Below are 62,609 nucleotides of genomic sequence, written 5' to 3'. Positions count from 1 at the left end.
TATAATTACACCCGATTGGCAAACATCCAAAGGCTTGACAATCTGCTCAGTGAGGCTGTGAACCAGCTGCACTCTCATACGTGGCTGGGGGCAATGCGAATGGTACAAATCTCACCCCCACTTCCCCTTTCTCCCTGCTTTCTGACCTCCACAGGCTTTTGTTCAAGCTGTTCCCTCCGACTGGGATGCCCTTCCCTCTCACTTGGGAAAGTCCGAAGTCCAAATCCTGCCTCAGTTACTCCTACTGATCCGTTTGAAGGCAATCAATTCTTCAGAGAAGTCGGCCACACCCACGGCTTCAGTTGCCACCTCTGATGGCCCCCAAATCCATCCACAGAAACTCAGATCTAGTCCCCAAACTGTTCACTCAACCAACACATACCAGACCGTGGATATCTAACAGGCATCAAAAATGTAACACATCTGGGGACTTCCCTGGTGGCGCAGTGGTTAAGAATCCGCCTGCCAGGGCTCCCCTGTGGCGCAGTGGTCGAGAGTCCGCCTGCCGATGCAGGGGACACGGGTTCGTGCCTCGGTCCGGGAAGGTCCCACGTGCCGCGGAGCGGCTGGGCCCGTGGGCCATGGCCGCTGAGCCTGCGCGTCCGGAGCCTGTGCTCCGCAGCGGGAGGGGCCACAACAACGAGAGACCCGCGTACCGCAAAAAAAAAAAAAAAAAAAAAAAAGAATCCGCCTGCCAGTGCAGGGCACACGGGTTCGATCCCTGGTCCGGGAAGATCCCACATGCCGCGGAGCAACCAAGCCCGTGCGCCACAACTACTGAGCCTGCGCTCTAGGGCCCGCGAGCCACAACTACTGAGCCCGCACACCTAGAGCCCCTGCTCCGCAACAAGAGAAGCCACTGCAATGAGAAGCCCGTGCACCATAACAAAGAGTAGCCCCCGCTTGCACAAACTAGAGAAAGCCCACGCGCAGCAACGAAGAGCCAACACAGCCATAAACAAACAAACAAACAAACAAATAAATAAAGTAACGTCTGAAAACCAACTCCCGATTTTGCCCCATGCCTGCTCCTAATGGAGTATTTCCCCTGTCAATGACAACTCCATCCTTCCAGCAGCTCAGGCTAGAAACCCAGGGGTCAGCCAGGACTCCTCTCTATTTTTCATGTGCCGTATCCGATTTCTCAGCAAATCCTGGTGTCTTTACCTTCAAAATCAATTCAAGATAGAACTCCACCCACTTCCTCTTTTACCACCTTGGTCTGACCCTCTCTCATCACTACCTGGACTCTTGCTACTGCCTTTTCTGCTTCCTCTCCCCCCCCCCCCACCCCCCCCCACACAGTTTGTTCTCTCTCCACAGAGAGCAGCCGGATTCTAAAGTATAATTTAAATAATGTGACTGCCCTACTTAAAATCCTTTTATGGCTCCCCATGGATCTTAGAATAAAAACCAAACATCTCAGCCTGGCTTACAATGCCCTGCTTGATATGGCCTCGGATCTCATTCCCGGTGCTCTCCCTTCCTCACTCCTCTCCAACTACACAGACATCTGCGCTCTTCCCAAATGTTTCAAGAACTTCCAGCCTCAAGGCTTTGCCCCTGATGTTCCCTCTGTCTGATGCTTTCCCCCCATCTTACACATGGTTTGCTTCCTCACTTTTCACAGGCCACCTCCTCAGAGAGTCATTTCCTGACTACTTCACGTGGGGTATCAGGGGAGGTCTCTCCGAGGTGAGGCAAACAATAAATCAGAAGGGAAAGATCTGATGGAACAGTGTTCTTAACTATTGCAAGGGCAGTAGTCTCCTTGCTGTGTTCTTTGCTATATTCCCCGTGCCCTGCACTTAGTAGGCATTCAATAAATCTTTTTTTTTTTTTTTTTTTTTGCTGTACGCGGGCCTCTCACTGCTGTGGCCTCTCCCGTTGCGGAGCACAGGCTCCGGACACACAGGCCCCGCGGCCATGGCTCGCGGGCCCAGCCGCTCCGCGGCATGTGGGATCCTCCGGGATCGGGGCACGAACCCGTGTCCCCTGCATCGGCAGGCGGACTCTCAACCACTGCGCCACCAGGGAGGCCCAATAAATCTTTTTCAAATGAGCAAATGTGGAGGATTTGAGGACAGGATATGTGATACAGAATTTGGGCATTTTGTGTTAAATACCTTTGCTATCACACCACCTTCTCAGGGAGGCCTTCCTTGACCACACTATCTAAAAATGCAACCTGTCCCCCACAGGTTTCCCTTTACCTTGTTCTATTTTTCTCCACAGCATTTAGCAGTTATCACATATATATGACATATTTACATATATATTTAATTGTATATTCACATATGAATGTAGACTATACACTATGTATTTAATATGACATTTATTATATACAGATGTAACTTTTTTTTTTTTTTTTTTTTTTGGCCACAGCACATGGCTCGTGGGATCTTATTTCCCTGACCAGGGATTGAACCCCGGCCCTTGGCAGCGAAAGCGTGGAGTCCTAACCACTGGACCGCCAGGGAATTCCCTACAGATGTAAATTATTTACATATTGACACTGGCTATCATGTTATGTAAACTATGTAGTATTAACATGTACGTTTTATTAGACACGATTTATATTCTATTCACATGTATCTAATATAATTTTTATTTATTTGGTACGTTTATGGTCTTGTCTCTCTCTAGTCTGTCAGCTCTGTGAGGGCAAGGAAGAATCCCTAGCACCTGGCCCACAGCTCGAGCTCCAAAATGTCAAATGAATGAACTCCTTTGGCCACCTGAGCCTCAGCTTTCCCCTCTGTAGGATGGGTGTACCTTTCCATCTGGAGGTACCTCCATGTTCTGATCCCTTTTCCTACACCTCCCCCACCCAGAGGGCTGCTCCCGGAACTCCACAGCCCAGGTTTACATTTTCCCATACCCTGGGCGTTCATGCCCACCACGTGCACTAGGCGCCGGCCCGACCGGACTACCACCCCCAGCATGCCTCGCGCGTTCGTGAAGTACCACAACCCATAGGGGTATCTGGGTCTGACAAGGGCCCTGACGGCGCAGGAGCAAGGGGGCGCGCCCCTCTAGCTAAGCATCTGTGGTACGTCCCAAACAGGGGGCCCTCCAAGGCCCCGCGCTTCCGAGCTCCGCGGAAACTCTGGCTCTTCTTGTACAACGGAGGTGGTTCGCTCTTCCGTTGCCCCGTGGTTTCGGCTCATCTCCAGCAGGAAGGCGAGGCTTCCGCCCGGCGCAGGGGGTGAGCTGGAGCACGGTACCCCCAACCCCCTGGACAGCATTTGAGGGAGGGGGCTCAATTTCGGGGATCCCCGAATGGGCATATTTAGAGGCTCTGAGCCCGGTGTGGCATTTAGAGGTGGCTGTTTTTGAGGCGACCCTTAGCAAGTGGCGTTTAGGGACTCCGGGGTGGGACTTGGGAGTCTGTTTTAAGGAGCGTCCCTCGGAGGCAGGGTTTATACCCCTTGGAGACAGGGTTTAGGGGGATGTTTGGGGAGACCCTTAGGGTTCATGTATGAATAGTCTGTCCACGAGGCAGGACTTGGTGTGCTTCCCCACGGCAGAGGCAAAGTTTGAGGCTCCTGAACTCAAGGCGGAATTTTGGGGGGCTTGTTTCCAAGGAAAGGTCCTGGTGACGGTGGGAACGTTTGGGACCGACGTGGCATGTGGACATATTGAATGGCCTTTGTGAACTCTGGTTTTATTATGATATCTCACCGCGCTTGGGTAAAAAAGGCGGAGAGACTAGACACATCTGGGCCCACAAGTTTTTTTTTTAGGAACAGGAACACCCAGCCCAGGCTGTGGAAGTAACACTGGAACCTAGTGTGCTAGGTTCTTCCCGAGGGGACAGTGTGCCATGGGGCCTTCATGGACCGTGGCTTTATTCGTCATTCATAAGGAGGTGGGCTGTTGTGGAAGACCTTTTTTTTTTTTTTTTTTTTTTTTTTTTTGCTGTACGCGGGCCTCTCACCGCTGTGGCCTCTCCCGGACCGGGGCACGAACCCCCGTCCCCTGAATCGGCAGGCGGACTCCCAGCCACCGCGCCACCAGGGAAGCCCTGTGGAAGACCATTTTTGCCTTTTTCGCACCTGGTCGGTTGAAAGTGTCAGCATATGAATTATTCACGAGGGGGTGGATCAGCGTGCTGAAGGGGTGTGCTGAAAGGGGCGTTCTGCAGTCTGCCGGGCAAATTAGATCTCATTTATTAAGCGTAAAGGTGAGTAGCACCCCGAGTTTTCTGTGGCTTTTCTAGGGGCGTTGTGCATAATTCATGAGGGGCGTAGCTTTTACGGCTTCATCTGCATGATCCGCTGTTAGCTTTCCCTTAGAGGTTTCAGGATTTAAATTTTGCGTCTCAGAGAAGGGACGAGGCCTCGCTCATTGTTCATTCCCTATGGCCCAGTAATCCCAGATTATCAGCAAAGGCTCTAGATTCAAGTCCCATCGATCCTTGCCAGCTGTGTGATCTTTGGCAAATTTTTCTGTGAGCCTGAAAAAATGAGTAAGAGCATAATGATGATCAGATTAGTTTACACTCATTTAGCACTTTATTAGCCCGTTTAATCTCCACAACAATTCTAGGTGGTAGGTTATTATCGTCCCATCTTATAGATGAGGAAACTGGGACACCGGGAGACTTAAGTAATTTGCCTAAGGTTACTCAGTCATTGAGTCTGAGTCTACAGTCCAGAGTCTGTAGTCTTAATCAAATGTCATAATGTCTCTCTCCCATCCACCCAATTCAGTGGTACTACTACTACTGTTAGTCATGTAGCACCGCGTGCCAGGCACCGTTCTGAGACCTTTCTACATATTTATTCATTTAAACTTCATCACAAGGTAGGCTACTATTGTTCTCATTTTATGGGTGGGGAAACAGTGGCCCAGAGAAGTGAAGTGCCTGGTCCCAAGTAACACAGCTAGTCATCGGTGGATGGAAATGATTTTTGTGAGGGTTTAAGAACTCTCTAAGGAGGTCACCTTTGAGCTGAGACCTGAAGGACAAGAAGGAACCGATTTCCTGCTCTGCATTCCTGAGACCAGTGGCGCAGTGCATGGAAAGGACACACCACAGGAACCACCACATAGTGGGCGATCAGTTAATGTGATCTGTTATTATTATTTGACAGAATCGTACTGGGTGCTTATCGTGTGCCTGGGGCTTTGGTATCCAGTCGTATCTCTGGTGACCTGGTAGTCTGTCCTACCTATTTAATGGACATTGGTGGCCTTAGCACTCTGTTTTCCAGTGTAATTCTGGAAGGGTGTTTCAAGGCACTATTTTTTAGATAATGTCCCAAGTTGAGGGTTTCTCTAGTGGCTGGGTACACCCTCACCCATAAGTAATTTTACATTAATATAAAATATATTTACATATCACCTTTAAATTAACATATAATACTTAAAAAATTTAACATTGCCCTGTGCCAGCACTGCTCTGAGCTCATTCCATAGTTCATATTCTCTGGTTTTCACAGTGACACATTTTGCCTTTACGATGTAGATGGGTTCTACTACTCTCCCCATTTTACAGTTGTAGAAACTGAGGCACCTGCCAACGGTATGTGGTAAACCTGGATTTGGTTGGACCAAGGCAGCCCTGGTTCACGTGCAGTTAGTCAAGGGTGGGGAGGAGGCAGTTGCACTTCCCTTGGGTTTCCCCTGTGGTTCTGCAGCACCTTTCATTATTCATGAACGGGAAGGGGTGACCAAGTTGCCTCTCCTGGAGTACCATAATCCCTGTTTGCTGGAGAGGGCTGTCTTGAGTGTATCTGTCCATGCAGTCTCATGCATAATTCATGAGTAACTGGGTGGGACCCTTTTTTGGCCTCTGAGTTTCCAGGTTGGGCTGCTGCAGCATCAGTATTCATTATTCATGAGCTGGGGGAGCGTGTTTTCCCTGTGTTAGCCCTATTTCCCTGCTTAATGGGTATTAGATGCAGTAATGGGCGGAACTGTCTCTTTTGTTCTTGCCCACCGGGCCTCATGCATTACTCATGATAAGATGTGGCCTCGGTCTCCTTGGCTTCCAGGCTGCAGCAAGGTCATTCATTATTCATGAGCATTGGGGTGTGGCTTCCATGTTTTAACATTGGCTTTCTGGTTGCAGGGTGTTAGTCAGCCAGCCACCCGGCCTCGTGCATAATTCACGATCAGGAAGTGTGGACTTGATTGCTTTTTTGGTTTCCAATGTAGCCTGGCTGTAACAATGTATTCATTATTCACCTTCCGTGGGAGTGCCCTCTATGTTGTTTTACCTGTTTTCCTAGTTACTGCCACAGTAGCCACCAGGTGGAGCTATTCGCCTTCGAAGGAGTCACAGACAGGCAGGGACCATCATGCATGATTCATGAACGGGCGCGGCCTGCCTGCATCCGGGTTTCTGGGGGTGGGGCCCCCGGTTTTGTTCCGGCCCCGGGCTCAGCGGCCGCCATCTTGTGTCGGCGGCGGCTAAAGGGAAGGAGGTGCCAGGGACGAGCACAACCACTACGGCCTGAGGAGGAGAAGGCGGCGACGGCGATTCTAGGCGGCCCAGGCGGCAGGGAGGAGGAGGAGGAGGAGGAGGAGAAGGAGGAGGGTGGCGGCCGGGCTTGGCTTCGGCTCCTAGAGGAGTTGGCGGCGTCGCGACCCGGGGAACCGGCATTGGTAACAAATGGCCTTTCTCAGCTCCTTGGCCGGGGCCAGGGTCTTCGGGAAGCATTGGAGGGTCTTGGGCCGGCGCAGGGCCAAGCTGACGTTGGGGCGGGCGGTGATGACTCGGACGCAGGGATCGTTGGAGAGAAGGGTGGGTAGATCTTGGGGCGGGGCCGACATTTCCCATCCGGGACCAGCCCAGTCCCTCGGGCTCCAAAATCTGACCTTAGGGTCAGACCCCCAGAATCTGCTTTTAGAGACTCAGGCCAACATTCCTAGTCAGTGACCTGACCCCATCCTGAGCCTTGCATCGCAGATCGGAACTTCCCCCAATCAGCAGTAGAGACTTACGGGATCAGCATTCCTGGTCAAAGCCTCCTACCAGTGTATGTCATTAAAGACCTTCCCCAGAATCTCTCTTCATTCACTCCTAGTTCCTCAGTATTTGCCCTCGCAGCTTTCAAGAGGGGCCAGACCTCAGGGAGGGTCCATTTGGCTTCATTTCTAAAAGAGTCTTTTCTACCATCTTCCTTCAGAACCTACCCCCCCAACACACACACACACACACACACACACACACTCTCTCTCTCTCTCTCTCTCTCTCCCCGCCCCCCCCCGCCCTCAGAGCTTTGAAGGAGTCTAGACCCTGTGAAAGGTCATTTGCGCTTGGCCTCCATGTCAGAGAGCACTCCCCCACATCTCAGAGGTCTCCCAACCCACCTTGGCCCAGCATCTTCCCTCCAAAACCTCTCCAGGCCAGCATTTCTATTCAGAGGTTTCCACATAGCACTCACCTTTAGAGACTCCTTTAATTCCTAGAATCTGCCCTTAGAGACTTCCTTTACTTTAAGAGAACGCACCCTTTTTTATGGTCCCAGTATTCTCTTCAGAGAGTACCTCTTGCAGGCCTCAGCATCTCCCCCATCAGACACTCATAACCCCCAGTATCTTCCCTCAGAGCCTCCCAGGGGACCAGACACCAGGGAGGAGCTGTTTGGACATATAATCCTCCATCAGAGATCTCTCTGCCAGCATCTGTCCTTGCAGACCCTGTTGGCTCCTGGCCCCTTCCATCAGAGTCTTGCCTCTCAAATCCCACGCTTCACTCAGCCTCTGCCTTCAAAAGCCAACCAGGGTTCCAGCTTCTCTCACAGATCCCTTAACCTCACATCAGGCCTAAGAATCTGCCCTCAGTGCCTTTCAGGATTCCAGCATCTTCAGTTAGGCTTTCAGCTTCGTAGGACCCCAACATCATTGTCAGTTGTCCCTTCCCACAGCAGGTCCAATTCTCCATCAGAGTAGGAAACCCCTTTCTCTGCATCTACTCTCCGAGCCTCCATGGGGTCCCACATAATTGGTCAGAGAAACCCAACCCCACCTGAGGACCTAGCCAGTATCTGCTTACTGAAGTTTTTAGGGCCAGAACTGTCTGGGCTCAGCCTCCCCTTTGCACTCCTCAGAGCAGCTGCAGTACCTAGCACGTACCAATCAGAGATCAACACAAGACCTTTGTACTCCATTAGAAGTCCCTCCACGAGCCTACCCCGGGCGTCAGCATCCACCCTCATAGCCTCTTGGCACTCTGACATTAATGTCAGAGACACCTTTTCCCTGCAAGTCCCAGTTATTTTTGGTCAGAGATTTCCCTCTGCCACCGGTGAAGACCCCCCCAGGGCCCCAGCATCCTCCTGATGGAGAACACCCCCAGCCCCAGACCCCAGCGTCTTCCCACAGCCTCCTTGGGCTGCAGCGTTCCCCACCCATTCCCTGTGCAGCCGCTGGGGCCTCCGGTGCAACTTCCTGGCCCTTTCGTAAAAGCTCCTTTTCCAAGGACCCAGATATGAGTCTTAACAGCCTTGCCCAGCACCACCCCTCCTGCCCCCCAGGGCTTCTAACATCCCCTTTCCCATCTCCCTCTGAGCCTCCAAGGGCTCAGACAGCCGTCTCCTGACTCTTTTATATTCCCAGGGACTTCTCAGTTAATCCCTCCTAGGAGGCTTGACAGGCCCCAGCATCCTGTGCCCTAGCTTCTCTCCATCCTGATAACTTGATCCTGTGTCTACCCTCTCTCAAACCTGCTCCAGGACTCCTACCTCAAACCTTCTTCTCTGGTTTGGGTGGTAGACAACGCTCAGGCTTCAAAATCAGCAGATTGGAGACCTCAGGCAAGTTCTGAAACTCTCTAAGCCTCAGTTCAGCTTTGCTGAACAATTGATAGTATACGTGTTCTAATTGGGGCCTGAGCATGTGTTGAGAGAGAGAGGTTTCGAATTTATGCTGGGGGTGGAGGATCTTAGCTCCTCTCTGGGGTTTCTGCCCCAGACCCCTTCTGCTTGCCTTGAGACTGGCCTGATCCAAATCTCTGCGATTGAAATCCACTCTCAGACCATCAACCAAAACCTGCTTAGACCCTTGTTGCCAGCATTAGGGGTCCGGATGTCAAAGGTCCAGATAGCAGAGATCTCTCTGGCCCTGGATCATCTCTGATTTCGGAAGTGGGAAGATGGTGTGTCCCAAACAACCAAATCAGTGACAAGGCAAGGCGATAACTAAGTAGTGGAGGCCTCTGCAGGTGCCCAGGGAGGAGCTTATGTCCTTAAGCCTCTGAGTTCTGACCACAGACCTTGGCTTTTTTAACCTCCCTAGCAGCCCCTTGAGGATATTTCCGTTTGCCTCTGCTTTGGGGGAAAAAAAGGGGGGGCTCAGAGGAAATGAGATACCTATCACGCGTCAGGAAGTCAGTAAATGGAAAAATATGATTTGCCTTGGTCTCCCTACTAACTCACCAAGCCTCTTCTACCCAAGTTGGTTCTTAGCGTTCCCAGCAGTTCAGCTAGATGACTTGGACCTAGCCAGCCCCCTGCCTCCTGGGTCCCCCTCCCTCACCCCTCATCTCTTAGCCCTGTGGGCTGGGCCCCGAGCTGGGTCCTGACCCTGTTCCCCCAGGAGGCATTGGCAAACAGTCCAGCACCAGCTGCATGACTCTGGGCAAGTGACTGGAGTTCTCTTAGCCTTTGTTTTCTTATTTGTGACATGGGTGTAAGGTTATCTGGTTCATGGGCATTGTTGGGATTATACAGAGCCCTTTACTCTGAGATTGACAGGCAGTAAGCTCTTGGTAGATGGTAGGGAGCTCCTGTCATCTTGCTTAGTGCTAGCATGTGACAAGGGCCAAGATGGAATCTTAGGTACAGTGGGGGTACTTGGTGTGATTGGGTGTCAGAAAAGGCTCAGTGTAGGAGAACAGAGGCTCAGAGGAGCATTGGGGGTGGGGGGGACTGATTGGGGGTCCTGTTGTCTCCAGCGTCTGGATCCAGTCACCCTCCCCGCGCCCCCCCCCCCACGCCAATTTCACTTCCACAGCAGCCTGCATTGTTCTGTCTCTGGGACCTAGTCCTCATGAGCTCAGGTTTTTCCATTTGTCTGGCGGGGACACTCGGCCCTGCCTTGCAGGGTCAGGACTGTTGAGGGGATGAAACGCCGTAACATCAGGAAGCAGCCTGGGCCTCAGGGTCAGCAGATCCCCAGGTGGTTCCAGCTTGGCCACTCTCTTTGTGAAACCTTGGTCAAGTCACCAAACTTCCCTGAGTGAATTTCTTTTCCTCCAGTGTGAGTTGGGAGTGTTACTGATACCAAACCCCACAGGGGTGCCCTGAGGACAGAGTGAGGCACAGACCATAAAGTGATCTGTGTTTGACATTTGGCCCAGGGAGGACTCCTAATAAATACTCGTTTATCATTATTGTTGATCTGTTTAAGGGACTCCACACACAGAGGAGGCTTGGGAAGTGTGTGTTTTCTCTCTCCCTGCGACCTCTTTTATTGGCCCTGGGTGTTTTCCCCTCCCAGAGCTGGGGGTGGTGGGAAGCGGATTGGACTTTGTGAAACTCTCCTCAGTGAGCCCCTCTGGGAACTGAGTTCTCAGCACGGTTTCTCCTGCCATCATGCCACCCTGATGGATGTCCAAGCTGCGTTTCCCTCTCGATTCCCTGTCACTGGGGATAAGGGAGAGAAGGGCTGCATGCTATTGCCTACCTGCTCTGTACCAGGCTCTCTGGCCTGTGTTATATCTCATCACCTCAACAACTCCATGGGGTAGGTGAGTGCTATTCTCACCCCTGTTTTACAGGCAAGGGAACCGAGCCCATAGGGGTTAAATGATGACTGTCAAGGAGTGCCAGGGTCTGACCTGAAGCTACATCCTTTCCCTGACTTCTCCACAAGTACATTCTTGTCAGTCCTTTCCCCCCACAGTATTGGAGTCTCTCCCTCATTATGCTGGGCTGGGGAGAAAGGTGAATGGCCTAGTGGTTAGCAGCATGGATTGCAAGCCACACCACCTGGGTTCAGATCTTAGCTCTGACAGCTTTGTGACCCTGGGCAAGTCACCACATCTCTCTGTACCTGTCTCCTCTTCTGTGAAAAGGGGGGTATTAGCCCTTACGTCTTCCCTTTCCCCACAATCACCACTAACCAACAGGAATACCCACGTGCCCTAGGCTCACCTCTGATCTCTTTTTTCCTTCCAGATGTCCGGCTCGCCGCTGTCCAAGAAACGTCGCGTGTCCGGGCCTGATCCAAAGCCGGGTTCTAACTGTTCCCCCACCCGTTCCGTGTCGTCCGAAGTGCCCTCGGTGCCAACCAACGTGAGTGTCTTCTTCCTGGAGACTGGCAGGCGGGGTGGTGGGTGGGAAAGTCTTCTGTATCGCTGTCCCATCTGTCCCTCCCCTCCCCCTGCATGTCTCCCTGAACCCGTTCTTCCCCTCCATCTCTAGGGAATGGCGAACAACGGCAGTGAAGCAGACATAGATGAGGGACTTTACTCCCGGCAGCTGTAAGTGGGGCCGAGGTTGGACTGTGAGGTGGGAGGGGGCACTGAGTGGATAGGGTCAGAAGGGCCTGGTCCTGACCTGAGACGCCCCCTAACCTGGCAGGTATGTGTTGGGCCATGAGGCAATGAAGCGGCTCCAGACGTCCAGCGTACTGGTATCAGGCCTGCGGGGCCTGGGCGTGGAGATTGCCAAGAACATCATCCTTGGTGGGGTCAAGGCTGTCACTCTGCATGACCAGGGCACCGCCCAGTGGGCCGACCTCTCCTCCCAGGTACCTCTTCCCATCGCCCTCCTCTGCCGAGACCCCATCCCCCAGGCTACACAGCCAGTTCATTTCTTTCCTCATTCCCCTTTGCAGTTCTACCTGCGGGAGGAGGACATTGGGAAAAACCGGGCTGAGGTTTCCCAGCCCCACCTGGCTGAGCTCAACAGCTACGTGCCTGTCAGCGCCTATACTGGACCCCTCGTAGAGGACTTCCTCAGTGGCTTCCAGGTACCTTGGGCCACCGCCCGACCTCCTGCCCGGTTCTCTCAGAGCCCATCTCTGGTTTATTCATTTGATCAATGTTTAATGGATTAGCCCGGGTGCCAGGTTTCATGCTGAGGCTGCAGCTAGGGGATGCGGGCAGGCTTTAGACGCTGGACCTGCCTCTTCAGGGGGAAGATGTGAGCCAGCAGACAGGACAGCATAGTGCACAGACTGGAGCCAAACCGCCTTGGCACAAGTCTCTCATTGTACTAGTGTGACCTTGGGCAGGTCACTGAGTCTCCTGTGCCTGCCTTTTGGCTGTTTGTAGACATGGGAATGGCAGTAATGCCGACTTCATAAAGATTTTGTGAGGGCTAAGCACTTAGAATAGCAGCTGGTTTTTGGTTAAATAAAAACCCTGGTCTGGAAAGAGGAGCTGTGGGAGCTGAGATTGTTTCCTGGGGTGTCCCAGCAAGCCAGGACACTGCTGCCGAACCCTGATGTAGCTATGGGAGCTCACCCTGATGGAATGGGTGGGCATTCAGGCAGAGAGCAAAGTCCCAAGGATCATGGCTGAGCAGGTGTTGTCCTGAGAATTGGGAGCAAGTGGGTGTGGTAGGAGTGAGCTCAGACTTTGGCTGAGGATGAAGTTTTACTTCTGCGTCTCGCAGGGCATGGCAGGGTTGTAGGCAGGCAGCGGTGGGTGTTGGCAAACGAAGGAGTCAGCTGTCGTCCAAACTCTGTCCTCCCAGCTGCCTCTTTACCTTGCCTGCCATAGTTTAAGGATTCACATTTCCCTTCACTGAGTTTCGCCTGGACTGAATCTGATACGTGGTAGATACTTTGTATTTGTGATAGAGAGCTGGACCAGCAAAGCCTTAAGGACTCCCTGAGGCCTCGCACCAGCCTTCCTCCACCATCTCCCCCTTTCCCCTTTCCCCTTTCCCCTTTCCCCTGGTGCTGGGCCCTCGCCTGAGCTGCCACCTCTCCACAGGTGGTGGTCCTCACCAACACCCCCCTGGAGGACCAGCTGCGGGTGGGTGAGTTCTGTCACAGCTGTGGCATCAAGCTGGTGGTGGCAGACACACGGGGCCTGTTTGGGTGAGTGCCCCCACCCTTTTCCCCTGACCCCTGCCATGCCCAGGAAAAGACCCCCAACCTCTGACTGCCCTCAGCCCCTTGGGTTTTGGATGTTGTGTCTTTACCTCACCCCATGTAGCATGAGTGCCATCTGATTCCCAGCAGTGATGGGCTGAATTTGCTCAGCAAGTATTTGCTGCATCTTGAGGGACACGTGGGGTCCCTGAGCGCATGGGACTCGAGCGTCAGCCCTATTGCCTCCCTCTGCAGGCAGCTCTTCTGTGACTTTGGAGAGAAAATGATCCTCACAGATTCCAATGGGGAGCAGCCGCTCAGTGCTATGGTTTCTATGGTCACCAAGGTGAGGAGGGCAGCCTCAGGGGTCCTGGCATGCAGATGGGCGGCAGGCCTTCCTGTCTGCTCCTGGTACCCTGGGCCTGCCTCTGAGGTACTCCTCCTTTAACCAGGACAACCCCGGTGTGGTTACCTGTCTGGATGAGGCCCGGCATGGCTTTGAGAGTGGCGACTTTGTCTCCTTTTCGGAAGTACAGGGGATGATTGAACTCAATGGAAGTCAGCCCATGGAAATCAAAGTCCTGGGTGAGCTAGGGCCCTGGGGAATCAGGGGAGATAGGAGGTGTTTCCCTGGACTCTGCGTGAGGGGAGACACATCCTGGGTGTCTGAGATGAACCAGAGACAGAGTCCCCTGGGGTCCACCCAGAGCTGGGGACGTGGGGGAGAAGGGCTGTCTCGTGTTTGAGCTGTTCCTAGAAGAGGCTCCTGGTATCTGCACTGAGGGGGAAAAGGTCTCTGGTGTTTGAACAAAGCAGATCAGAGGATCCACTCGTGTCTGACTGGATTCGGACAGGGAGCAGAGAATGTCTTCTAGCGTAGACTTGGGGTCAGGGACACAGGGTCCCGTGGGCTCTAAGCTGGGCTAGAGGGTAGATGGTTTCTGAATGAAGTTCGAGTGGAATCGATTACTCCTGTTGTCTGGGTTGGGTCAGGGTTGGATTTTTCCTCATCTTGTGGGTGTTGTGGGTTTTAGGGAGGGTGGGTAGCCTGACAGTTTCCCTGTCTACCCTAGGTCCTTACACCTTTAGCATCTGTGACACCTCCAACTTTTCTGATTATATCCGTGGAGGCATCGTCAGCCAGGTCAAAGTACCCAAGAAGATCAGCTTTGTGAGTGTGGGGAGTAGTGGGCTCTGGGGGTGGTGCCAGGCAGTTCCAGGTTCTCCATTCTTCTCTTCTGGTTCTGATGCTCTGCCCCCCACAGAAATCCTTGTCGGCCTCCCTGGCAGAGCCTGACTTCGTGATGACGGACTTCGCCAAGTTTTCCCACCCCACCCAGCTGCACATTGGCTTCCAGGCCCTGCACCAGTTCTGTGCTCAGCATGGCCGGCCCCCTCGGCCCCGCAATGAGGTGGGTAGGTGGGTGAGCCAGCCAGGGCAGATGACCTTGGCATCGAAGGCCCACAGTGCCTCTCTACCTAGCCCCCCCCACCCCCGACAGTGGCCTCACAGGCACGCTCTTGGTTCCTTCTGCCCCACCAGGAGGATGCCACAGAGCTGGTGACCTTGGCCCAGGCTGTAAATGCTCAAGCCCTGCCAGCAGTGCAGCAGCACAGCCTGGATGAGGACCTCATCCGAAAGCTAGCATATGTGGCTGCTGGGGATCTGGCACCGATAAATGCCTTCATCGGGGGTCTAGCTGCCCAGGAGGTCATGAAGGTCAGCAAAGATGGAGAAGGACAGGGTTGGGGTGGTCCAGACACCTCCCTGATTCCATCGCTTGTCCATCTGTGTCAGGCCCCAGTTAACCACTGACCACTTCCCCTGTCCTGCCCAATCCCCAGGCTTGCTCGGGGAAGTTTATGCCCATCATGCAGTGGCTGTACTTTGATGCACTGGAGTGCCTCCCCGAGGACCAGGAGGCCCTCACGGAGGACAAGTGCCTCCCGGTATGTGAGCGGGGCCCTGGGGGAGACGTCATTGGGGGCATTTCTGGTGAGGCCTCTCTCTGACACTTCTCCCTTTGCATTCCTCAGCGCCAGAACCGTTACGATGGGCAGGTAGCTGTATTTGGCTCATGCCTGCAAGAGAAGTTGGGCAAGCAGAAGTACTTCCTGGTGAGTGATCCACTGGGACAGCCACTTTCTTCATCTTCTGTGGCCTCTGGCTACCTCTTACGGGGTCTCCTCCTGCCTCCTGAGGGCGGGTCTTTTGGTTCTTATATCTCTACCGCATGACTTTTGCCATTTTCTTTTGTCTTGAGGGAAAGCCTGACGTGTCCTTCTGTTTCCATCATCTTGCGCCTCCTCCCTCAGATGTCTGGGTTATTTCTCATAGCCCTGGCACTTGAGGATGTGGCACTAGACACACCTCTCCCCTCTCTTGCTGTCTTCAAGGGGAGTGAGAGTGAGGAGTGATGAGTGACTTCACACTGACCTGCATCACCCTGACTAGCCTCTTTCTCTCTTCTTGGCTGTCTTTTAGGTGGGCGCAGGGGCCATTGGCTGTGAACTGCTCAAGAACTTTGCCATGATTGGGCTGGGCTGTGGGGAGGGCGGAGAAATTGTCGTCACAGACATGGACACCATTGAGAAGTCAAATCTGAACAGACAGTTTCTGTTCCGGCCCTGGGACGTCACGGTGAGAGCGGTGGGGGTAGGAGGTGGGACTTAGTCATCTTGTTTTCCTCTTTTGTTCTCATTCTTCTTGGAAAAGGGGCTTTACCACCTTTTTCTTTCCTTCACCTTCTCTCTGTCACTCGTTCAACAAACATTGAGTACCCTTCCATCGAATCTACCGTTTTTTATTCTCTTTTTTTTTTTTTTCTTTTTCCTTGACTTCTTATGAGTGCTGGTTGGGACAGTGTGTTGGGGGTCCCAAGTTCAATGATTCACTAGCCCCCTGGGACTCAGCAGTACTCAGCATGTAGTTGTGCTCACAGTTAACGATTTCTTCTGGCAAAAGGATGCATAACAAAATCAGCAAAGGGAAGTGGCTCATGGGGCGGAGTCTTGGGGGAGACCAGGCGCAAGTTTCCAAGACTCCTCTCCCAGTGGAGTCGCACAGGACATGCGTAATTCCGCTAGTAGCGAGTTGCAACAGCACGTGAAATGTTGCCGACCAGCGAAGCTCGTTAGAGACACAGTACCCAGGGTTTTTACTGTGGGCTGGTCACATAGGCACCCTCTGCTGGGAATGTCCTCAAATTCCAGACTCCCAGAAAGAGAGCAGGAGTTCAGCATAAACCACAGGGTTTGCATAAGCAGTCTAGGCACAGTGAGCAGCCCTTACCGGGTACTGAATGGCAAGAACCCTCCAGAAATCCAGGTTCCCAGACTCCAGCCAAGGGCCAACCTGGCCAGCAGGCCTCTTTCCTCGGAGAGCACTTGTGCTAGGTTCACTCTTCTCTGCACAGACGGAAGCTGGGTTATATGGTGATCTAGTTAGGAAGCCTTCTGTAGGGGACAGTGTCATTGTTGCCTGGCCAGGATCGATTCCCCTTTTGTTCATTCATTTATTCACCAAGTAGTTACTGAGTAAGTTCTGTTCTAGGTACTTGCAGTACACCAAGGAAACAAAGATTTTAGTGGGCGGGGACAGACAGTAAACAGTAAGCACAGTACAGTGGCGAAGTTTATAGTTAACATCCATAAGTGCCGTGCAGAGGAAACAACAAACACGAGATGAGGGAAGTGGGCAGGCCAGGGAGATGGGTTTGCGGTTCTGCTTACAGTGGTTAAGGAAGGGCTCGTTTCTGCCGACTTGGAGGGAGTGAGGGAGCAGAGTGGCTTCTGGGGAAGAGTGCTGAGGTGGGAGGGTAAGGGGAGGTGAGCTAGAGGAGATGGGGGCTAGCGCGTTTGGCCTTCAGTGGACGTGGGAGCCAAGGGAGGGTTTTCAGCAGAGGAGGGACGTGACCTGATTTGGACTTTGAAAGGATCCTTCTTGTCTATGTGCTAAGGTTCTGTTTCGTTTGGGGGGAATGTTCCCCAGCCCTGGGTGCCGTTAACTGAAAGAACAATAGAAGTTGGGTAGGCAGAAGAACAAACGGCTGGCCTGTTGTCTCCAGCCTGTGTCTGTGCACTGCTTCCCTTTTCACTGAGCCCCTGCCATATCCGTCAGAGCCCTAGCCATGTGGTACTGTCACGGACTGTCTCCTGCCAAACCAGGGAGCCTCCTGAACTCAGGGCTTGGTTCTTCCCAGCATTAAATAAGCCAGCCTTCAGGAGGACAGCTCTGTGGAGGTTCACTGGTGCATGCATGAATAACTGAGTTCTGTTCCCCCATTCCTACCCTTGCCCCCCACCAGAAGTTAAAGTCTGACACAGCTGCTGCAGCTGTGCGCCAGATGAATCCGCACATCCAAGTGACAAGCCACCAGAACCGTGTAGGCCCTGACACCGAGCGCATCTATGATGACGATTTCTTCCAAAACCTGGATGGTGTGGCCAACGCCCTGGATAATGTGGATGCCCGTGAGTTTGGAGGCGGGTGAGGAGGTCAGGGGCCAAGTTGCGTGCGTGCGTGCGTGTGTGTGTGTGTGTGTGTGTGTATCTTGGAGGTGCCTGTCTTCCAGTCTCCTGATGTTCATTTCCTGGCACTCACGTTTTGTTGTGACCCCCCGCCCCCCCAGGCATGTACATGGACCGCCGCTGCGTGTACTACCGTAAGCCACTGCTGGAGTCAGGCACACTGGGCACCAAGGGCAATGTGCAGGTGGTGATCCCCTTCCTGACAGAATCATACAGCTCCAGCCAGGACCCGCCTGAAAAGTCCATCCCCATCTGCACACTGAAGAACTTCCCCAATGCCATCGAGCACACCCTGCAGGTGATGCAGCGTAGGGGGAGAGGGCGGGGGCAGGCACCCGGCCTCACGGCCACTGGCCCCTGTGCTTTTTCTTTAAACCTTCCTCTCTTACTTTCTATCTTGCAACCTTGGTTTCTAGAATGATTCATTCTTTTTTTTTTTTAACTTTTCTTTTGAAAACTTTTCAACGTTTAGACAGATACAGAGAATAGTGTGGGGAACACTCAAATACTCTTAGATTTAACATTTGTTAACGTTTTGCCATATTCCCTTCATAGATTCATGTGGCTTTTTCTTCTTTTGGTGAAGTATATCGTGGCCATCACAATGCTTCACTCCCTCTGCTTCTTCAAAGGGAGGATATATTCGCACGTAACAGGGTCTCAACCCCAGCACTGGTGACAGTTGGGGCCCGATACCTCTTTGTCATGGGGGCATCCTGAGCACTGTAAGATGTTCAGCAGAATCCCTGGCTTCTACCCACTAGACGCCAGTAGCACCCCCTTCTATTTGTAGCAACTAAAAATGTCTTCAGACATTGCTGGATGTCCCCTGGGGGCAAAATCCTCTCCCAGGTGAGAACTGCCCCAAGGTAAGAACTGCCCTGTCTAACCAAAACCCCACCTTCCTGCTGAACAAAGTTAATGGTAATTCTTACTGTCTTATTTGTCTTATTATTTTCTTACTCCTTATTTGTCTCTAATACTCAGTCCATATTCAGGTTTCCCCTGCTGTTGCTCAAAATGGGTTTAACAGCTGGTTTTCCAGGTTGATTTTGTTTGCGTGATGCATATACATACAGAATACAGGGCAGCGCACGTATTATCTGGCTGAGTTTTTTACAAAGCGAACATATCTAGGTTGTCCAGCACCTAGGCCTACAGACCAGAACCTAAGGATAACCATTGTGTTATCAGATGATTCTTAGTACAGTCTTTGAGAGCAAACCATTCAGAATGTTTAGTAAAAGTATGGGGTGGGGGTGGGAACAAATTGGGGGGGGGGGAAACAGTTCCCTCTATCACTTTCCCTTCTGCCCCTGCAGTTCCAGACTAGGTGTCTTTGTATTTGTGCACCCACCACAGACTCACTAGGCCATGAGTGAGTGACCTTGGACTTAGCCTCTCCATATGCCTCTGATGAAATGGAGGTGACAGTAATACATACTTCATGGGGTTGTAAAGCATTTAGCATTCACTGTGTATCCGGTGCTGTTTTAAATAAACTTTAAATATATACATACTTGGCAACCCGTGAGGTACATATTACTGTTACAGTGTCTGTTTCGGAAAGGAGGGCACAGAGTTAAGTGTCACCGTGTGTCCCTGAAGTCGCAAAGCTAGATACTGTGTAGCAGAGCTGGTTTTGATCTCTGACATCTGTATCCTCCAAACCCCCTCACCAGTGACAGCACTTACTGTTCTAGGAATTCTCAGAGGGCAGAGCCTCTGTCCAGTTTGCTGCTGAGTCCTCAGGGCCTGTATAGGACCATAATTTTAAATACGTAATGTAATTTTAATATACACATAACTGAATTGTTTCTTTTTTATTGAGGCATGACATACCTCACGTAAGGTACACAGAACTAAATATTTTTCACGCATTCACTAGTGTAACCGCTGTCCAGATCAAGTTCATTGGTTTTTCAAATTGAGGTGCTGGGGATGGTGGAGTGGGGAAGGTTGGGAACAGTGGTTGCGGGGCTTACCTTCTCCCAGAGCACCTTTGTTCATCCTGTTTGATTTGTTCACTGATGGTCTTTCTAATGCCTCCAGAAGCCCATTTTGTCAACTATCGCCCCCTGTAACCTGTTTGCTCTGTCGTCTGCAGTGGGCTAGAGACGAGTTCGAAGGCCTCTTCAAGCAGCCGGCAGAAAACGTCAACCAGTACCTCACGTAAGTAGCCAAATGCCCCCTCACCCCACCCCCTGCCCCCCAGCCAGGGCATCCTGTCTGCTTTCCTCACCAGTGTGACACCCAGCCAGGCACACTTCTCAAATGAGTCAGTGAATGCTGGGGCCTCATTCCACTGGGGATCGGGAGTAGCTTTCCGTGGAGAAGGTCGGGTTTCCCTGGGGCCCACGCTTGGGGCCGCTGTGTAATCCTGCCCTTTTGACCCCTCCAATTCCTGATAGAGACCCCAAGTTTGTGGAGCGGACCCTGCGGCTGGCGGGCACCCAACCCATGGAGGTGCTGGAGGCTGTGCAGCGCAGCCTGGTGGTGCAGCGGCCACAGGCCTGGGCCGACTGTGTGGCCTGGGCCTGCCACCATTGGCACATCCAGTACTCTAACAACATCCGGCAGCTGCTGCACAACTTCCCTCCCGACCAGGTAACGCCCACTTGCCAGGCCCGTTTGGCGGGATGCGTTTCCTAGAAAGAGGAGCCTGCTGTGAGCTCTCCGTGTGGCTCCTCTCGGTCATTAGTCCAGCTGTGGCAGATGCCCCAAGGCATGGGGGTCTCACACGAATGATTAAACTTGACCTGTTTTTGCTGTCCCCTTTGCTTTGAGCAAGAGACTTCATTTCTGTTTCCCTTACCTGTGGTGTAGGCTGACTCACCCACCTCCCAGGACTGTAAGGATCATAGTGGAGAAATTTTGGAGTTAAGGGCTCAGGAATCAGTGGGGGTTCAAATCCCAGCTCCATTTTCATTTGGGCAAGTCACATACCTTCTCTCTGTACTTCAGTTTCCTCATCAGTAGAGATAACAATAATCTATCTCATGAGGGTTTTTGTGAGGATTTATTGGTATTTATTAATATTAACTTAGTACAGTGCCTAGCAATTCATAAGAGTTTGTTAAATGGCTGTGTGGCTTGCACAGAGTGAGTGCCAGGAGTTTTTTTCAGTGAGGCGCCCCTGTTTCATTCAGCCTGGCATCAGCACTTCCATCTATAGGACCCTACAGTCTGGGTTGTTCATGATCGATTCTAGCCCCCTGCGCGTGCCCAGCCAGGACTAGTGAGTCAGGGCACATCCAGGACCAAGGTGAGAAGTTAGGATTGTTAGAGAGGACTCCAATCTCAGGTCCTGCTCCTCTCTCTACTTCCTTAGCTCACAAGCTCGGGAGCTCCATTCTGGTCTGGGCCCAAACGCTGTCCACACCCGCTCAGCTTTGATGTCAAGAATGTAAGTCTCCTCCTTGGGGTCTCCTAGGGTCAGGTGGAGGGTGCGTGGGTGGGAAGGAGGCCGAGACTCCCCAGGCGAGGGTGGACGTGCTCACCCTTCTGGGCCCTGCCTTCTCCCAGCCTCTGCATCTGGACTACGTGATGGCTGCTGCCAACCTGTTTGCCCAGACCTACGGGCTGACAGGCTCTCGGGACCGAGCTGCCGTGGCAACGCTCATACAGTATGTGCAGGTCCCCGAGTTTACCCCCAAGTCCGGCGTCAAGATCCATGTCTCTGACCAGGAGCTACAGAGCGCCAATGCCTCTGTTGGTGAGGATGTTTGGCCAGTCGGCCAGGAGTCACCACCCCCACTTGTCCCCTGCCCAGTCCAGCCTTTTCTGCCCCTGGCACTGTTCTGCAACCCCTGGCCTAAGGCTTCCCCACACCTTCCTTTGGAGCCTCCCTTGCTCTGAAATGAGGGTCGGTTGGGTTAAATTCTATCCCTCCTGCCTCCTCCTCCCCACTCTCTGGCCCTCGGGAGAACTAGCTGTTTGTTTCTCTTGCTCTGTGTGTGTTTCCCTTGGAAAGAACAACTTTTCTCTGTTCCTTCTTGATCTGTTTATCTGGAGGGTGTGATTTCCACCAATGGTCTCGCTCCCTTGGTATCTGCCCCATCTTCCCACCGCCATGTTCCTCTGTGTGCATCTTTGCCATGGTATTGCTCTCCACAGTTTTCCTCATCTCCCTCTCCATATCTCTGCCCCAGTTCCCCATCTCTCTCCATCTCTTTGCCCCAGCTCATGCTGTATATCAGGGGTAAGGGCCAAACAGTGACTCTTCTAGGCTTTGCAGGCCATATAGTGTCTGCAGTTAATCACCTCTGCAGTTGAAGCACAAAAGCAGCCATACACAACGTACAAATGAATGAATGTGGCTGTTTTTATTTTCTCCCATGTCCCCATCTTCCTCCCCAAATATATATCCGTCATGTTCCTCTCTGTGTATTTCCTCCATCTTGTTCCTCATATACATGCACATGTATGTATCTGTGTGTAATATATATAAAACATATGCAAGGTGTATGTAAAATGTATGTAAACATTGTGTGTGTATACACACACACACACACACACACACACACATACACAGCATATATAGGGTATATATAAGATGTACCTATCATGTGTATAAAATTTTTTCTCACCTATCTCATCCTCTGTATATGCCCCTATTTTCCACTCTTCATATATTCTGTCCCCCAGTATCTTAACCTCAGTATCCACATCTGCATATTTCTCCCAACTTCCCCTCTATATATCTTCCCCTGCCTTTTTCCCCTGTATCCTCTTATGTCTCCCCACCTCTCTCTGCATTATTCTTCCTGAGATCTACAGCTCTCCCATCCTGATCTGTCCATCCCCACTTCCTCCTAATGTCTTCATTTTCAGTTCCTTAGAGTCTCTAGAGATACCTCTCTCTTGATATACCTGCCCCCCGCCCCCCGTCTTACTCAGGTTTGTACTCTGTTGTCCTGCTCTCTCCCCATTGCTCCTCCTCTCTCCCAGCATGTCTTTCCTTTTCAAATCCTTTATCTACCTAACCACCTTTTGCCCCACCTGGGCTCCTGTTTCTACCTCAGACCCTGGCCTGGGGTCTAAAGGGTTGACGGTGTCCCTCTCTCCCTGCAGATGACAGTCGTCTGGAGGAGCTCAAGGCCACACTGCCCAGTCCAGAAGAGCTCTCTGGGTTCAAGATGTACCCCATTGACTTCGAGAAGGTGCTGGGTGGGGGCCCTGGGCAGGCAGTGGGGATGGGCTAAGCACAGATGGGCTGGACAGAACAGGTTCTGGGGATCTAGAGGCAGCCCCAGGCCTTTGTGGGATTGGATCACAGGCTTGCTATGGGGCCCTGAACGAATAGATGTTCCCAGCCATGCCTCTGTGATCTGAGAGCCCAGCAGGTAATTTCAGTGGAGGATACTTGTGTCTCCGGAGGCCAGGAATCCTCCTCCTCCTCTGATCCTCTCCTTATTGTCTCCCCACCCTCCTCCCTTAACCTCTCACTCATAAAAGGATGATGACAGCAACTTCCATATGGATTTCATTGTGGCTGCATCCAACCTCCGGGCAGAGAACTATGACATTCCCCCTGCAGACCGGCACAAGGTGAGGCAAATCTAGACCTGACGTTTCACCCCCTCCCAGGCTGCAGCTGCCCACATTCTATCCCTTCTGTAGAATATGAGATTCTTCTACCCTTAACTTCCTTCCTTGATCCTTTCCTTCCTCACAGAGCAAGCTGATTGCAGGAAAGATCATCCCGGCCATTGCCACGACCACAGCAGCCGTGGTTGGCCTTGTGTGTCTAGAGCTGTACAAGGTGGTGCAGGGGCACCGACAGCGTGACTCCTATAAGAATGGTTTCCTCAATTTGGCCCTGCCTTTCTTTGGCTTCTCCGAACCCCTTGCAGCACCCCGTCATCAGGTGAGGGCCTGCATCAGGGGAGGTGGATTTGTGGGTGGGTGTTTCTCTGTAGAGCTGGCTCTAGTTTACTTCATAGCCTGTCACCAGGAGAGGGTTTCTGTCAGTGTGTACCTGTTCCTTTTGTGTACCCCCTTGTTCATTTATTCACTCATCATATTTTTTTTTTTTTTTTTTTAGTATTTTCTATGTGCTAAGTACTGGTCTGATTCTGCTTGTGGAAGCCCTCAGAAAAGAAATTTGAATATTAGATTATGATTAATAACTGCACAATAGTAGCACCCAAAATTTATTGGGTGCTTAGTATGTTAAGTGCTTTTGCTTGCTTCTTCATTCACTCAGATATTTACTGAGCACCTACTGCGTGCTAGGTACTCTTACAGGTGCTAAGGTTATATTCCTGAAATAGAGTAACACAATAAATGATTTTGGAACCCCCAAAAAAGAACAGGATAAGGAGAACTTGAGAGTACCAGGTGGTGAGGGGATGGGTTTGGGATTTTAGATGTGGGATAATCAGGAGTGGCCTTACAGAGAAGATGACGTGTGAGTTCAGACTTGGAGGAGGTGAGGAGACAGGCCACAAAGGATTTGCCGGGAAGGCATTCCAGACGGAGGGGCCAGTCTCTGTGAGGGTATTGAGGTAGGAGTGTGCCTGGCATGTTTGAGGAAGAAGTCGTTAGAGCAGAGTAAGTGAGAGGATGAGGGGATAGGAAATGAGGAGAAGAGAATAGGATTCCAATGACTTAAGGCCCTATCTCCATTATCATAAGGGTTTCAGTCTTTACTCAAGGCAAGATAAAAGCCATGAGAAAGTTTTGGACAGAAGAGGCTTGTGATCTGACTTAGCATGTCTGCATGAGTGGAGGGGGAGACTGATGGGGCTGCGCCGTCTGGTGGCCCCCATCCCATTGGCCTGCTCCTTGTCCCACAGTACTATAACCAAGAGTGGACATTGTGGGATCGCTTTGAGGTACAGGGGCTGCAGTCTAATGGTGAGGAGATGACCCTCAAACAGTTCCTTGACTACTTCAAGGTGAGACCCCTTTCCCTCTCTCACCCCACTGGGGTCGGAGTGTGCAGGTGACTGGCCGGCCTGTCCACCCCCGTGACACTGCTGTCCTCCCCCTTCTCCTCCAGACAGAGCATAAGCTGGAGATCACCATGCTGTCCCAGGGTGTGTCCATGCTCTACTCCTTCTTCATGCCGGCCGCCAAGCTCAAGGAGCGGTTGGATCAGCCGTGAGTTGGGTAGTGGGGGGGCCTCAACTTGCAGCTGTCCCACTCCTGCTCCCTGCCCTTCACCTCCTCTGCCCTCAGCTACCTGCCCCTCTTCACTTACTTTTTGCCTCCCTGACCCTCTGCTCCCCCGCCCCCAGGATGACAGAGATCGTAAGCCGTGTGTCGAAGCGAAAGCTGGGCCGCCACGTGCGGGCCCTGGTGCTTGAGCTGTGCTGCAACGACGAGAGCGGTGAGGACGTTGAGGTTCCCTATGTACGATACACCATCCGCTGACCCCTGTCCTCTCCTGCAGGCTGACCGCAGGCCCCCTCTCCAGACCCCTTCCAGCCCAGGGCTCCCATTTGGCCTGTGTCATCGGCCCAGCTATCCAAGCCTGGTGTTCCCTCCTCGTCCCTCTACCTGAACCCCTCTTGCCGCTGCTTCCTACCTTGTTTGGGACCTGAATCCTAATAAAGCGTTGTAAACCCAGATGTGACATAGCTGCTGGTTCCAGGGAAAGAGGGGACTTTCTGGAGCTGTCTGGTTCAGATAGGAACCAAAAGGGCTCAGCCTCACCCCAGCTGCCAGCTTCCTGGGCAGAGAAAACGTGGGAACGGTCATGTCTTCCTCCTGCCCTTTGTGCTTAGGAAGAAATGGAGGCGGTAGTGAAGCTGTGGAGAGCAGGTACCTAGGTCCTTGTGACTTCACGGGAGGTGGGTTCAGATTCACTTTCTCCATCTCTAGCTCCTAACTCCCTGCCATATTGATTTTGAGAGGTAGTTAAGAGTACTGTTTGAGCAAGTCCTTTAACTTCTCTAACCTTGTCCCCCCCTCTGTGAAGGGAAAAGTTATGGCAACCAGTTGGCCAGGGCTTGGTCACCGTGGCTTATGTCCTTGGGGCACATCCCTTCCCAACCGGACCGAAGCACTCAGACCCTGGACAAGCCTTTAGCATCATGGTTGCCACTGCTAGGAATGCCTGTGGTGTCCTTAGTTCAACTTCCCTGCTGCAGAGGGGCCTCAGCAGCTCTGCTGGACTGAGGAATGCCAATGTTTGTGCACAGTTTGCAGTTCTGATGAAAATATTTGGCTGAGAACATCTGTAAAGGAAAAGCCTCTTTCCTGTCCCTCGGGACTGGTCTGCTTGTCCTGAGGCCTCCCACCTGTGAGATGAGAGCGGCTGTGGGTTGTTGATTGGTTGGAGCAGGCAGTAGGAGGCTCACCACAAGCCCCACCAGGACTGCAGAACTGCCCGCACTCCGTCTTTGTCCTCAGCTGAGCACTTCAGACAGTTGAAAGCACCAGTCGGACTGGCCACCTGGTGCCTGAGGATGCCACTCATACCTCTGTCCTTCACCCAGCCAGACTCCAACTTTTTCCATTTAGAAACAGACCCTTCATTCCTTCACTCTAACCCAAGTACTGGGAATCACACAAACTGGCCTGACCCTGACCTGTCACCCATCACAGCCTGTTCCCACATGTGCTGCCTCCTGGGCCAGCTTTAGACTCCAGGCACGGCATATGCCCTTGCCCCACATCCCTCTGGTTACTTTTTTTTTGTTGTTGGCCACGTTGGGTCTTCGTTGCTGCGTGCGGTCTAGTTGCGGCGAGCGGAGGCTTCTCTTTGTTGTGGAGCACAGGCTCCAGTAGTTGTGGCGCACAGGCTCAATAGTTGCGGCTCACAAGCTCTAGAGCGCAGGCTCAGTAGTTGTGGTGCACGGGCTTAGTTGCTCCGCGGCATGTGGGATCTTCCTGGACCAGGGCTCGAACCCGTGTCCCCTGCGTTGGCAGGTGGATTCTTAACCACTGAGCCACCAGGGAAGTCCCTTTCTGGTTACTTGTTTTTTCTTGGCCTATTCTGTTTGGGTGACCTCATCCTTCCATACTTCCTTTCATTCTCCGCCAGGACATTAGGGACTGAAGTGCTTTATCTCTGGCATCCGTTTAGTGGTGATGCTAGCTAGCTAGGTCAAGTGGAGAGGTTTTCCCACCACAGGTACTTTTTCCATTATTGCTGCTCTAGAGTACCCCCAAACTCTGCACCTGTGTCCACTGTTTCCACCATTTCCACCTCAGCATCTGAGGCTTGCACACAAACTTGATTTCTCGGCCTCTGCTATCCTGGGGCCTTCATGGGTACTCGTAGACCTTGTTCACTGTATCCCCCTGCCCCCCACCATTACACCTCCTGACTCCAGACATTGCTGTCCCTTTCTTCACCACCACAGCTCCTGGATCCCCTTGCTACCTAATTTGCACAAGGTTTGAGAACAGCTTCTTCATCAAGGACCCATGTTTTCTGGTTGCATCTTAGTTCCCCACACATGCCATTTCACTGCTCTATCATTTTTGTCTACCATTATAACACCAGGGCTCAGTGGGCAAGGGTTGGGTCACTGCACTGAGCCCCCTGCACCCAGCAGGCACAAAGGACAGGGTGGGACAAGGTTGCTTCCTCTTGTCTCTGCCTAGAACTACTTACCATCAGGCATTCAACAAACATTTGTTGACTGCTTACTGTGTGTCAGGCTCTATTGTGGGTGTTGGAGACAGCAACAGATAAAAAAGATCCCTGTCCTGGGGTGGGTTGTGTGTGTGTGTGTGTGTGCATGCGCGTGTGCGCATACTTATGTTTTGCTGGGGCAAGACCCAGACTAGACAATAAACACAGTAAGTAAGTTGTATGTTAGAAGTTGATCAGTGCAGTTCAGAGGATCTGTAGAGCCAGGTCTGGGGAATGATGGGGGTGGTGCAGGTAGGCAATTTTAAAAAGGGGAGTCAGGGAAGGCTTCATGAAGAAGGTGACACTGAAACAAGGACTTGGAAAAAGGTGAGGCAAGTGGATATCTGGGGAAAGAGCACTCCAGGCAAAGGGAACAGCAAGTGCAAAGTCCCTGAGGCTGGACTGTGCCTGCTTCATTCAGGAACAGCTAGGATACTAGTACGACTGGAGCCGAGTGAGAAGGCTAAGAGATGAGGTCTGGGAAGTGATGGACGCGATCATCTATCCCGAGGTGGACTTTTGTTTTTGTCAAATATTTCCACTCCCGACATGCTCCGGTAAATCCTCGTTTATATGAACTGGTGTGACCAAGGGTACCGTAAGGGGAAGCCCAGAAGAGGTGGGGAAGCTGGCTTTGGACTGGGGTGCCGTGTAAAGATGTTCCAGATGGCCTGCCGGACGGAGTCTGCTGCCATTTAAACTGGGCTTGGTGATAGTGTAGGAGTTTTGCAGGCAGAGAGGGGTGAGGGATTAGGTTGGTTTGTCAGTGCTTGACACACAACAGGCGCCCAATAAATAAAATGAAAAACCCGGAGAGCCCAGGAGGTGAGGCAGGGGGAACCACGGGCGGGGCTCCGGCGGGCCAGAAGAGGTAGTTGAGAGGTGTCAGTAAAACCCAATTTAGGGTGCAAATCCTCGCGTGAGGCGGAAAAGAGCCCCGCTTCCAGCCCAAAGTCCCAAGCATGCGTAGTAATGCACTCGCCCCTGTAAAGGTCCGTCTTTCCCTTCAGCCTAGGCTCCACCCCGTGAGCTTCGCTGATGGAGATGGGAGGGGTTAAAGGCGGGACGAAATTCGATTGAAAGATCTTTTGACCAATCACCTTGCGAGGCATTCGACCCATGGTTGGGAACAAAAAGGAAGCCCTGCCCCCTCGACGGTGAAACCAATGAAAACCTGGCAGAGGCGTGGCCGGGGCAGCGAAATCACGCCTCTCCAGCCAGGCCACGCCCTTTATTCTTGCTCTGCTTCACCCCAGGGAGCAAATCCGATTGGATGGGCGACAATCTCAAAGGGCGGGGCCGCACACATTCACAGTGGGAATGAGCTCGCGTTTGGGGAGGATCAGCTGGGCGGGGCTAGACTCTGTCCTAGCTAAGGTGGTAGAGGCCAGTGATTCTCCAGGCCGCTTCTTCTAGAAAAGTCATCTTCTCGCGAACCTTTAAAGTCCCTGCCTCCGGAGGCACCTCAAGGGACTAGGACTGACTGCCTCATCTTTTTCCTCCTTCCCAAAGTCCCGTTTGCTATCATGGGGATGTACCAAGTGAGACGGAGTAGGGGGACCGAGTGGTGACCGGCACGCTGGTCACTGGCTGCTGCCCACTTCAGCGTTAGCAAACTTCTAGCAAGATCGGAACTGAGTACTAAACAACCTCTACACTTCCCCCCTGGCGCCATTCCAGGGCCGGCGCCACATTCCCCAGTGGGCACGCAATGGCCGCGCCCCCTCCCGCTGCGGACGGGTCTTTTGGTACATGCAGTCCGAGGTGAGTCCCCTCCCTATCACTTCACCCGTTCCAGCGCGTGCGTGCGCATGCGCGGAGCGCGGCGCGCGCAGAGGTTGAGCCCTTGGCTGTTCGGCTCTGGGGTCCGCCGCGTCTCCGCGAGCAGTCGGCTCTGAACCGCGAACCGCCGTGAGCTCTCGGATTCTAGCCGGCGCCAGCGAGCCCAGGGGCATCGCCCGCAGCGGCCAAGCTCATGGCCGGCTGAGCGGGACGCCGCCTCCGCCTCAGCCACCGCCGCCGCCGCCGCCTCCTCCTCCTCAGCCGGCGGCGGCCCGGGCCCAGCAGCCATGGCCGAAGACTACTGGGACGGGCGCCTGCGGCGAACAGGAGGAGAAGGAGGTCGCGCGGCCTCAGCCCGGGCCGCCGCCCCAGGCGCCGCCGCGCCGGTCCCGCGGCGTTGAGGTTGCTCGCGCGCCCCCGCCGGTGAGCGCGTCCACGAGGCGTGGGGCGGGGGCTGCCTTTCCTCCTACAGAGCCAACCCAGACCCCGGGCGTTGCCGGGCTGCACTGCTGGCATGTGCCCCCTCCCCCAGCGAGTTTCCCAGAATGCGCCGGGCCGGGGGTCATTTGGGGCCTTCCTGACCTTGGCCCCGCCCTGGGCCTGGTCTGGGAGCTGGGGATGGGAAGTACTGTGGGTGCTATTGGGGAGCAGGGTAATCGAAGGAACAGAGGGTGTGTAAATGGGTGGCAGAGTGGTGAAAGACTCGAGGTTTGCTAACGGGGGCCTGAGCTGTGGAGGGGTCGGAGCATGTGGTGATAAGTCTCACCGCTGTGTAAGGTTTTGAGGCCCAGTGTGTGCTAACGGAGGGGCGGTGCAGGGCGATGGAGGGACCTGAGGATGTATAACAAGGGAGAGGACGTCGGAGGAGTGCTGAGATATGCAAATGGGGTTACAGCTGTAGAAAGTCCCCGTGTGTGTTACTGGGGGATAAGGTGGTAGAGGTACCAGAAGGTGTGCCAGTAGGATCGGGGTTCTGAGGCCCTGTGTGTGGTAAGGGGGTGTGTGTGTCAAGATGGTGTTAATAGTGTGTACTTGTCCACGACGGACTGCGGGGTGTGAGGGTGCAGAGTGTGCTCATGGAGGACAGGGTAAGTGGAAGAACTCCAGTGTTGAGAGGGTACTAATGGAGGTCATAGCTCTCGAGGGTATGTGCATATGATAATAAAGATCTGGGTAGTATGAGGCCCAGTATGTGCTAATGGGGGCAGAGTAGTGGAAGACCTGAGCTTGTGCTAATGGGTATCAGAGTTGTGGATATATGTGTGTGGGGGTTGGGGGGTTGGTGGTGAGGGAAGTATCTAAGCACTGTAAGAGGTTCAGTGTATTAGGGATCAAGATGGTGTGAGATCAGTGTGTGTGGGTCCATGAGGTCAAGGGATGTGAGACTCTAGGACCCCCTAAGAAGGAGCAGGGTAATATGTGAAGTTCTAGTGATTACTAATGTGGATTTAGAGTCATGGAGGCGCTTAAATATTTGCCAATGGGGGGAGAGTCAGAGCAGTATGAGGTCTGGAATACGCTAACGAGCGTCTGAACATTCTGAAGACAGTGTGTTCTTGGGGGACTGAGGTGCATTGAGGTTCCAGGGAGTGCTAATGGAGGGTAGAGCTGTGGAGGGGATCTTGTGTACAATAAGGAAGATCAGGGCTGTGAAGGGATCCAGTTGTCAACCAGGGGTTATAGCTGTGGAGGAGTTGAAACAAAGAGAAATAAAGGACAGGAGCGTGTGACGGTCCAGGTGTGCTAAAGTGGATTAGCGCCATGGAGGGCTGAAGTGTGTTAATGGGGTTCTGGGCTGAATGAAGATCTGTGTGCGCTAATGAGGGTCATGCCATTATAGAACAGCGTGTTTGTGTGTCCCTGGGGACTAGGGCTGAGTACAGGTTCAGGGTGTGGTAATGGGGAGGCACTGTGAGGCCCGGTGTGTGCTAATAGGGGTCAGGGTGAAGTGAAGGTCCAGCCTGTGCTGATGGGATATGGGGGGACAGGGTAGTGGGAGGACCAGAATATGTGTTAGTGGTGATCATAGCTGTGGAGGGATCTGAGTGTGGGCAAAAACAGGTCAGGGATCGGCAAGGTTCACTTTGTGTTCATGGGATTCAGGGTAGTGTGAAGGTCCAGTGAGTGCTAATGTGGGTTACCCTCTACTGCTGTAGAGGGTCCCAAGTGCATGTTAATAGGGGTCAGAATCACGTTGGGGGAACAGTGAGTGCTGTGGAGAAGATAACAGGCAGCATGTGGTGCTAAGAGTTAACGTAGAGGGGCCAGTGGTGTGCTAACAGAGCTTAGTGCTCTGCTGAGGCTTTGTGTGCTGACGGGGGTTAGAGATAAATAGGGAAATTGCGGTGCGGATGGCAGTTACCGTGCAGAGAAGCCTTCTTGAGGGTCCAGTGTGCACTGAAGGAAGCAGGACACTGTGAGAGTCCAGTGTGTGCTTATGAGATGTGCCTGAACAGAATGAGGATGGTATGTTCCTATGGGAGTTAGTAAAGTGTGATGACTGTGTCCTCAGTGGTCGGTGTGACGTGAGGTGGTGAGTATCCTTGGGTGTGGAAGTATTCTGAGGATGGAAGCATCCCCTCAGGGGGTCAAGACGGACACGTGCCCTTTTCTGAGTGGGGTTGTGGATCCAGTTTCTTGCTCCTTCAGTATTCTAAAACCTAAAAATCTCAGAAAACTGAAATGATATTAAAAAGTTTTACTGCAGATTAACGTGCAAGTGTCTCTGTTCACAGGGCCCTGTCCAGGGGTCCCCCTGCTGGGGGCGTTGCATGATACACAGATTTTGTACCCCATCTTCTTAAAATCCCCCCAAAACGGAACTCTGGAATACGTCCAGCCCTTGGGGTTACCACTTAGAGGTCATGGACCCATGGCTCCTTCGGGTTCCTTCCTCATCCTCCGTCCAGCTCTACTTACAGTCCCCCCAGCTCCCCCATTCCCTGCCACGACAGGCAAAGCGGCTGGGTATCCATGCCATATGCACGTATGGAAAACAGTCTTTGGGGGCTAGCCATGCTTCACCTTCCTCAGCCTCAGGTCCAGTGTTCAGCCTCCCGGGTCAGGATTTATTTTGTTATCGTTATCTTGGGTTCTTTGGATGGACTTCGTCCTCTTTACTGGATCTTTCTGCTAGGCTGGCCTCTCTACCCCTTCTGGGGGTGATGAGCTCAGGCAGGCAGAAGTGGGGTATGGGGATCGCTAGGGTAAGCACCTGATTTCAAGGTAACAGATGACCCACTTCTCTCTTTCGAATCCAGCCCCAGCCTCATCCTCAACCTCCTATCTAGCTCCACTTCCCTTGGGCCCAGGGCCATCTTAGGCCCTGCTGTGAGTCCAGATGGTTCCTGGGCAAGGTCTTTCCCCCTCCTTGCTGGCCCAGGGCCCAGGAGGAAGCAGAATAAGGCTGGCCTAAGCCTTTTGGTGGCCCCGTTCCCTCTAGCAGCCCCATCTTCTTGCTGATACCAGTGTCCCTGGGCCACCTTGTCTGGGGTTGTTCATGAGTAGCAGGGACTCACCCTGCTCACCGTGACAGATGTTGGTCCTATAGGCCCTTAGCCCCCTACTTCATTAATTTCTTCCATGAGCACTTTTTGAGCATCTACTCTGTGTCAGTCACTGTTCCAGGTCCTCAGGATACAGCCGTGACCTAAACAGACATAAATCTACCCCAGCGGAGCTGATCTTCTAGTTATGGTGGTGAGGAGACAGACAGTAAAGAATAAAGAAACCAATAACAAGATGGTGTCATTTCTGAGGAGGTGATAAGTGCTGGGGGCGGGGGTGGTAATTGGCAAGGTGAGGGGGCTCAGAATGGTTGCGATTTTAAATAGGGTTATTCGATTTTAAATAGGGTTATTCGTGGTTATCTGTGAAAAAAAGGTGATATTTGAGCAATGGCCTGAAGGGGATGAGGGAGTGAGCTATTTTGAAATCTAGGGGAAGGGTCTTCTAAGTACCAGGAACAGCCACTGTAAAGGCCCTGAGGTGGGACTTTTGGGTGCGGTTGCAGAACAGCAACTATAGCAACGAGGGGGCGGTGAGGCCAGAGAGGTAATGGTGTGAATGGGGGGCCTTGTGGGCCACATTAAGGACTGAGATGTTTATTTGGGGTGATAAGGGACATGTGGTACTTCTCAAGTAGAGGAGAAATGTGACCTGGCTTGTAAAAATCTGGTAAAATCTGGGTTCAACCTGATGGAACCTTTCCAGCAGCTCTCAGGACAGATGGTAGACTTAGATCCCCCCGCAACCCCACCCAGTGGTTGGGCCTGGGCAGGACTCTCCCTCCCTCTCCCTGCACCCCTCACCTGGGTAGCCCAGTGGGGTAATCCTCTAGCCACCTTGACCATGGCTGCTGGGGGAGGCGGGAGGGTCCTTGTGGTCGCGGGGAGCGTTCCGCCTTGGCAGTCGGGGTGATGTGGGCTGGTGCCAGCGGAACATGCCATTCTGTGGGCGTGCCCGGGGCCGGGTCAGTGGTTCCGGCGTCCTGGGCGAGGCCCCCGCCACACCAATGTCTGGGTCCATCAGTGCTGCTGCACCCGAGAATGCCTCTGCTCCCACAGTGAGGGTGCCCCCATAGAGGCCAACACGCCACCAGTTGGGCCCTTTCCCTCAGCCAGCCACCCAAGCCTCAGTACCCAGGTGGGCTCCTTAGGAGCAGGGTGCCCTGGGGCTGGTCATCGTAGGTGGCAGGCACTGACAAGGGTCTCCATCCATGCCAGGTTTCCAGGAATCCTGAGTGGTCCCAGGACTCCACAGTGGTTGGGTGGGCACTGACACAGGTTCATGTCAGTGCACCTCACTGGGTTGTCATGGGTTTTAGGGGGCCCATGGGTGTCGGGCAGATGCTAATGTGGGACCCATTCGCACCCATACCCCCTGCGCAGGTCGCCATGGATCGGATGAAGAAGATCAAACGGCAGCTGTCAATGACACTCCGAGGGGGCCGAGGTGTAGATAAGACCAATGGTGCCCCTGAACAGATAGGCCTGGATGAGAGTGGCGGCGGCGGCGGCAGTGACCTTGGAGAGGGCCCCACACGTGCTGCCCCTGGTGAACCTCGCTCTGGACGGGGCCCACTCAGCTCTGCACCAGGTGGGTCCACTGACCATTCCCACTCCCAGACTGGTCCCAGGGGTGCTGCCTTCCAACTGAGTTCCTCTTAAACTTGCGTTATTTTCATTTTCCTTTCTCCATTTTCTCATCTCTGCCATCCTCTGTCAACACCCTCTCTCTATTGTCCATCTGTGTCCCTTTCCTTGGCTTTGTGCCCAGGCCTCAGCGGGGAGGAAGGGTGCCCCGCCGGCCACAGCTGCCCCAAGCCTCCCTCTGCCCTTCTCCTGCGCTCTGTGACAGCCCCCTCAGGCCTCCTGGCACCTGCCTGCCCTGGGCCTGCCTTCCCAGGGCATTTGGCTACTTCTGCTGCCAGCCCACTGGCTCTGGGCCAGCCGCAGTTTCAGCTCGCCGCTGACGCGGGGTGCTCCACTAGGTGACTATTGCCCTCCCGGTTCAACCTGTCTTGACCTGTGTGAACCTCCCTGGGCCTTCCCACCCTCTCCCTGAGGGACTCCAGGCTGCTCTGGGGGCCATGTGCATACCTGTGTGATGAGGGAATGTGTTACGGGAGGGTGGGGGGATTTGTCCTGGGGCTTCTGAGCCCACCCGGCCTGCCCTCCCCCTGTCCCCACTACCAGAGATTGTACACGAGGACTTGAAGATGGGGTCTGACGGGGAAAGTGACCAGGCTTCAGCCACGTCCTCGGATGAGGTGCAGTCACCAGTGAGGGTGCGCATGCGCAACCATCCTCCACGCAAGATCTCCACTGAGGTGCTGAACCCCCTGTCCGGGCAGTGGCGGGGCTGGAAAAGAGGGTCGGACCTGGGGAGTTGGAGCTCATGGTCCTGTTTCTCCCCCATCTTGCCTGCCAGGACATCAACAAGCGCCTATCACTACCAGCCGACATCCGGCTGCCCGAGGGCTACCTTGAGAAGCTGACCCTCAATAGCCCCATCTTCGACAAGCCCCTCAGCCGCCGCCTCCGCCGTGTCAGCCTGGTGAGCATCTTCTCTTCCTGTCTCCTCCTCTTCCTCCTCCCAGTCCCTTCCCCTGAGCTTACTTCAGCCTGCCTCCTTTGCCCCACAGTCTGAGATTGGCTTTGGGAAACTGGAGACCTACATCAAGCTGGACAAGCTGGGAGAGGTGAGAGACAGCCAGGAGGCCCATGGTAGGGCTGGGGGTCGGTGGGAACTCCCTGCAGCTTCATAGCTCGTCTCCTGTCACTCTTCCTCACATTCCAGGGTACCTATGCCACCGTCTACAAAGGCAAAAGCAAGCTCACAGACAACCTCGTGGCACTCAAGGAGATCAGACTGGAACACGAAGAGGGGGCGCCCTGCACCGCCATCCGGGAAGGTACAGGCCCCTTCTGATCTGCCCCAGGCTTCCCGGGCTCTCCCCATGGTGTGCGCGTGCACGCACACACACGCACACACACACCCATAGTGAGGACAGGGACTAGGGGTCCTAGGACTTCCCTCCTGACGTTCTGGGCTTCATGAGAAAGTGCCCATCACCCACATATCCAGATAATAAATCAGGGTAACCAGGAATCTTCCTGTGTGGAGAAGAGGCAGGTGAATTGTAAAGCAGGGTGCTTGCTTTGGTTCTGAGAATATCCCTGAAAGTGCTCACCAGTTTACTTGACACAATAGTTTCTAGTCAGAATTTCACATGGAATGAATCTGAATTGCATAGTAATTGAGTGTGCAAACTCATTTTCACACGAAGCTGCAGGTCTGTGTACTGAGGATTGGAGCAAGGGCGCTTTCCAGAAACCAAAAACTGGTTGTGAAAATCTAGTGTCACATAAGCCTGGGGCTGCAATCCCAGGTTTTTGCTCTATATACTCTTCTCTGAGCCTTAGTTTCCACATCTGGAACCTGGGGACACACCTTCTTCCTGGTATCAGGTGGGTTAGAGCCGGTGGCTGTGAGCCACCGCCCCAAGCCACCTGGGCTCGACCCGGTCTAGTCCTCCTCCTTGCCTCTGTTCTGAGGGTGGGCCCTGACTCTTCCCCTGTCCCACCCCCCTGCTTCCTGCAGTGTCCCTGCTCAAGGACCTCAAACACGCCAACATCGTCACGCTACACGACATTATTCACACGGAGAAGTCCCTCACCCTTGTCTTTGAGTACCTGGTAAGTTTGGGTGGCAGTGGGTCCTGGGGGGAGGTGGGGAGATGGCCAGGAGCCACAGGACGTGACCCTCTTTCCTCTACCTGCTCTTCTTTCCTCAGGACAAGGACCTGAAGCAGTACCTGGATGACTGTGGGAACGTCATCAACATGCACAATGTGAAAGTGGGTGTGGGGCAGGAAGCAGGGGCACAAGGGGGCCCCCCACTCACCCACTCCACCCCACAAATCTCCCAGAAACAGACTTTTCCCGTTTGGCTTTTTTGCTGGGAGCCCTTGGAGGGCATTGGGACCCTATCCTCTTTTGTGAGACAAGGCTCTGGGCTCAGTGCCTGTCTTTGGGAGGGGGAGCAGTGCCTGCTGGGGGTCAGGCTGCTGGATACTCTTTGACCTCTGCCTGCCGTTCCTGGGTCCCCAGCTGTTCCTGTTCCAGCTGCTCCGTGGCCTGGCCTACTGCCACCGGCAGAAGGTGCTACACCGAGACCTCAAGCCCCAGAACCTGCTCATCAATGAGAGAGGAGAGCTCAAGCTGGCCGACTTTGGTACCCCTGGCCTCTGCCTTCTTCCCAGTGATCCCCCAGCCTTACTCTCCCAGCCTCCCCCTTCCCCACAACCACCTAGTCTCAGTCCCTCCCCTTCAGCCCCTCCAGGCTTTGCTTAGGCTGCCCTCAGTCCTAACTGCATTCTCCCCAAGACTGCCCACAACCTCCTCAATCCCAGCTGCCCCTTCTCTCCACCTACCAGGCCTGGCCCGGGCCAAGTCAATTCCAACGAAGACCTACTCCAATGAGGTGGTAACACTGTGGTACCGGCCCCCCGACATCCTGCTCGGGTCCACGGACTACTCCACTCAGATTGACATGTGGTGAGTACAGGTCGAAGTGTGGCAGGGGCCACGCGGTGAAGGGGGGTGGCTTGGTCACAACAGCCAGCCGGCCAACTACCTCCGTATTCACTGTGCCCTCCCTGCTCAGGGGTGTGGGCTGCATCTTCTATGAGATGGCCACAGGCCGGCCCCTCTTCCCGGGCTCCACGGTGGAGGAACAGCTGCACTTCATCTTCCGCATCTTGGGTGAGGAGGCATGAGCCCTAGGAGCTGTGGGGACATGCAGGGAGGCCCTGTGAGATGTTTAGGATAACTCCACTTCCCCGCCAGGAACCCCAACTGAGGAGACATGGCCGGGCATCCTGTCCAATGAAGAGTTCAAGACATACAACTACCCCAAGTACCGAGCCGAGGCCCTTTTGAGCCATGCACCCCGGTGAGGCTGGTGGGTGGGTGGGTGTTAGGGACCAGAGTACCCAAACTGAGTTTAAAGCAGGTCCCCTTGTCCTTGTGGTAGACTTGACAGCGACGGGGCTGACCTCCTCACCAAGCTGCTGCAGGTGAGACGATCTTCCTGGGCCAGCCTTGGGGCCTAGCGGATTCCAGGTGTGGGGAAACAGGGAGCTACAGGGGCAGGGTCTGGGGCGGGGAGGAAGAGAAGCCTACTTGTTGAAAGTGTCAATACTCTCCCATCCCAACACACACACTCAGTTTGAAGGTCGCAATCGGATCTCCGCAGAAGATGCCATGAAACATCCATTCTTCCTCAGTCTGGGGGAACGGATCCACAAACTTCCTGACAGTGAGTGGAGCTGGGGAATGGACCAGCTGGTGGGGGGCTTTGGGGAACAGGACTGCTGCAGATAGCTGGGCAGGCTGTGTTGGGCTCTGGCTCTGCCACCTTGGGTGGGGCGGGGGGTATGCCCTTGTTCACGTGTGTGATGTGTTGTTCATTACAGAAGAGTTTTTTAGTTTTCAGTTCCTGGAAATTTTCAAACGTACATAAAAACCGATGGAACATCACTTTACCTTTTAACAAAAGTAAATGTTGTGAAATAGATACTGAGAAATGACAGATCATAAGCATATAGCACAATGAATTTTTACAAACTAAACACCCGGGTAACCGGCATACAGGTCGAGAAATAGGATGTGAGAAGCTCCCCTGAAGTGCCCTCTTTTCTCCTTCAGTTATTCCTGGCATCCCCTCTAAGAGTTGCCACTAGTTTGACTTCTAAAGCATAGATATGCTTTCCCCGTCCTTGTACCCTACAGAAATGGAGTCACGTGGCGTGTTCCGTTATGTCTGACTTTTTAAAACTTTTTAATATGGACGTTTTAAAGTTAGATATATTTATATATTAGACCAAATAATATGATGAGTCCCCAGGTACTCCAACAGGTGATCAACTCATGGCCAGACTGGTTTTATCTATAATCACTCTGATTATTTTGAATCAAGTCCCAGATACATCATTCATCTATAAACAATTGCAGCATGTATCTCTAAAATATTTTCTTAAGCGTAACAATAATACCATTATCACGCTAAAAGTTGATTGGATTAATCTCAATCAAATCCCAAACACCATCCATTGTCTAGACTTTACAGGTGGTAATCGCCGTATCACTGTCGCGCTTGACAAAGTTAATGATTTCTTGGTGTCATGTAATGGTCTATATTCCATTTTCCCTGGTTGTAGCTGGTTTGTGTGTGGGATTATTTGACGGATGAAAGTCAAGGCTCTCAAAGAAAAGGCAACTTTTTCTAATTTCCCTGATGGGGCCACATGGGAGGTGGTCCTGGGTGGCCTCATGGGTCATGCCCCACTCCTGTCTCTCCTCCACCCACAGCTACTTCCATATTTGCACTAAAGGAGATCCAGCTACAAAAGGAGGCCAGCATTCGGTCTTCGTCAATGCCTGACTCAGGTAAGTGTACTTGTGGCCCTCACCCTCTTCCCTGCCCCGTCCACCTACCTGCTTGCTCACCAACAGCCATCTGCTCTGCTTTCCCCTGCAGGCAGGCCAGCTTTCCGAGTGGTGGACACCGAGTTCTAAGCCACAGACCGAGGCCCCAGCAGGCAGCAGCTGGAGGGATGCCATACCCCTCACAGGGCAGCCCCCAACTGCATCATCCTCCCTGCTTGCTGCCTGCCTACCTGCCTGACTCATGCTCGCCTGCCCACATGTCCCCTGCTGCCTGTCTGAACACCCGACCATTGGCCTGTCGGCCCACCCATTGGCCTGTCTGCTGGGTGCTAACAAAGTTCTCATCGTTCCTTCGCCTGATCTGTCTGTCTGTCTGTGTGTCTCTCTCTCTTTCTGTCTCGGTAGTTGCCGGCGGACAGCATGGCCGTGCCAGCCTCCCACACTGAGGCCAGGCCTATACCCCTCCCCATCATGCCCCGCCCCCGCAGGACCACTACCCCACGGCAAGCCAGGGGTCTGGAGCTAGCCCAGGCTGGGGATCTCAACTCAGACAAGACACAGTGATGCCTTGGATCTGAGGCTCCCCTGTCTGCTTTCCTGCCTGCCCCACCTGCCTCATGTTGTGTGGGCCTTTTTCTTTTTGTTTGTTTCATTCATTGTTGTTTTTTAATTATTTTAAATGAGGTTTTCATTTTTTAAATGCAATATCTCTGTATACAGGCTGGCTGGGCCCCACCCACTGTGTGGCCCTCCCACAGTATTTTGTGCAATGAAGCCCCGCTCCCAGCCTTTCCATGGCAGGGACACAACCCCTATTCAAAACCCTGACCATCACCAGACCCTGGGGTCAGCTAAGGGAAAGCATGCCTCGACCACTCGCCTTCCGACCCCCACCTGCCATCCCCAGCTGCAGGGGGACTTGGGGACTACTGGAGACTCTCTGGGAGATAGATGAGGTGGGGGGTCCCCACTCTTTCCCTCCTGCAGTCCCATAGCAGGGGCCTCCTTCTCAGGGTCTCCCTAGCCCAGCCCTCCTGCCCCCGTCCCACTCGGTGCTGTTGAGTAGGGGCCCTGCCAGGAACTGACCAACTCGGCAAGGAGCCATAGTGTGTGTATGTGCACAGGCAGGGACAGAGGGGCACGTGGGGGGGGGGTGTGCCCAGGCGTTACCCCCTAACCCCTGGGGAAGATGAGGCAGGGCAGGGACAGTCTCTGGGGTCAGCCTCCAGATGGGTGGTTACCTCCCCTTCACTCTAAACCCTGGGGCCCTCGAATGGGGTGGGAGGGCAGGGGCCTTCCTAGGGGGGGTTTGGGAGGGGTGGGTTCCTGAATGCACCATAATCGCTGTATGAAATATTAAAAAGTCTAAAGTGAAAAACCTGATTGCAAATCCCTGTGGGGGTGGGCTCAACCCAGGGTGAGTACTGGGACCTTGGAGAATTCATACCTGGTCCCCATCGTCTAGAAGAGCACTGGGAGTGGGCCAGGGACGCGTCAGGACCATGAAAAGGGCGCCTGAGGGGTTGCACACAACGGTGGAACATCGAGTTGAAGCAGGCAGGGCAGGCTGTATAGAGCATAGGCTAAGGAGAGGAATCAGGTTTACCTGAGAATATGCGGGAGCCAGATAGAGGGTAGACTGGTGGGTGTAGAGAGGCTGTTTGAAAGACACTTGGAAGGCCCAATAAAACGAGTTGGGGAGATGAGGCAGAGAGGCCCAGTATGACCAAGACATGTCTGGCTGGGAGCATGAGAAAGGCCAGTTGGAGAGGGAATATGAGAGGAGGGTAGATTTTGAACCACTGAGTAGATAGGAGAATCCTTTTAATACATGGATCAAATTCAGGAGTAGGGCCATTGATGGAATTGGATGTTTAGATTACTGGTGTCTAGGAAGTAATGGAAACCATGGACATGTATGAGATGACCCTGGGAAGGATGCAGTGGTTTGTGAGAGGCTAGAGGTCAAGAGACACAGCCTGGGTGGGACTTGGTCTCAAGTCGAGGCTTCGATTTCCTCTGTCCTGGGAGTTCTAGCCCCTGTCCCCCATCTTGGGCAAAGCCTAGGAAAGACTTCCAGGCAGAAGCGGTGGGGTGGGCAGGGCCAGGCAAATGCTACAGGAGATGCAAGCTTAAGTGACTGGTTACTGAAGTCTAGCGGTGGCAGTGGCCGATGGACCTCTACTGTGTCCCTGTAAGCACTTTGGTGATAGCTTGCAGCCTTATAGTTCCATGATGGCTGCCATATCCCCAAAGATGGGAAAGCAAGCAGGGAAAACATCACCCTCCCTACTTGACCGCATCCTTGTAACAGGGCTGAAACTTCCACAAGCTCCTCAGCGGACTTCTTATGCCATCTTTTGGCTAGAATCAGTTGACATGGCCACCTCTGGCAGCAAGGGAGGTGGGGAAAATGAAGACCTTGCAAAAGGGGACAAGATTGCCAGGCCGGACTAGAATTCACCCAACTGCTCTGGGAAGTGGTAGGGTCCCTGGTATGGGCAGATGTTGGTTTCTGGAAAATGGAGAAATCGAGTTTAGGCCTAGGGAGGGAGGCCTCTTGTTGGATTGTAGGAAGGACGGGCTACCAATTAAATGGGGAGGGGGAGTTTGCAGAGGGGCAATAAGAGTCAATTCAGAGAATCTGACAAGCTTCAGTTGGGCCTGAAGGGCAGCTATCTGCCACGTACCAGACCGAACTCGAATGCCACTTCGGGGATCCCCAGGTGAAAGGGCTGCTCCCTTTCCTCCCTCAAAGTTTGCACAACTTGAGTTGTGACCCCCTCACCTGTGCCAGGTCTGAGCTGGAGGCTGGAATCACAGTAATATACAATCCCTGCCCTGCAGAAGTTAACCGAAAACAGGTAAATCATTAAGATATGTGTATGGGTGGTAGTGGGGTTTGAAATTGTGCAGCGAAAGGGTATTCTGGACCTGTGTGTGCCTGGGCCTAGAGGTGTGGAAAGGCAAGGTGTGTTTTTGCCTGTGGGTATGGGTGGTGATAGCGAAGGAAATCACTGAAACAGACCCAGAATCATGAGCCTGTCTTGGGGAGTTTGTGATATGGTCAAGTGGGGACAGCCAATAGGCAGGTAGATGTAGAGAGCCAAAGAGGGAAATTTTAGTTATCACCAACACGTAGGGCTGGGAGCCCTAGCAGAGAAAAGGCTGGCATATTCTAGTGCACTGGTTCTCAGCAGGAGATAATCTCCCCCACCCCCAGAGGACGTCTGGCAGCGTCTGTAGACACTTTTGGTTGTGCCAACTGGTGGGTGCTAGCGGGTAGAGGCCAGGGATGCAGCTAAACATCCTACAATGCTTCCTACAACAGAGAAATGTCAATAGTGCCTAAGTTGAAAAAACCCTGGCGTGGTGGACTGGTTCTCAAACTTCTGGTCTCAGGATCCCTTTATATTCTTAAGAATTGAGGACATCCAAAGAGCTTTTGCTTATGTCATGCCGCCTCTGGAAAGTTCCACTGCACGTGCAAGAGAGAATGACCATGAAAAAGTATTGTTGTGAATAGTTTTCACTTTGTGAACCCCCTGAAAGGGTTTCCTGAACCGGTAGAAAGCCTAGGACCACAGTTTGAGAATCTCTGGCCTGGTGTTTTAAGGTGCCAACTCTGGGAACTGGAATTCCTGAGTTCGAACCACAGCTCCACTACTTCCTAGGTGGGGCAAAGTGAATTAACGTTTCTGGTGCTCAGCGTCCCCGTTGTTGCCCATAGGCAATCTGCTGCCTAAGACTACTATTTACGTGCAATAAAACACCTAAACAGGGCCAACTATTATTAGTACTGCAACTCCAACAAATATACCTGGCCTGGGGCTGACTTGCCTTCAACACGTTTATCAAGAGAATAAATCTAGTTCACGCAGGGAGGAGGCCCGAAGGGCTGGGTGGCGCCCTGGAAGTGGTGACCTCTTTTGCATTAGGTTTTGATGGAGGAGAAGGGAAGGGTAGTGCAATGAAATAAGGGTATTCTGGTCAGGCTAGCAAAAACGCCGCTCCCAGGATAGGGGCCCGCGGTCCCCAGCAGAGCATGGGACCGAGAAGACCTGAAACCTTTGTGTTCCCCTGAGCGCTCCCCAATACATGTCCTCGTCCACCTCGGGGACCTCTACTTGCACCTTCCACAGAACCGTTTGCCCCGACTCAACATGGCGTTAGAATCCACCAAGACACCTTTGTCTTTAGTTCCCAACTGGAGGCTTTACCCCGCCTATTCGTCGCAGAGATCACCGCCCAAGGTCCGATGCCCGCCTAGCCCATCGACGCGTGCGAGCGGGGGCTCCCTTTTCAAAATGGCAGTAGCCCCCCGGCTGTTTGGGGGGCTCTGTTTCCGTTTCCGTTTCCGGGACCAGAAGCCGGAAGTGGCTTTTGAGGGGACTTCTCCCTATCCCCAGTTGCGGTGACTGTGAGAGGAGGGCGAACGGCCATGGCGGCGGTCGCACGGGGTCAGGCGGCTGCAGCTGCGGCCGAGGACCGAGAGCCACAGCGTGAAGCGGTGCCGGGCCTGGCGAGCCAGCGGCGCCAGATCGAGAATGGGCGAGGGTATCCGCTGCGGGCGGGCGAAAGCTGGTGAGGCGGAGCTGCGAACGGAGCCTCGGCTTGAGGGGACGATGGGGGCTTTGGGGACGGTGGGGGACGGCGCGGCGAAGGTCCGCAGAAGAGGTGCCTTGGGCGGAGGAGTGGCCTGTGAGACTGAGGACGAGAGAGGCGGGGAAGTGCCTTGTCTGGGAAAGAGGCGGGGCCGGGCCTGTGTGGTGGAACCTGCGGCCTGAGAACCGGAGGCGGTTTCTTGTGGATAGGCAGGGGGGCGGACATTTTTGTTTGTTTGTTTTTTCGGTACGCGGGCCTCTCACTGTTGTGGCCTCTCCCGTTGCGGAGCACAGGCTCCGGACGCGCAGGCTCAGCGGCCATGGCTCACGGGCCCAGCCGCTCCGCGGCACGTGGGATCCTCCCGGACCGGGGCACGAACCCGCGTCCCCCGCATCGGCAGGCGGACTCTCAACCACTGCGCCACCAGGGAAGCCCGTGGATATTTTCTTTTAAACATCTTTATTGGAGTATAATTGCTTTACAGTGGTGTGTTAGTTTCTGCTGTATTACAAAGTGCATCACCTATACGTATACATACATCCCCATATCTCTTCCCTCTTGCGTCTCCCTCCCACGCTCCGCTCCCTATCCCACCCCTCTAGGTGGTCACAAAGCACCGAGCTGATCTCCCTGTGCCATGCGGCTGCTTCCCACTAGCTATCTATTTTACATTTGGTAGTGTATATATGTCCATGCCACTCTCTCACTTCGTCCCAGCTTACCCTTCCCCCCTCCCCGTGTCCTCAAGTCCGTTCTCTGTCTGCGTCTTTATTCCTGTCCTGCCCCTAGGTTCTTCATGACCACTTTTTTGTTTTTTAGATTCCATATATATGTGTTAGCATACGGTATTTGTTTTTCTCTTTCTGACTTACTTCACTCTGTATGACAGTCTCTCGGTCCATCCACCTCACTACAAATAACTCAGTTTCGTTTCTTTTTATGGCTAATATTCCATTGTATATATGGGCCACATCTTCTTTATGCATTCATCTGTCGATGGACACTTAGGTTGCTTCCATGTCCTGGCTATTGTAAGTAGAGCTGCAGTGAACATTGGGGTGCATGTGCTTTTTTGAATTATGGCTTTCTCGGGGTATATGCCCAGTAGTGGGATTGCTGGGTTGTATGGTAGTTCTATTTTTAGTTTTTTAAGGAACCTCCATATTGTTCTCCATAGTGGCTGTATCAATTTACATTCAGGGAGGCGGAACTTGAGAAGAAAGGGCCACGGCGGCGGGGTCAGGCTCGCGTGGTGGAACTAAGAACCTGGGAAGGAGTTTTTCTCAGCAACAGAGCGGGGCAGCGTGTTCTGCGCGACGTAACGTAGCATTTGGGGGCGGTCCGCGGTGCTCCGCCGCGCCTGACAACGGAAGCGAGGCGGGTGATATCAGGCGGAAGAGCGAAATCCGAGCCGAAGGGCTGGTGGGGGAGGGGAGTCGGAGCCTGCGTGATGGAGGGAGCTGGAGCCTGGGAACGAGGCTTGTGATGTAGGCCGAGGGGCGTGTCCTGGGGCCGAGGAAAGACTGCAGAGGGGAGGTGGTGCCTTGTGAAGCAGAAAATGGCGCCTGCGAATGAGCAAAGTTTGTGACGCGGCGAGGTTTTTGCCTCTGGCCGAGCCCTTCTTCCCAGGACGGGAGAACGTGCAGGTGATTGGCACGGGAGGGGCCTTCGATGTTACATTTGTTTTCTGTTTTGGTACTGCTTTGTTTTTGTAATCAGGAACAAATAGCTTTTTAAAATGTCAATGCGTATCTTGATAAATCGGCTTGTTTAATTGATTTCTTTGCTAACCAGTGCTTGAAATGTACTGTTCCTGGGTTCATTTTATTTCTCGCCGAGTTGTATCTCGTTTTTTAAGTTGTGAAATACGTAAGACCTGTAAAGATTATATGAAACGTTTACGTAGCCCAGGTTGATGGACATTCTATAAAAATAAACGGCCTGTGCTCTTCAAAAATTTCAAGGTCGTGAGAGACAAAGGATGAAGAACTGTTCCAGACTGAAGAAATTAACGGGATTTAACGAGTCATGATAACAAAATGCAAAGTGTGATCCTGGGTTGGATCCCGGAGCAGAAAAAATAAATTACTTAAAAATCAGTTTTTTCTCATAAAATGAATTTTCTCTCTTTTACTGTAAAAGATATGAATGGGGAAGTTGGTAAAATTTTACTAAGGTCTGGAGATAGCTATTAGTACTGCTTATTCCTTGCTTTTGATAATTGTGAGTATGAAAGAGAATATCTTTGTTTTTAGGAAATAACATGCCGAAATATTTAAGGGTGAAGAACCATCGTGTAAGCAAGCTAACTCTGAAATCGTTGAAAGAATGGCATATATAAAAACGTATTTAAAGAAATAATCGAGCAAATGGGTAAAATTTTAAATTTGGAGAATCTGGATGAAGGGCACACGGGAATTCTTTGTATTATTTTTGCGATTTTTCTGAGTCTATTTCAAAGTAAAAAATTTAAAGAATAATAAAAAAATTTGTAAATTAACCACCTAGGTTAAGAGTCAGACCGTTACCTTAAGAAATCCTTCTGTGCCCCTCCCAGATGAAGATTCCCACCCCCCCTCCCTGCCACGGGAAGTTATTACCCTGAATTTTTAATTTCGTTAACGTTTCCCCACCATTGTATGCATCCCTAAATAGTATTTGTGGTCTGAGCTTTCATTTTATTGAGGATATATATGAAATCAGACTGGATGCACATGGTGTGCCCTTTGCATCACGTCAGGTGGGTACTCGGTATCCACATGACGTCATTGGTGATGTTAGCCTTGATCACTTGGTGAAGGTATCTGCTGTGTTTCTCCACTTAGCAGGTACTATTTTCCTCTTTCCGTACACAGTAATTCTTTTAAAAAATAATTTATGTCCATCCTTTCCTCAAAATGTTTTAACCGTCTTCCTATTTTATTCAATATAAATGCTAAAATTCTTACAATGACTTGCAAGGCTTTAGGATTGTGAGGCTGGTCCCTACCTCTGATCTTCTCCCATGCTCTTCTGATTTCCCTCCCCCTCACTTTCCCCATCCGGCCATATTGGACTCTTGCTGTTCCTCGAACGCCTCAAACATGCTCTCACCTGAGAGCCTTTAGGAGTGAGGTTTGCTCATTTTACAGCTATTTAATCACAGTACTAGCGAAATATATATTCCTGTTACTGGAGAGACAAGTTGAGATTCCCCAAATCGGAAATATGGAACTGAGCAGTTTGTTTTACCATTACACTATAGCTCTCCAGCAAGGCAAAACCTCAGTCCATCCTGAGAATAAACAACAATAACAGGAACGTTTTTATAGCCCATTTGGAGGTGTTCAGAAGGGCGGGGGCGGGGGGACTTTGGTTTCTGCCCCATCCTACCTTTACAGCCTTGTGACAGTACCCTTTAAAATTATCCCACCAGTACCAGGTTTCCTCTTGGGGTGTTGACAATGTTTTGGAAGCAGATAGAGGTTGTGGTTGCCCAACGCTGAATGTACTAAATGCCATTGAATTGTTCACTTTTTAAATGGTTAATTTTATGTCATGTGAATAAACAATTATGCTCTGTCAATAAAAAAAATTTATCCCATCGATGTTGGTTCAGTATTGAAGCCAGTTTATCTCTGCTTTTGTGGATAATATCATGCAGCATTTTCCCTTAGCTCCATTTTTTTAATGCTTGTCTAGAGCAGAGCACCTCAGGATTCTTTACTTTGCGTCTAGTTTACAGGGGTTTGCTGCCAGTGGTCAGGAAACTGGTGCTTATAAAGCATTTCAAAGTCATGGACCAACCCCAAATCATATACCTAATATTCATATTAATATTTGCACCTTCTATCTTTTGTCAGCTGGGTGGGGGCATTTAATTAATTTGGCCACCTAAACTGATTTAATTTCTAGGAGAAGCTTAAATTTTAAGAGAAAATTCAAATCTGTGATAGTTTAGCCTCCTTGGCAAATTTTCGAGGATGAGCCATCTAAAACAATTAAATCTGGGATAGCTGAAGGAGTCTCTAGGTCTGTGCAGGGTGGGGATAGTTTCCTAACAGAGGTAAGCAAGCATGAGGTTGTCTTTGTTCAGGTGAAGGAAGGTGGGTGGCTGGGTTCAGTGTTGCAGAATCGACTGTGATGTGTGAAGGGGAAGCAACGTCTCACTGGAGCTTAAGAGACTAGCCTAGAAATGTGGAGGGTTTTCTGTCAATGGAGAGGTCTGCACAGCATGGGGAACCGTTACCTTTAATGAAAACCCTAGAACTAAACCGACTGAAATTTTCACACGTTTGGTTGGCGATTGCTGCTATAGCTCTTACACAAGGTAAATATGCTTTGGCCACTGGATCTAATGAAAGACTGAAATAAACAATAGGCCTCTGACAATTTCCCTGTAATTGAGTCGGCGCCCCTAGTACCTGTTCAGACTTTTTGTGAACCAAAAAGGGCAAGGGGTTTGTTAGTCTAGCGTCCTGGAGGGGGGATCTTTTGGTAGACAGTTACTGTACTAGTCTTTGTTGCTTGAACATGAGTATGCTTTTTAGCTTGAAAAGTATGCAGTTATGGAAAGATATTTATAGTTGTATATCTAATTATATATAATTAACAATAACTAATCTAGGAAGATAAACTTTCTTTTTGGTTTGTCATTTTTAAAAATAATCAAGTTTGAAAAATGAAAGCTTTTCTGAAATTTTCAAGTTAATTAAAATTGGGGGAATTTTAGATAAACCTAATGGTGCTATTGTCATTCCTTTTATAGGGCAAAGGAGCAGATCTTCGTGGTATCTCCCAGAGATAGTTTAGACAGAAAAGAACATCTTAACAGTGTTGTTATTCTGACTTTGGCCTAAATTTGTGAAAGACAAAGTAAGAATAGTTGTATTTTAACAAGATATAAATTGAAGTAAAGACAAGAAATATTTATAGTCAACCTCGTAAAACACAGTGATAAATAACAAAGATTATTAGGAGCTTAACGTTTTTTTTAAGCAAGAATTCTTTTTAAAAAATGAGCTAAGGAGGGCCTCCCTGGTGGCGCAGTGGTTGAGAGTCCGCCTGCCGATGCAGGGGATACGGGTTCGTGCCCCGATCTGGGAGGATCCCATATGCCGCGGAGCGGCTGGGCCCGTGAGCCATGGCCGCTGGGCCTGCGCGTCCGGAGCCTGTGCTCCGCAACGGGAGAGGCCACAACAGTGAGAGGCCCGCATACCGCAAAAAAAAGAAAAAAAAAAAAATGAGCTAAGGAGATGTCAGAAGGTACCAAGAGTTAACAGTAACTTGGTGACCGAAAATGGAACTTCCAGTCTGGGCATAAATTAATGTAGTCATTTTACAGAAAAAGGCCCAAATTCTAATTTTTCTCCTTTGGTACATTATTCGTGTAACAATTTACAGAAAGGATTTATTTATATGCCTGCCTTCTTATTTATGTATGTAGGCTTATACAGATATATAAATAATAAATTTAGAACAATGTAATAGCACATTTACCATCTGAATAAGCTAACAAACTTTTAATAAAACAAGTAGGAAACCATCTCTTAGTTTATATCCATATTTCTATTTCTCTGTAGTTATTATACTTAGAGTACTGATTAACCAGAATAACCTGTATTTTCTCCAGATACAAGAGAAATCTAGAGGACAGACAATATTTTTAGTAATTTCTTTCCATAAGCACATATTTCATATCATTTTAACAAATTTGAGGAAACACAAGCATAAGTGACTTTAGGAAGATCCATTTTATTTCTGTATACTAGCAACAAGAAATTAGAAAGTTAAAATTTTAAAGATACCATTTACAGTAGCAACCAAAAAAAAATTGAAGTGTAGGATTAAATAACAATGTGGGTGCTTTTTCATTAGACAATGACAACTCTGTCATGACTGCCACCTGAGCTGACAGATGATGAGCCATCCCAGTTCAGAGATGTTAAAAAAGTTATTGTGCCTTTGAATCGAAAAAACATGGTAGTGATACTGTGTGAAAATTTATGTAAAACTTCAGTCTTCTATGATGGCTTTAGAAATCCAGGTTGTAGCCAGGTCTGGAGGTTTTGCTTGCCACTCTAAAAAGTGATTTTAATGTTAATCTTCCTTAAAAATCTGCTTTTAAAAAAACCCATTGATGGTTGAGAGTCTGCCTGCCGATGCAGGGGACATAGGTTCGTGCCCCAGTCCGGGAAGATCCCACATGCCGCGGAGCGGCTGGGCCCGTGAGCCATGGCCGCTGAGCCTGCGCGTTCGGAGCCTGTGCTCCGCGACGGGAGAGGCCACAACAGTGAGAGGCCCGCGTACAGCAAAAAAAAAAAAAAAAAAAAAAAAACCATTGAGCTGTGGCTCCTTTTGCTTCGAAGGTCCCATTAACAATAAACTAGCTTTACTGAGTAAATTAACCTCATAGACCATCAATGGAGGCAATTAAAACCTTGAAGGGGAGGTGAAGGTGCAAGTGGCAGAGGGTAAGGTCCGTGATGGGGTTTTCTAGATGAGTAATGGGAAGTGTCTGTGGCTTGAGCCACCGGGGTGGGGAGGGTGTGTGTCCCTGTCATGAATGAAGTACGGGGTCTGGGGGGGGTCACTGCAACCCCCAAAATAAATAAATGAATAAAAAACAACCCACAGAAAAGTTTGCCTATTTGGGCAACATGTGACTATTCCAGGGTTTTTCTATCTCTCCATCCCCCTACCTTTCTGATCCTTTTTTAAACAAAGAAAAGTTGCCATTTTAAGGAATCCAATTTATAGAGTTAAATCGCTTGGAAAACTGTTAATGTATTTTTTTTTATCAGTTTTGTGATTTTTTTCAAAAGTGTTTATTAAATACTTGGGACAGCCTTTTATGTGTCAAAAATTCCATAGCAGGGACTTCCCTGGCGGTCCAGTGATTAAGACTCCGCACTTCCACTGCAGCGGGCAAGGTTCGATCCCTGGTCTGGGAACTAAGATCTTGCATGGGTGGGCGCAGCCAAAAAAAAAAGAAAAAAAAATTCCATAGCAGAGCAGGTTTGTGTTGGGGTTGGAGGGGGGAACGAGGATTACGTGTACATGAACTTTTTTGTCTAAGCCCTGGGATCGGATCAGTAACAGCTAATGTTCATTTAGCACTTATTATATGTCAAGTATTTTGCAGACGTCAGAATTTCTCAATGACATTTTACAAAGGCAGATTTCAGCAGTCCTAAATGTTTATCCTAGTAGTGCATATAAAAGTCCCCTTTAAAAGAGAACAGGTCAAACTGCACTTAAAGGTGGTTCAGGTGGTAAATTTTATATGTATTTCACCACAGTTTTACATAAAGAGTGAGCTAGTCCCCCCCATACACTTAGAAATTTACTCTAAAGCCAAAATAAATCCTAAATAAAAAATTATTTTAGAGATGGCAGTATACAGTTTTTGAAGAAAAACTTTATGATTCTTTTAGCAGTTGAAATTCTTCTTGATTTCTGAGCGGGTTTTCAGAATTTAACGACCCAGTTCTTAGCTGAAGATTTTTGTATCCTTTACAAACACTGCACATTTAACAAACGGCTAAGTCTTACAACATTAGCTGCAAATAACAGTTATTTTGAACCTAATTTGACTGTGTTACCCCCCAGACTAATACAAGTGAATTATTGTTTATTCCATAATAAAATCTCCTGTTTTCTGGCACCATGGGTATGGGTATGGGTTGGTTTTTTTTTTTTTTTTTTTTTTTTTTTTTTTGCCATTATTGAGCACACTTTCTGTTTTTAATCAAATCTCTTTTAGTATCCTAAGAAGTTAAGCATTCTATCCAAATCTGGATTTCACTGAATATATTTTGCTTCTAATTTATTTTTATATGATGCTGAAAAAATTTTTTTAATGTTGAATTCCGGGAAGAATTTCTTTTTTTAATTGGAAATACAGTTGGCGTATAGCGCTGTATTAGTTTCACGTGTTCATGAAACTTATCTTGACTTGTAACGTGTTGATACTTTTAGTCTAACAACCGTGTGAAGTGGTCCCACTAACCCCCAGATAGCCGTGTGACACCCCTGTCACCTGTCTGGTCCAGGTTCCTCGTGGAGCAGCGCTGGTACAAGCAGTGGAAAGTATACGTGCAGGGAGGAAACCAGGACTCCAGCGCCTTCCCTGGCTGCATCAACAATGCCCAGCTCTTTGAAGGTACCAGGCTTCTGCCTCCCCACATCAGCCAAGCCTGGACTTCTTGTCATCTTTGTCCCAGCAAATGATCATGAGCCCCTTTTCTGTGCTAGGTCATTGGTGAGATGGCCAGAGTGACTCATCACTTTCCTTTCCTGATTGTTCCTCTGCCACCTCCCCCCGCCCTCCTGCAGACCAGGTAAACTGGCGCCTCAAGAAGGGACTGGTGGAAGGTGAGGACTATGTGCTGCTCCCAGCGGCTGCTTGGCATTACCTGGTCAACTGGTATGGTCTAGAGCATGGCCAGCCTCCCATTGAACGCAAGGTATAATGGGTGGGGAGGGTGCTGGGGGGGTGGCTTTTATAGTGGGGGGGAGCATAGGAGGAAGGCCTCCATAGGCCCAGGATGGGTCCAGACCTGTGTGTTCACGTATGCTGTATCCATACACCTGGGTCTGCCCTCTCCTCCTCTCCCAGGTCATTAGACGGTATCTTGCTGTGTCTCCTGCATTTGCTCGCCTGTGTGTGCTCCCCTCACAGAGCCTCGTACATGTGTCTATGCCATGTGTGTTTGTGTGGGTGTTCCTCTGATCTCAAAGGTCGTCGTTCCTGTGTCCATGTGTGTGTTGGGTGGGTATACCTTTGTGTGCATCCTTCCCTCCTCCCAGGTCGTGGAGCTGTCCAGCATCCAGAAGGTTGAAGTGTACCCAGTAGAACTGCTGCTCATCCAGCACAGTGATATGGACACAGCTCACACCGCTCAATTCAGCTGCACAGATTCTATTGGTGAGTCTAAGGGTCGTGGAATGAGTTGGCATTCCCAGCCACGGTCACAGTTCGGTGACCTAAGGAATCTGATGCCAAGATGGGTGGATCCTCCAGGGTCCCAGGAAGACCTTGAATGTGCTCCATCACCCTCCACAGACCTAGTTCTGCGCACCGCTCAAGAGCAGTTTCTGGTGAGCCCCCAGGAAGAGACACGGCTGTGGATCCAGAACGCGGAGGGCTCTTTTGAGAGGTTGTGCAACACACGTGTCACAGTGCTTGACGCCGCTCTCAAGACTGGGCAGGTAAGGGTGGGGAGGGCTTCTTGGCCCACCACCCGTGCTCAGGTTGGGGGAAGTGAGGGCTAGGTGTCCGTGGGCCCTCCATGAATGCCTTTCCTGATCTTTACTCCTCTTCCTCCAACCCAGGTGGTCATCATGGAGACCCGAAACAAGGATGGCACTTGGCCCAGCGCACAGCTGCCCGCCATGTGAGCCCTTGGGGTTTCCAGTCCAGAGTGGGATCCCACAGTAGGCAGAACAACTGAGCCCAAGAGCACATTCCACCCACAAGTAGTAGGTCCTCAGCTGATCAGAGTTTCTCATCCGTCCCAGGAGCAGCGCGTCGGAGGAGGATGAGGACTTCCAGGTCCAGCCGGGCGTCTGTGGTCTCACCAATCTGGGCAACACGTGCTTCATGAACTCGGCCCTGCAGGTTGAGCCATTAGGTCTAGGTCTGGCCCTGCGCAGGGATGGATTTGAGCGTTGGAGATTGGGGACGGCTGGGGGGTACTGCAGGGCAAGGGGTCAGGTTGGAGGCTGGGGCCCCACAGTCTGGTTTGACATGCCCGCGTTACTTTCTGAAATGTTAATGCCTCTTCCTTTCACTTGCTCCCTGCTTTCCCTTGTCTCCTCTCCTTCATCACCTCATTCTTCCTTCTCCTGAAATTCTTCTCTCCCCTACTCCCCTGCCCCTTCTCTTTCTTTCCCCTTCCTCCTGTCTCCCTTTCCTCTGTCCCCACCTTGGTTACCTCTCTCTCGCCTCTTCATGCACCTGGCCCCTGCCTTATGCAGTGCCTCAGCAACGTGCCACAGCTCACCAACTACTTCCTCAAAAACCGCTACCTGGAGGAGCTCAACTTCTGCAACCCGCTGGGCATGAAGGGGGAGATCGCAGAGGCCTATGCAGACCTGGTGAAGCAGGCGTGGTCCGGCCACCACCGCTCCATCGTGCCCCACGTGTTCAAGGTGTGGCTCAGCCCTGGCCGGCTCCTCTGCGCCCCCATCCCCCAACTCCCTCACGCTCTTAACGGCCCTGCCCATCTTCTCAGACCAAGGTCGGCCACTTTGCGTCCCAGTTTCTGGGCTACCAGCAGCATGACTCACAGGAGCTGCTGTCGTTCCTCCTGGATGGACTGCACGAGGACCTCAATCGTGTTAAGAAGAAGGAATATGTGGAACTGTGCGATGCTGCTGGGAGGCCAGATCAGGTGGGTGCTCCTGGAGGACCCCCATCCTGAGAGCCTCATTAAAGCCACTAGGGCCTCTGCCTCAGGAATTTTCTGGCCTCCCTGGAGTATCCCGCACACCACCATTGTCTATTAAGCTCCTCTTCCCTGACCTCAGTCCCAACCTTGGCTCCAGCGCCACATCTGCCCTCACGCCCAACCCAGAGTTAACCCCCACCTGGTCTCCTGCCCCAAATAACCCCCGGCCCCGACAGTGAACGCAGTCTCCACATAGCCCTAGCTGTAACTCTGCCTCTGGACTCTACCGGTGGCCCTAACCTTAACTTTAATCCCGTGCGCATCCACCCCATACCATGGTTTTCCCTGGCCCTGGGCAAGCCTCACCACCCACCATGACGCTCAACAGGAGGTTGCTCAGGAGGCCTGGCAGAACCACAAACGGCGGAACGATTCTGTGATTGTGGACACTTTCCATGGCCTCTTCAAGTCCACGGTGGTGTGCCCTGATTGTGGCAACGTGTCTGTGACCTTCGATCCCTTCTGCTACCTCAGTGTCCCACTGCCTATGACCTACAAGAGGGTCATGGAGGTCTTCTTTGTCTCCATGGACCCCCGCCGCAAGCCAGAGCAGGTATGGGGGGAATGGGGACAGGGGACGTAATGAGGGACACGTAGTCAGAGTTCGTTTGATTACTCTGCCGTACCTCAGGGTTTCCTTCGCTAACTCACCACACATCCTTCTCCTCTTTTGTGGATACCGTTCCTCCCTCAGCACCGGCTCGTGGTCCCCAAGAAAGGCAACATCTCGGATCTGTGTGTGGCTCTGGCCAAACACACTGGCGTCTCGCCAGAAAGGGTGAGGCTCTGCAGATAGAAGGAGGGTGGGATTCAGGGGCAGGGGGGCAGAGAGAGGCAGAAGGGCCTGGGGGAGACCTGGCAGACTGACCGGTCCCCTCTCCGCATCCCATTCTCAGATGATGGTGGCCGATGTCTTCAGTCACCGCTTCTATAAGATCTACCAGCTGGAGGAGTCTCTGAGCAGCATCTTGGACCGAGATGATATCTTCATGTGAGTGAGAGGACCAGGGGAGATGAGGGCTTCTTAGGAACCTCCTCCGTTAACCACCTTCCCTCTCCCTTCCTCGGCCTGATTCACAGGGCACCTGCGCGGCTTGGGGCTTCGGCCATGTGCCTTAGTGGGGCAGGGGGCTAGGGGCTGTCAGTGAGTGCAGCGACGCATCCTTATACAGGGCGTCTTTGGGTGTTTTCCTCCTTGTTATGTGAGGGAGGCTCCTGTTTCTTTATTTTATTCAGCACTTAACTAGCACCTCGTATGTACCCGATGCTGATCTGCACTCCTTACTCACATTGCAGGCCTCAAAAACCAAGTGATTTTTGAAATGGGGAACACTAAGATGCTTTCTGAATGTAAGAACATTCAGAGCAAGTTTGAAATCTTCGGGTAACTAAAACAGAAGGTGCTTTATGAGTAGAAAAGTTTTTGTAAACCAAGCAGTTTAGTTTTCCAAAAAGAAAAGGGCTTTAGATCCCTGTGTCACAAAAAAAATTTTGTTAGCTCCCTCAGTGCTCTGATAACACCGAAGTAGTTTATCTAACATAACATAAACAAAGGGCTGTGTAAATCATCCAACAGTTTGTAAAGTACAGAACGCTGGGTGACTCTTCGGACCCTTTTAAAAATATTTTCAGGTTAAAAATATTTTCAGGCTGTGAGTGGTGAGTGGCTGGAGCAACTGGGGTAGAATCCTCGAATCCCTCTTGTGTGTCCTGATCAGGCGTGACCTGATGTCCATCCCCCACAGATACGAGGTGTCAGGCAGGGCTGCTATTGGCGAGAACTCCAGAGAGGACGTTGTGCTTCCTGTCTACCTGCGGGAGCGCACCCCAGCCCAGGACTACAACAGTTCTTACTATGGCCTGATGCTCTTCGGGCACCCGCTCCTGGTGTCGGTGCCCCGGGACCGGCTCTCCTGGGACGCCCTGTATCACATCCTGCTGTACCGCCTCTCGTGAGTCTGCCCTTTGGGGTCAGGCAGGTGGGTGGGGTCAGAACTCAGACGGGCGTCTAGCTGCTCAGTTGCCACCTCCCGTCTGCATCCAGAAGACAGCTCAAACTTAACATGGCCAGAGAGGAACTTGTAGGCTTTATTCTTTCTCTTAATTTCTGACTTTGCTACCACTTCTCCTAGGTGCTGGGGATACACAGAGGTGAACAAGACAGACAAAATACAGACTTCGTCTAGTACTTAATTGTCTCTTCCTTGGAGAGGCTTGGTTGTTTGTGTTTTTACTGATAGATTTTCATCGTGCTTAAAATCCAGAGTCCTTACCAAGGCAAACAACAGTGCGCTATCTGGCTTCACCTCTCTCTCATGTTGCACTTACAAGTGCTCCTCAGAGGCCTTCCCTGATGGAAATTTACAGCTGATCGTGTGCCTGTTTACCAGTGGCTTATCATACATAAGATCCACGCTCCTTAACTGTGGCGCACAAGATCCTACATGGTCAGGCCGTCTCTTCCCATGTCCCTGTGGCATCTCCTGAGACCTTCCGGGCTCCTCCTTAAGAACTGTTTGTGTGTGTGGGTTTACCAGTGGCTTTCCATCATAAGCAGAGTAGGATTCTGGGCTCTGTCCTCCCCGCCCTCGGGTCCCTCCTTGAGAGTCTCCTCTGCTCTGTCGGCAGACGCTATGTGACCAGACCCAGCTCGGATGACGAGGATGATGGGGATGAGAAAGGTGAGGAGGAGAAAGGAGAGAGGATCGGCAAGGATGAGGGTCCGTACAAGCAGTCCCATGGCCTGAGGGAGGGTCAGGGGGTTTGGGGTCGGTCTGGCCTACACAGGGTGCACATGGATGTGTACTGCAGCTCAACCCCCTGGGGCTCACACATTTCCACCTCTGACATCCTCTCCTGTCCCAGCAGACCTGGAGGATAAGGACAACCTCCCTAAGCCTGGACACCTGGCTGGGGGCAGCTCCCAAGACCCTGGGCCAGAGCAGGCTGGGCCCAGCTCTGGAGTCGCGGGCGGGAGCCGGGCCCCCGTGGACAACTCCCCTGGACCATCTCACTGGCCCCAGAGAGCACGGCGCAAGCACCTCTTCACCCTGCAGACAGTGAATTCCAATGGGACCAGCGACCGCTCGACCTTCAACGAGGATACCCATGGTGTCTACTTCAGCTGTGAGCCAGGGTTGGGGAGGCGGGTGGGGGGTTTCCTTGGCAGCAGGGCCCATGACCACCTCCCCTCGCCCCCAGCCCAGCCGTACATTGCCATCGACTGGGAGCCAGAGATGAAGAAGCGTTACTATGACGAGGTGGAGGCTGAGGTAAACGAGATCCTGGGGATGGGGGGCACTTTCACCTTGCGCTACACACACCCTCCCCCACCTCCGCCGAGCCGTGACCGCAGAGCTCCCAGGGCCTTGGATTCCTAGCTTCGAAGTCCGTGCTCTTAACCACTCAGCGTGCGTCTTCCACCCCCACTCCTTTTTATCCCCCCCCAACCCCCGTCCTCATACCTGGCTGTCCATTCCCTCAACCTAGGGCTACGTGAAGCATGACTGCGTTGGGTACATGCTGAAGAAGGCTCCGGTGCGGCTGCAGGAGTGCATCAAGCTCTTCACCACCACTGAGACCCTGGAGAAGGAAAACCCCTGGTGAGGGACCAGAACAGGGCCTCTGGCGGTGCAGTTGGGTGGGACCACCTTCCCCAGTCCGTCACCACTAAATACACTTCCCCCTCCCCGGCTCTCGAAGCCTTCCTGCCACTCTGGCCACCAACACCCCAAGCCTATTCCTACCTCAGAGCCTTTGCCTGGGCTGTTCCTTCTCCCAGGGTCATTCTTCCTCTAGTTATCTACAGGATTTGACCTCCATTTTGTTCAGGTCTCTGAGCAAATGTCACCTCATCAGAGAGACCTTCTCTTACTCTTCTGTTAAAAGCCACTCCTCCCCCAGCCATCAGCTCCCTCCATTCCCTCTTTCTAGCTCTGTAACGCCACTTGATGTCACATCCTAGACCCCCTTTTGCATCGTTTTTTGTCTTTTCTGTTGGAGTGAACCCCTTAAGGGGGAAGACTTTTAAGTTCACTGTGTGTCTCTTCTCACTGATTATAATGGTGTGGGCTGTGCAGTAGATACTCGTTAGACCCTTGCAGAATAAACAAAACAGAAGAAGAGAACGAAAAGAGACAAAACCAGTCTCAAAAATAAGAGCGGCATCTCCATGGAGCAGAAAGGGAATAGAAATACAAAGTAGTACCAAAGGACTCAACAGTAGACCGTTAGTAAGTACCTGGCGAGTGGGTCTGTGAATAAAATAGAAGAGAGAAAACTGGAGTGAGAGAGGCAGGCTCTAAAAGAAGACTAGTGTCTTACAGACCGGAAGCCAAACAAAAACACACGCCAGTACAAAAGTGTATACAGTGAGGAGTTGGTAAGTACTTGGCAGGAATTTATCATGTCAAGAGAGCAAACTAGAGTAACAGGCAGGCTAGGAGTAAGAGCAGCATCTCTGGACGAGACGTGGCCCACGAAGGCCGCACGGCACAAAGAGCATGCGGTAGGTGCTCAGAAAGTGTCTGTGTCCTGACTCGGGCTCCATCTCTAGGTACTGCCCCAATTGCAAGCAGCACCAGCTGGCCACCAAGAAGCTGGACCTGTGGATGCTGCCGGAGACGCTCATCATCCACCTGAAGCGCTTTTCCTACACCAAGTTCTCCCGCGAGAAGCTGGATACCCTTGTGGAGTTTCCTATCCGGTCCGGGGCCCGGGGAGTCTGGCTCGGGGGGAAGGCAGGCATTGGGGAAGGGGGCGCCAGCAGTGTTAACCCTCTCCCCACCCACAGGGACCTGGACTTCTCCAACTTTGTCATCAAGCCGCAGAACGAGTCGGCCCCAGAGCTGTACAAATATGATCTCATCGCAGTTTCCAACCATTACGGGGGCCTGCGGGATGGACACTGTATGTGCCAGGCCGTAGCAGGGCCGTGTGCCGGGGGATCAGGATGTCCCCAGTGGGTGTCCCCAGATGTGTGAACGGGTGGCAAGGTCATCAGGGTGGGAGGAGTGAGAGGGCAAACGTGGACGCCTCTTAAGGGCAGGAGGGTGGGTGAGGACAGCTTCTCCTCTCTTACAGACACGACATTTGCCTGCAACAAGGACAGCGGTCAATGGCACTACTTCGATGACAACAACGTCTCACCTGTGACTGAGAATCAGATTGAGGTGTGATTTCCGTCCTCCCTTCTCCCGACACCCTCCTCCCCGATCCACACTGACTCCTGTCCTCTCCTTGCAGTCCAAGGCAGCCTATGTCCTTTTCTACCAACGCCAGGATGTGGCACGTCGCCTGCAACCCCAGCCCAGCTTATCTGACCCCGCGGCGTCCCCAGCCTGTGGTACCCCAGCCAACTCTGAGTTCATAGTTATAAATTGAGGGGCCCTGGCCCTGCCACAGGGAAGGAAGCCATCTCTGCTCATTTCCTTCCCGGCTCCACCCCTGTCCTCTTACCTGTGTTAGGTGCCCCATGCCAGACGCCACAGGCTTAGTCGTGGCTACTGTTCTCGTGTGCTATATTGCTTTCTCCTGGGGAAGAAGAGGTCATGTCTCCTTCCAGCAGTGTGTTCCCTACCTGTGTTTGCCCCTTAGAGCCTTAACTCTCCCTTCTATTCTCTATTTATGGTTGTCCCCTTCCCTCTTGTCCTCAACCTGGCGTGAACTGAGGGGTTGGTGGTGGGGTGCACCTGAACACAGAGTGTATTTTCTTATTGAGACTCTGTACTTGCCGCTGTGTACATATAAAAGTGCCAGTTTGTTCCTTGGCAGTGTGGGTTTTTTTTCTTTTAACATACTTTACCAAGCACCAGTTTTATGCCTTTGTGCTTACTGAATGCCAGGTGTGTGATGGCTGCTGCTCTGAGTTGCACCATCTGTGTGCCAGGTACTATTCTAAGTGCTTCTGAAGCACCATCTGCGCATCAGACACGATTCTCAGCACCAACTGCATGCCCAGTGTTTCCCAAAGCATTTTGGAAATACTGACTCATAATCCTCACAACAGTCTCACGCAGGAGTTGTTATCACCAATTTCAGATGGGGAAACAGATACAGAGGTCAAGTAATTGCTCGAGTTAGGTCCAGAGGTCAGTACACCTTATCAGTTACACTACAGTAGTCCCGGAGGGGACGTTTGACCTCCCTGCACCCAGGATGGAAATCTCTGTGGACATGACCTGCACTACAGGTGATGTGGGAAAGGTGTGCCTGGAACAGACAGGCATCCGTGTGGGCAAATGGGTGGTTTCCGGACATAAAAGATACTAACCAGACCACCTCGCAGGCCCCCAGTAGTGTCCTCTGAGGAGTGGGTACATCCGGCCCGAGCCAGCCAAACTGACAGGACAGATGTGCTGTGTTTGTGTCGCCCCTATGCTCAGCCTCCCACCATGACTGCAGCTCCCCCACCAGGCAGGGTCCCTTCAGCCTCGCCACAGAAGAGTGAGGTGGTGCACCTAGCACAGAATGGGTGCAGCATAGTGTGAGCATACGATGCCACCTAAGCACTGCACAGCCCCCACCTGAGCCCTCCCGTAGGCAGCAGCTGTCACCTCTGAGAAACGGGGCTCCTGTGGGGACAACCTTGGGGCAGCGTGGAGTGGACAGATGTGCAGTATCCGGACGTAGACAAGCACCCCAACCCTTCACACTGAGGGAGGGAATCCTGATCAGGACGGCTGAGAGACCATTCCCATGGGAAGGGCCTCCTCATTCCCCTCAGCCTGCTGCCTTTGCACTGGACCTGGCAGGCTCCCCCCGACCCCACATCCAGCTTTATCACCCACAAATCTCCGGTCGTGCTGTTGACACAGGCAAGAATCGTAGTTGCTGTGAGGAGCTCAGCTCAAACTGGCTTAAGCGAAAATCAACAGAAATACTAGTTAAAGGTATGACTGGATCCAGGAACTCATAAGCTGCTGTTTAACCCTCACGAAGGCTCTATGGTTTAAGCACTGTTACCCCATTTTGCAGATGAGGAAGCAGGTGTAAAGAGCTGGTTCAAAATAAGACCTCAGGGCTTCCCTGATGGCGCAGTGGTTGAGAGCCGCCTGCCGATGCAGGGGGCACGGGTTCGCGCCCTGGTCCGGGAGGATCCCACATGCCGCGGAGTGGCTGGGCCCGTGAGCCATGGCCGCTGAGCCTGCGCATCCGGAGCCTGTGCTCTGCAACGGGAGAGGCCCGCGTACCGCAAAAAAAATAAATAAGACCTCATTAGCTATGAGCAATCAGTCCTGGACAAAAATCCACCTACAATGAATTCACTCAAAATAACTTCCCGGGTTTAACCAAAGACGTTTCGAAAAGACAACATGCCTAAGAATCAGGAGAAGTAAGAGGCAACAGGCACAGTTACACAGAGACACCTCATATTAGAATCCTCAGACATCAATGTAAAACAGTTACTCTTACTCTGGCCATGGAAATACAGGTGATTACATATGAACAAGAAATTTAAAACTTCTAAAAATGAAAATGAGAAAGAACCAAGCAGAAGTGATAGATCTGAGATAGATAATAACAAAGTTTGAGAAGTCGATGGATGAGTTTAGCAACACATCAGACATCGCCGAGGAGGGACTCTGTGAATTGGATACAGTTTATAAAGTGTACTAAGTAATGCACTTCTAGAAGATTTTAAGTTAGACTAATACTACATTTCGATAAATTAAGGGTATAAAAACTAAAGAATAAAAAACGTATAAATTTCAAACAAGAGGAAGGGAAATAGATGAATAATCCAAAAGAAGGCAAGAAGAAAGGAACATGGAACAAGGTGGATGGATAGCACATACGCAGCCGCTTGCAAATAGTCTGCTCTGCCCTCTCCAGTTCAAGGGAGGGGACTGGGAACTAGGCTGCTGCTTCCAGACCGCAACTGCCACCGTCCCAGGGAGAAGGTGGGGCGAGGGTAAGAATTGCACAGAACTTTCCCACGACTTTGAAGATGTCTTTTTCTTGACTGGGTACTTGCTCTGTTGCTGTAAACCTGTGACTGTTTCCAGAGCACTGACACAATTGGTTCTGACAATTCAGCTTGCTTTCCTTTTTCTTTTCTTTTTAAATTTAATTTTATGTTTTCATTGGGGAACACAAGCTTGGAGCTTCCTAGTCTGCAGTTATGCTGATGTCACTCCCTTTGTGTATTATGTGTTTGTTTTAATAGGAAATTTATTGATAGAAATCTCATATTTTTTTCGTTAGATTACACGTCATTTATTACTTGTTTTTTATTTTTATTTTTTAATTAATTTGTTTACTTATTTTAATTTTTTTTTGGCTGTGTTGGGTCTTCACTGCTGGGCGCGGGCTTTCTCTAGTTGCGGCGAGCGGGGACAAACTACTCTTCACTGTGGTGCGCGGGCTTCTCATTGCGGCGGCTTCTCTTGTTGTGGAGCACGGGCTCTAGGCTCGCGGGCTTCACTAGTTGCAGCACACGGACTCAGCAGCTGTGGCTCGTGGGCTCTAGAGCCCAGGCTCAGTAGCTGTGGTGCACGGGCTTAGTTGCTCTGCGGCATGTGGGGTCTTCCCGGACCAGGGATCGAACCCGTGTTCCCTGCATTGGCAGGCGGATTCTTAACCACTGCTCCACCAGGGAAGTCCCTGAATTAGGTGTTTTTAAATGATTCCACTTCATCTCTTTTGTTTGCCTATTAGCTCTAACTCTTAGTTTTATTTACTGATTGCTTTAGGGTTTATATTATACATCTTTAA

At 51.8% G+C, this 62,609-nt stretch overlaps 3 protein-coding genes across 9 annotated transcripts; all 3 read left to right on the top strand.

Annotated features, from left to right (window-relative positions):
• Positions 1 to 3,068: 3,068 nt before the first annotated feature.
• UBA1 (ubiquitin like modifier activating enzyme 1) lies at positions 3,069 to 25,104 on the top strand. Of its 3 annotated transcripts, none has more exons than XM_060086634.1 (26): positions 3,069 to 3,208; positions 11,133 to 11,249; positions 11,379 to 11,437; positions 11,538 to 11,706; positions 11,794 to 11,928; positions 12,899 to 13,005; positions 13,255 to 13,345; positions 13,452 to 13,584; positions 14,073 to 14,170; positions 14,265 to 14,411; positions 14,543 to 14,719; positions 14,845 to 14,949; positions 15,037 to 15,117; positions 15,485 to 15,640; positions 17,307 to 17,472; positions 17,631 to 17,827; positions 19,637 to 19,701; positions 19,941 to 20,136; positions 20,861 to 20,935; positions 21,055 to 21,244; positions 22,603 to 22,691; positions 22,987 to 23,079; positions 23,207 to 23,398; positions 24,330 to 24,431; positions 24,536 to 24,636; positions 24,774 to 25,104. In XM_060086634.1, the coding sequence occupies exons 2-26, from the start codon at positions 11,133 to 11,135 to the stop codon at positions 24,907 to 24,909; spliced, it is 3,177 nt and encodes a 1,058-aa protein (XP_059942617.1). In that variant the 5' UTR covers positions 3,069 to 3,208; the 3' UTR covers positions 24,910 to 25,104. The 3 variants fall into 3 exon arrangements, with proteins under 3 accessions (XP_059942617.1, XP_059942616.1, XP_059942615.1); XM_060086633.1 differs by having other exon boundaries at positions 3,069 to 3,223; XM_060086632.1 differs by lacking the exon at positions 3,069 to 3,208 and adding an exon at positions 6,393 to 6,615.
• A 3,385-nt stretch (positions 25,105 to 28,489) lies between these two features.
• CDK16 (cyclin dependent kinase 16) lies at positions 28,490 to 40,145 on the top strand. Of its 5 annotated transcripts, none has more exons than XM_060087441.1 (16): positions 28,490 to 28,885; positions 33,793 to 34,000; positions 34,600 to 34,733; positions 34,835 to 34,960; positions 35,049 to 35,105; positions 35,204 to 35,318; positions 36,008 to 36,102; positions 36,201 to 36,263; positions 36,517 to 36,640; positions 36,843 to 36,963; positions 37,073 to 37,170; positions 37,255 to 37,360; positions 37,421 to 37,484; positions 37,636 to 37,726; positions 38,779 to 38,856; positions 39,262 to 40,145. In XM_060087441.1, the coding sequence occupies exons 1-16, from the start codon at positions 28,874 to 28,876 to the stop codon at positions 39,300 to 39,302; spliced, it is 1,533 nt and encodes a 510-aa protein (XP_059943424.1). In that variant the 5' UTR covers positions 28,490 to 28,873; the 3' UTR covers positions 39,303 to 40,145. The 5 variants fall into 5 exon arrangements, with proteins under 5 accessions (XP_059943424.1, XP_059943427.1, XP_059943426.1 ...); XM_060087444.1 differs by lacking the exon at positions 39,262 to 40,145 and adding an exon at positions 38,948 to 39,216 and having other exon boundaries at positions 28,492 to 28,885; positions 37,442 to 37,484; XM_060087443.1 differs by lacking the exon at positions 28,490 to 28,885 and adding an exon at positions 28,962 to 29,326.
• Positions 40,146 to 43,163: 3,018 nt separating this feature from the next.
• On the top strand, positions 43,164 to 59,656 carry USP11 (ubiquitin specific peptidase 11). The gene is given in 22 exon segments (XM_060087438.1): positions 43,164 to 43,254; positions 43,257 to 43,440; positions 51,495 to 51,604; positions 51,778 to 51,908; positions 52,252 to 52,369; positions 52,508 to 52,653; positions 52,777 to 52,838; positions 52,963 to 53,062; positions 53,422 to 53,595; positions 53,679 to 53,837; positions 54,223 to 54,447; positions 54,589 to 54,672; positions 54,791 to 54,885; positions 55,640 to 55,846; positions 56,523 to 56,575; positions 56,763 to 57,005; positions 57,096 to 57,166; positions 57,384 to 57,496; positions 58,450 to 58,599; positions 58,687 to 58,802; positions 58,977 to 59,065; positions 59,139 to 59,656. Coding segments are annotated over 22 exon segments (2,859 nt in total). The 3' UTR covers positions 59,277 to 59,656.
• The last annotated feature ends 2,953 nt before the right edge of the window (positions 59,657 to 62,609 follow it).

The sequence above is a fragment of the Mesoplodon densirostris genome, chromosome X (assembly GCF_025265405.1).
Source record: "Mesoplodon densirostris isolate mMesDen1 chromosome X, mMesDen1 primary haplotype, whole genome shotgun sequence".
Classification (NCBI taxonomy): Eukaryota; Metazoa; Chordata; class Mammalia; order Artiodactyla; family Ziphiidae; genus Mesoplodon; species Mesoplodon densirostris.
This window is presented reverse-complemented; position numbering and strand designations above follow the sequence as displayed.

Bases quoted from the DNA above. Each gene is read 5' to 3' on its own strand.
- UBA1 (XM_060086634.1), top strand. From the start codon at position 11,133: ATGTCCGGCTCGCCGCTGTCCAAGAAACGTCGCGTGTCCGGGCCTGAT. The intron at 13,006-13,254 runs GTGAGTGCCCCC...CTCCCTCTGCAG, and splicing joins GACACACGGGGCCTGTTTGG to GCAGCTCTTCTGTGACTTTG. The intron at 15,118-15,484 runs GTGAGTGATCCA...GCTGTCTTTTAG, and splicing joins GCAAGCAGAAGTACTTCCTG to GTGGGCGCAGGGGCCATTGG.
- CDK16 (XM_060087441.1), top strand. The intron at 36,103-36,200 runs GTAAGTTTGGGT...TTCTTTCCTCAG, and splicing joins CCCTTGTCTTTGAGTACCTG to GACAAGGACCTGAAGCAGTA. The intron at 36,964-37,072 runs GTGAGTACAGGT...CTCCCTGCTCAG, and splicing joins TCCACTCAGATTGACATGTG to GGGTGTGGGCTGCATCTTCT.